The sequence below is a fragment of the Phyllobates terribilis genome, unplaced genomic scaffold, assembly GCF_046119375.1.
Source record: "Phyllobates terribilis strain yellow unplaced genomic scaffold, ASM4611937v1 Scaffold_17__1_contigs__length_24005725, whole genome shotgun sequence".
NCBI lineage: Eukaryota > Metazoa > Chordata > Amphibia > Anura > Dendrobatidae > Phyllobates > Phyllobates terribilis.
In genome coordinates, this window is record NW_027362777.1 from 12,047,566 (window position 1) to 12,119,654 (window position 72,089).

At 42.8% G+C, this 72,089-nt stretch overlaps 2 protein-coding genes across 2 annotated transcripts in view; one reads left to right on the top strand and one right to left on the bottom strand.

Moving 5' to 3' along the window:
• Positions 1 to 2,379: 2,379 nt before the first annotated feature.
• On the top strand, positions 2,380 to 27,588 carry LOC141176086 (uncharacterized). Its single transcript, XM_073660076.1, has 6 exons — positions 2,380 to 2,484; positions 2,569 to 2,692; positions 2,776 to 2,873; positions 3,072 to 3,162; positions 23,714 to 23,812; positions 25,861 to 27,588. Exons 2-6 carry the CDS (start codon positions 2,659 to 2,661, stop codon positions 27,384 to 27,386), a joined length of 1,848 nt encoding a protein of 615 aa, XP_073516177.1. The 5' UTR covers positions 2,380 to 2,484; positions 2,569 to 2,658; the 3' UTR covers positions 27,387 to 27,588.
• A 30,878-nt stretch (positions 27,589 to 58,466) lies between these two features.
• LOC141176225 (uncharacterized) overlaps positions 58,467 to 72,089 on the bottom strand; it is a 40,881-nt gene continuing 27,258 nt past the window's right edge. Inside the window, exons 2-7 of the mRNA XM_073660210.1 lie at positions 65,162 to 65,311; positions 64,868 to 65,032; positions 64,667 to 64,790; positions 64,486 to 64,583; positions 64,249 to 64,339; positions 58,467 to 60,084 (exon numbers count right to left, since the gene is read on the bottom strand). Of these exons, the coding sequence (XP_073516311.1) occupies positions 58,643 to 60,084; positions 64,249 to 64,339; positions 64,486 to 64,583; positions 64,667 to 64,790; positions 64,868 to 65,032; positions 65,162 to 65,254 (2,013 nt within the window). The 5' untranslated portion in view covers positions 65,255 to 65,311 and the 3' untranslated portion in view covers positions 58,467 to 58,642. The remainder of the gene's footprint in view (positions 60,085 to 64,248; positions 64,340 to 64,485; positions 64,584 to 64,666; positions 64,791 to 64,867; positions 65,033 to 65,161; positions 65,312 to 72,089) is intronic.

Consider the following 72,089-nt stretch of genomic DNA (forward strand, 5'->3'; position numbering starts at 1 on the left):
CCGGCCTAATAGACTTTCATACATTGCAGGCCCAGACACCATTATTAGGCATTTAAGTATAGTAGGAACTAGGCAGCCCCATACTATCGAGTACTTGGGGGAGGAAGGGCATTCAGCCGAACTCTGTCAAACCTTCTTAGATGCCATGTTTGCTTTTTGCAGGAGCAAGTGGTTAAACTGCCAGGATTTTATTGCAGCCGCAACTGTGCCATCCCTGTGATGTACATCTATGTTCTGGTGCCCAAAAGAATTCATATAAGAACAAACACAAATGTTTAACATGTTAAAAAATGACAATGTGTCTTCTGCTTTTTGCATGTTTTTTTTTTTACAAGAATTGTTGGTGACCGTTTTCTTTTGAAACTTTTTAATATCTGCTTTTTTTCTGTTTTTTTTTTTTTCTTGTAATATAGGAAAGCCTAAGGCCAGAAGTAAACCCCATAATACACTATACATGTAGACTTCAGTATCAAATCATTTCTGTCTGCGGTGTTTGTGCAAACAAAACAGCTTTTATAAAAGCCTCAAACTTGTGTGTGTGAATCAGACATGAGATCGAACTTGATAGAAGATTACAGTCTGGGGAAGACAGGAAACTTTCATATAGACGGCCAGTGGTGCAGTAGTCAGTGACGGACTCTGGCCAAATATAGTTTTAGAGCCGTAGTAGAAGATGTTGCCTCATCATGACGTAGTTATTTCTCATGTCACTTGTAATGAATATCTCCTGCAGTATTGCTAATTCCAATTCCATTGTCGGAAAATGAGACGAGAATTAGCTTTATGGAAGGTGTCATGAACTCACAAAGAGACGACACCGGGGAGATCACATAATCTCTCACCATTGTCGTCACTCTGTAGGGATATGTGTATATGCCCCCGTACGGTCACTGTCAGCTTCACGATAACCTAATTATTATTGTTCGCTGCCACCACCGTCCAGATTTGAAATATAATACAGGCCTGAACGGACGCCTGCGGTCTGGTAGGGTATATGGCTTCGGGGGAGGGAACGATTACAGAGCAAAAGAAACAGGACTATTACATTTTATATTTAATCCAAAAGGAAGGCAGTGTTATGAAAAATATACAAGGATTTTACAAAGGGGACAATACAGTACAGAATATACAGTTACACAATATAAACAGGATTAAAGAAGACTTACGTAATAGATCGCAGAGACAATTCCGTTTAGCTGGAGGGGGGCTCCCCACTTATGAATTTGACTGTTATCAAACAAGATCCGTTTATTATAGTCTCTATACCCCCCTGGCAATGAATACTCATCCATCCTCCTTGGATTCTTTTATGCCTAAGGGGAGACCTGCCCACACAGCACCTGGGATGACATTAAGGGGGCTGGCTCTACAACTTTTTCTATTATGAATTTAGCTTCCTTTAGAGACCACACATGACATAGTTGTGGTCTGTTATTTTGTTACTTTTGCACCCCAGCTACCCGGAGGGGCTCACAGCTATGAAAAAATAAGCATATTGTTCCTTGGCTGACCCTGCCACTAAAAACATGGGTCCCATTATTAGCGGAGTTATGGAACTTACAATATTCCATATTTCGTATCAGCTCTGGACATCCTGGAGTTTGTGTTAAACCCCTTTGAAGCCTAAATGAGTTTTCCTTCAATCTCTGCCCCTGCTGGAAGGTGTCAACCTATCCCAGGTCTGTGCTAAGGGGAGATGCATTCCTATGTTAAGTGGTCAGTAGTACCTTTTGTGCTGCATTTGTCTACAAGTGACTTCTGCTGTGTGTGTTAAATTGCATGGAAACTGTTGGTTTGGTCCAAATGGTGGATAAGGGAGGGGTGAGAAAGAAGAGGGGTTTGGGAGAAATTGTTAATATTTTCTCAATATTTCCCTGACAGTGAGTCTATGAGAAACGTATTCAGCGGCAGACTCCGAAGGAAGAAACTGCTTGTTGTCTGTGGCCTAAAATATATAGGTTTTATTACTAGATGTAAAGAAAAAACTAAATACTGTCAAATAATAAATCTCCTTATATGCTTCCCATCGTTATCTCCAATAGCTGTATTATTGCACAGGATTTTTATGATGTTTCATTGGCTTATCTTCTTCTCATTCAGGTCACTACAATATCAGATCCTCTCAGTGAAGATCTTCTGTATAACAAAATTTTCCTGATTTACCCATCAAAGATGGATATGGACAGAGGCAAGATGGTGGAGAGGATATTACACCTCACCCTAGAGATCCTCTTCCGGCTTACTGGAGAGGTGAGAGATTCTGATGACATCACATTTAATTATTCTTATATACGGGAATAACAGGTGAACAGAACTGGAGAGGTGAGGACTCTGGAAATGTCTGTAGTGAGATTTATTAATGTGTCTCTCCATAACCAGAGATTAATCACGAGGCCTCCACCTCACCCCCTAATACATGAGGACATCAATGACCAGAAGATCCTAGAACTTACCTACAAGATGATTGAGCTGCTGACTGGAGAGGTGACACTGCTGGGAATGCTGGGACATTATACAGTAACGCTATGAAGGGATCGGGGGGGATGACGGTATCATTGTATGTGTCAGGTTCCTATAAGATGTCAGGATGTCGCCGTCTATTTCTCTATGGAGTAGTGGGAGTATTTAGAAGGACACAAAGATCTGTACAAGGACGTCATGATGGAGGTTCCCCAGCCCCTCACATCACCAGGTAATAGACAGGACTAAATACACACGGCCTATAATTATCTGTATGTAAAGAATGAATTCAGTCCCTGTATGTGTTTCCTCCAGGTCTATCCAGTAAGAGGACAACATCAGAGAGATGTCCCCGTCCTCTTCTTCCACAGAACTGTAAACAAGAAGATCCCAATGTTCCTCAGGATCATCAGGTAGATGGAGAGAAGGTGTCATGAGATCTCCCCTATGATGTGTAGACAGCTGTGAAGGTCTTGTGTTCAGTCTTGTTTTATCCACCAGTATTATATGTTTTATACTTGTGTAATGAGAACGGTGGAGATGACAGGATTAGAGCCGATCATAGATGTGACTTCTCCATCTGTTTTTGACTTTTATAATATTTGTTTCAGGGTGAAAATCTGACCCATATTAATACAACAGAGACATATGTGAGGGGTGATGAGCGGTGTACAGAGGAGATTCCTACATATGACTACACAGGTGAGTAGTAACCACTAAATGCAGAGAAGTCAGATTCTTCTAAGTCACCGGCTGTGGCTGCTTTATCGGTGGTGTAGTCCGGCCGTATCACAATCGTGTGATCACCATTTTGCTGCTGGAGCATAACATTCTCCTCCGTCCGAAAATGTTCAATTTACTTTGGGAAATTGTGAAAGCCCTTTTCTATAGAACTTACAACCTGGAGGATCCACCTACCCCCTGGGATTAGAAGACTCTGACCGTTACCTGCCCAGGTCTGTAAACTACAAAACCAAATGACAGCGTATGTAGAATGTGCTGACAAATTAGAAAATCACTTGAAGAAAAATATCATGATGGGCCTCTAAGAGAAAGCGGAGGGTAATGATGCTGTTTGCTTCCTAGAACCCTGATATCTTATTGAATGAATCTACCTTCTCTCCCTTCTGTGCTGCTGAATGTCCTCATATGGTCCCTACAAGACCAGGTCGAGTCTTTCTGGCCAAACTTCACTATATGTTCTACAACATTAAATGTGCAGTGAGGCCAAGTGTGAATTCCTGTACAATAACAGCAGAGTTTCCCTTTATCCTGACTTTTCAATTTATTTTAAAACCAACTAACTTCAAACAGGATAGTGATAAACTATACAGAAAACATTACACCTGTGCCATGATATATCTCTAAGCTGTGCGTGGCTGACGGCTGTAATATACATTTATTCACGCCTGCAGGAGATGTGGCATGGCTCGAGCCCTGGTTTCGTGGATTCACTTCACGTCATAAATTCCATTATGTTTTCAATCCTAAGAAATTCAGATTACTGCACAATCTCTCCTGAAATGGGGGCACTAATACTTTCTCTACTCTTCTGGTCAGGGCTCATTATTGCTCCAATGGTCCACCATAAATGAGTGTGACTCCAGTTTAGTGTTGGATTTCTCCCCTCATACATACGTTGTTGTTGGGGATGTTACATGTTTTTATATTCTTTCTTTTTTTTACAAGTTCATTCTGTATGATAGTTTCATTGTGGTTGGATTGGCCGGCCTCACTTATGTGAGTCTGTAACTCCCTGGTAGTCTTTCAGAAAGATCTCCATTGCGTCTTCCAAATGCCCGAGATCTAAATTTAAGACACCTCAGCTCTGCCATATTAAAAAAGTTCACTTTAAATGTCTAATATTTCTTCTTGGCACTCATCTGACAGAAAATATTGTCCCTTACGATAGTTTAGGTTGCCAAGAGCCACCGAGCCCCATACTCTAATTACCCCAGAGAGGTTTCGCCACTAGTTACTCATTTTTCTCTGATGAAGACTGTTGAGTTTGATCATTTCAATAGATTTTTTATTGTGTATAGTCACTGTTTTTGACTTTGTAATCCTCTGATTTAACCCCTTCCCGCAGCCAGTTTTGTGTTTCTAAACAGGCCCCATTTTTCAAATCACTTTACGTGGTGATAACTTTGGAATTCTTCACAAAGGATAATAGGAAACAAATGGACCTTACAAATTATTTTCCAACTTCTTTTGAATCTGACAATGCCCTATATATGGTTGTACACTACTGTCTGGGCACATGGCAGGTTAAGAAGGGAAGAAGCGCCATTTAGCTATTAGGAATGCAGATCTTGCTGGAATAGTTTGCAGACACAATGTATTGGGGGGCGCTGTTCATGGTCACCTGGAAGCTCAAAAGATGGCCACCACGAACAGGCTTGCCTTATCTAACCCGTTTACAGATTTCACAAATTAATAATAATAATATTTTTTTTTATTTTTATAGCGCCAACATATTCCGCGCACTTTACAAATATTAGGGGGGATTTATACAGACAATACAGAATAAGCATATCTCATATTGAAAGGAGTGAGGGCCCTGCTCACAAGCTTACAGTCTATGAGGAAATGGGGGAGACACAAAAGGTAGAATGTACATATATTGTATAATGCAGCCTTGATATACTAAATAGGATAAATAATAATACATGGACTGGTCGCCTGCCAGTATGTGTACAGTCCTGACCGAGGCTATTATGTGCATGGTTGGTATGAACCTGAACTTGAACAAGATTTTAATATGGGGGAAAACTGGGGCGGACAACTGGGATGGACAGATAGTGTGTAGAGGCGATACGCCACTCTAAAGAAATGGGTTTTTAGGGTCCACTTGAAACTGTGGGTATTGGGAATTAATCGAACTGTCCTGGGTAGTGCATTTCAAAGAATTGGCGCAGCACGCGAGAAATCTTGGAGACGGGAGTGGGAAGTTCGGATTATGGAGGATTTTAGTTTTAAGTCACTGGCAGAACGGAGGCCACGTGTAGGGTGGTAGACTGATGTAGGGGGGTACTGAAGCATGGAGCACTTTGTGGGTATGCGTGGTAAGTTTAAATTGAACTCTATATTGGATGGGTAACCAATGCAATGACTGGCACAGGGAAGAGGCATCGGTGTAGCGGTTGGCGAGGAATATGATCCTGGCTGCTGCGTTAAGGACTGATTGGAGAGGGGCGAGTTTAGTAAGAGGGAGCCCGATAAGTAGAGAGTTGCAGTAGTCCAGACGAGAATGAATAAGAGCTGCAGTAAGAGTTTTTGCCGAGTCAAAGGTGAGAAAAGTCCTGATTCTTGAGGTTTTTGAGGTGTAGATGACATGAACGAGCGAGTGATTTGATGTGAGAAGTGAAGGAAAGATCTGAGTCAAAAATGACCCCAAGACAGCGGGCTTGTTGCTGGGGAGTAATGGTTGAGCCACAAACGGAAATGGCAATTTCGGGCATAGATAGGTTAGTGGAGGGAGGAAATATGAGTAGTTCAGTTTCGGACAGATTCAGTTTTAGACAGAGGGAGGACATAAATTACTTCATAAATTTACGTCATAAACACAAATTACTTTGCTCATCACCCTTTAACCCCTCTACATGGATCTGGACTTACACAGAGACCCCTAGGCTTGGGCCACGGAGTTACCTGCTGTTCTGTGGAGTGAGATGGGAAGAAGAATAGTCAGGTAGCCGGGTCAGAACCAAAAGGATAGAGAAAATACAAACTCAGAAGACACAAGAGTAGTCAGTAAATGGGCCGGGGTCACAACAGGAAACAAATACACAAGCTGGGAGCTGAGCACAGAGGACTGAACCAGAGGAGGACAAGGCTGTATCTGGCAGCTTCCGGCAATATGCTTCTGTGGAAGTGAGGTTCAAAGGACCCCAACCCTTTGCTTATCCCTTGCCAAATTAACTTATTCAAGTGTATACGTGAAGCTTTGATGTCGGACAGACAGAGTCAGATACTGAACTTCTCTTGAAGAGAGATGGCGCAGAAAGAGGTGTTTATTATTCCAGCATAATATATATATATTCAGTATAAAGGAAGGTCCCAATAGGGTGTCGCCCTGAGGCAATTGAGCAATCACAGTAGTCTCTGGCCCATGGTATAGATAAGTCTCATTATGTTGTCCTATGGGGTTAAGTGTTCCCCCCACCAGATATTCTCCTCATTCGTCAGGATATTCTCTTGGGAGGTGTCATGTTGAATCCTTTGTCTCGTCTCCTTGTAAACAATTTGAAAGTCCACTTTTATAACCAGCTCCAACTAATCCTTTCAGGATATTTATATATATACACGAGTGCAGATATCTAATATATATATCAAGGTTTTCATAATATATATTAAAGTGAGGGTATATATGACTAAATGATATCCAATATAACAGATATATGCAAAACAAGATTCATAACATATAACAGAATATAAGTATAGATATTTTGTATACATCAGAGTTTCATATAATGTTTTTTAGTAGATTTTGGAATCTTATCTTTAACAGTCCCCCCTAAAAAACATTTTTGAAACCCTTCATCAGACCCCCTCTCTGCTTAGCACTTGTAGGAATACATAGCAACAATTTCACACAAAAGAATCTAGAGGTTACATTTAATAATATAAATTCTAGATATAACTAAATGAATACGGCTTTCACCACTCCCTTCTCCTTTGGCTGTGGGTGAACGCTCCAGCCGAAGTGCAAACACACAGACCCGCCCACGTACTTCTCCGCCCCTAGTGGGAGGAGCCAGCCGAGGCCAGATTCCCCAGACAAGCCTGTCCGCTACACTGCCGGATGGACCCGAACACACACACACCACCACAAACAAGGGAACTATACAGCTGCCACAATCAAGTGTTAAGGCCCCTTCACACATAACAAGATCGCCAGCGAAATCGCTACTGCGTGACGGGGCCTTTAAACTTATTACTTAAGACTGACTGTTTAATCTGGATTGTTGTCAAAGATTCTTCTGTCCAGTTATTAGTTTCCTCATCAGTCATTACCATTATAGGATCCACAGTTTTTATATTAATTTCCGTATACAAGGAACAACACAACATGCCATCATCGCTAGTATAATCATTATTACAAGAATCGCCATCCCCACCTGAACTAACCATTTCTGCCAGCCACTCATCCATGAGAAATACTGGTCCCATGGATCCTTGATCCCTGAATTTTCTTTAAATTCTTCTGATAAACTAGTAAGTTTCTTTAGAGCAATTGTTACTTTGCCTGTAGGGCCAACATTATCTGGAATATAGGTACAACAAGAGTCCCCGAACATCTTACATACGCCCCCTTCTTCTGAGTAATTGCTACCTGAGACTCGGGATTCTGAGCACTCACAAAAACAATGCAGTAAAGGATATACAGTCTCATGGCTGTGCTGGTGCTGGGGTCTTCTTGCAATGTGAAGCGTGGATCCAAGTGGCCTTCCCTTCGACTTTGACTGTTGTAGGTGTCACCAAGATCACTTGGAATGGGCCCTCGTATCTGGAAGGACTTCCGGACGTGCTTCTTAACGACCACCCAGTCTCCAGGTTTGATTGAGTGAGTATGCTCGTCACTGTCAGGGTCTGGGATAGAAGACTGCAGTATGTGTTATTGCAAGTTCTTTGGACAATTGTATTACATAGTTAACAATGGTATCTTGGGGGAAATACCCTCCCAACCTTGGGGCTCCTCCAAACAAAATCTCATAGGGAATCAGTTTGTGTTGGCCTGTCGGGGAGTTTCTGATTGAGTACAGGGCAATGGGAAGACCGTCTGGCCAGGGAATTTGTGTCTCCTGATTAATCTTCAACAATTTGGACTTTAAAGTACCATTCAGTCTCTCAACCTTTCCACTACTTTTGGGATTGTAAGGCGTATGAAGACTTAAGCTAGTTCCTACCATACTCCACAGATCCCTGTAGAGTTGGGCCGTGAATGCTGGTCCCTGGTCACTTTCTACTACTTCTGGTACCCCAAACCTACACACAACCTCTGTCATCAGTTTCTTAGCTCTGGTGCGGGCTGTCATGTTAGTGACTGGGTAGGCCTCAGGCCAACCTGAAAACATATCCACTATTACCAGAACATATTCATATTTCCCTACTTTGGGCATCTGAATATGGTCAACTTGGATTCTCTGAAATGGGTATAGTGGTTTTGCCAGATGTTTTGGTGGAGTCTTCCCTGTTTTTCCTGGATTACAAGTTGCACAGACCAAGCAGGCCGGCTGTGGTTGCTTTTTCGATGGTGTAGTCCGGCCGTATCACAATTGTGTGATCACCATTTTGCCTCGAGACCACAACATTCTCCTTCTCCAAAAACTATTCAAATGACTTTGGGCATCGAAAGCCCTTTTCTACAGAAATAAGAGCCTGGAAGATCCATCTACCCCCTGGAATTAGAAGACACTGACCGTTACCTGCCCAGATCTGTAAATGACAAAGCCAAAAGACAGCATACGTAGAATATGCTGACAAGTTTGCCCACTGACAAAGACATGAACAGTCTATAATTTTAAGGGTAGGTAAATTTTAACATTGAGAAATAGAATATCCAAAAAAAATCAAGAAAATCACATTGTATAAATTAGATAAATGTATTTGCATTTTCAGTGAGAAATAAGTATTTGATCCCCTACAAACCATTATGAGTTCTGGTTCCTACAGACCAGTTAGACGCTTCTAATCAACTCGTTACCTGCATTAAAGACAGGTGTCTTACATAGCCACCTGTATAAAAGACTCCTGTCTACAGACTCAATTAATCAGTCAGACTCTAACCTCTACAACATCGGCAAGACCAAAGAGCTGTCTAAGGATGTCAGGGACAAGATCATAGACCTGCACAAAGCTGGAATGGGCTACAAAACTATAAGTAAGATGCTGGGTGAGAAGGAGACAACTGTTGATGCAATAGTAAGAAAATGGAAGAAATACAAAATGACTGTCAGTCGACATCGATGTGGGGCACCATGCAAAATCTCACCTCGTGGGGTATCCTTGATCATGAGGAAGGTGAGAGATTAGCCTAAAACTACATGGGGGGAACTTGTTAATGATCTCAAGCAGCTGGGACCACAGTCACCAAGAAAACCATTGGTAACACATTACACCTTAAAGGTTTAAAATCCTACAGTGCCCACAAGATCCCCCTGCTCAAGAAGGCACATGTGCAGGCCCTTCTGAAGTTTGCCAATGAACACCTGGATGCTTTTGTGAGTTATTGGGAGAAGGTGCTGTGGTCAGATGAAACAAAAATTGAGCTCTTTGGCATTAACTCAACTCACCGTGTTTGGTGGAAGAGAAATGCTGCCTGTGACCCAAAGAACACCATCCCCACTGTCAAGCATGGAGGTTGAAACATTATGTTTTGGGGGTGTTTCTCTGCTAAGGGCACAGAACTACTTCACCGCATCAATGGGAGAATGGATGGAGCCAAGTACCGTAAAATTCTGAGTGACAACCTCCTTCCCTCTGCCAGGACATTAAAAATGTGTCGTGGCTGGGTCTTCCAGCAAGACAATGACCCAAAACATAGAGCCAAGGCAACAAAGGAGTGGCTCAAAAAGAAGCACATTAAGGTCATGGAGTGGCCTAGCCAGTCTCCAGACCTTAATCCCATAGAAAACTTATGGAGGGAGTTGAAGCTCCGAGTTGCCAAGTGACCGCCTCAAAATCTGAATGATTTAGAGATGATCTGCAAAGAGGAGTGGACCAAAATTCCTCCTGACATGTGCGCAACCCTCATCATCAACTACAAAAAGCATCTGACTGCTGTGCTTGCCAACAAGGGTTTTGCCACCAAGTATTAAGTGTTGTTTGCCAGAGGGATCAAATACTTATTTCTCACTGCAAAATGCAAATAAATTTATCTAATTTATACAATGTGATTTTCTTGATTTGTTTTTGGATATTCTATCTCTCAATGATAAAATTAACCTACCCTTAAAATTATAGACTGTTCATGTCTTTGTCAGTGGGCAAACTTACAAAAAGAGCAAGGGATCAAATAATTATTTTCTTCACTGTATATCTGCACTGGTTTTAGTGAATAAAAAGGAATAGACTAGGAGTTTATAGAATATACATTTATTTAGATGGTAAAACTTCTGATTAAAATACTGGAATCTATTGTAAAAATAGAGTACATGGGTGCTTCTCTGTTCACGTTCGGTCAGGCCTTTGTTTATGGGAGTGTGTGGAAAGACTGACGGTTCCTATAGGGCAGTGCTGGCGAACCTATGGCACGTGTGCCAGAGGAGGTACGCAGAGCCCTCCCTAAGGGCACGCGCGCCATCGCCTCAGCACTAGCGCTCCAGGACCGGGCCCGGAGGGTGAGTAGCTCGCCGACGTCGGCCCCTACTTCAGCTAGATGTAAGTTCTAGGACGCACATCTAGCTGAAGTGTATTGCAGCGCACGAAGTTACCAGGCCTGTGTGCTGCAATACATGCTGCAGCTGACGTTTGCGTACATGCGACTGAGCGCATAGCAGTGACGTCGTCATGTACCCCTGTCGCTTGGACGCTGGTCAGCTGCCGGTTTCAGAAGGTGAGGGGTGCCAGCAGGATGGGGACACATATACAAGAATGGGGAATATACCAGCATGGGGGCACATATACAAGAATGGGGAATATACCAGCATGGGGGCACATATACAAGAATGGGGAATATACCAGCATGGGGGCACATATACAAGAATGGGGAATATAACAAGATGGGGGCACATATACAAGAATGGGGAATATACCAGGATGGGGGCACATATACAAGAATGGGGAATATACCAGGATGGGGGCACATATACAAGAATGGGGAATATACCAGGATGGGGAATATAACAGGATGGGGGCACATATACAAGAATGGGGAATATACCAGCATGGGGGCACATACACAAGAATGGGGAATATGCCAGGATGGGGGCACATATACAAGAATGAGGAATGGGGAATATACCAGGATAGGGGCACATATACAAGAATGGGGAAGATACCAGGATGGGGAGTATACCAGGATGGGGGCACATATACAAAAATGGGGAATATACCAGGATGGGGGCACATATACAGGAATGGGGAATATACCAGGATGGAGGCACATATACAAGAATGGGGAATATACCAGGATGGGGAGTATACCAGGATGGTGGCACATATACAAGAATGGCGAATATACCAGGATGGTGGCACATATACAAGAATGGTGAATATACCAGGATGGGGGCACATATACAAGAATGGGAAATATACCAGGATGGGGAATATACCAGGATGGGGGCACATATACAGGAAGGGGGAATATACCAAGATGGGGAATATAACAGGATGGTGGCACATATACAAGGATTGGGCAATATATCAGGATGGGGGCATGTATATAAGGATGGGGAGTATACCAGGATGAGGACACATATACAAAAATGGGGAATATACCAGGATGGGGGCACATATACAAGAATGGGGGCACATATACCAGGATGGGGAGTATACAAGGATGGAGGCACATAAACAAGAATGGGGAATATACCAGGATGGGGAGTATACCAAGATGGGGGCACATATACAAGAAAGGAGAATATACCAGGATGGGGGCACATATACAGGAATGGGGTATATACCAGGATGGGGGCACATTTACAGGAATGGGGAATATACCAGGATGGGGAATATATTATGATGGGGGCACGTATACAAGGATGGGGAGTATACCAGGATGGGGACATATATACAAGAATGGGGAATATACCAGGATGGGGAGTATACCAGGATGGGGGCACATATACAAGAATGGCGACTATACCAGGATGAGGGAACATATACAAGAATGGGAAATATACCAGGACGGAGGCACATATAGAGGAATGGGGAATATACCAGAATGGGAGCACATATACAGGAATGGGGAGTATACCAAGATGGGGAGTATACCAGGATGGGGGCACATATACTGTTAAGGGAGGGCAATAACCCTTCACGGTTGACCAAGTGAGTATCAAATTATTATGTTGATTGCAATCCACAGAAAACCAAACGGAGGCAATGCTCTGTATGGGAGGATTCAAAGAATCTCTGATCCCGTTTATTTTGCTTAGCATTTTATATTGTTTTGAGTTTATTAATGTCCAATCACCTACAGCCATACTACAGTACTACAGGCTTGAGCCAATGTTAGTGCAATTATTACGGAAACACATATATGGTCATATTATCATCGTTAGTTAGAAGCACGCTGGAAATTTACACGGTCAATCCTGGCCTAGACTAGTTAGATAACAGAAGCAGGTGTCTGACAAAATGTTCTCTTGATAAAAAGTTAGTGTGAGAAAGTTCCATGTAAAGCATGAGAAAAGATGGAAAGAATGTATGTTATGCAAGGAGTGATAATAACATGATTTTGAAACAAGCAGACAAAATGGAGTTGCTATAGCATGAATATCAATATGTCCTTTACAATGCAAGAATGGCGAATATACCAGGATGGGAGATATACCCGGATGGGGGCACATATACAAGAATGGGGAATATACCAGGATGGGGAATATACCCGGATGGGGGCACATATACAAGAATGGGGAATATACCAGGTTGGGGGCACATATACAAGAATGGCGAATATACCAGGATGGGGGCACATATACAAGAATGGGGAATATACCAAGATGGGGAATATACCAGGATGGGGGCACATATGCAAGAATGGGGAATATACCAGGATGGGGAATATAACAGGATGGGGGCACATATACAAGGATTGGGGAATATATCAGGATGGGGGCACATATACAAGGATTGGGTAATATATCAGGATGGGGGCACATATACAAGGATTGGGGAATATATCAGGATGGGGGCACATATACAAGGATTGGGTAATATATCAGGATGGGGGCATGTGTACAAGGATGGGGAGTATACCAGGATGGGGACACATATACAAGGATGGGGAATATACCAGGATGGGGACACATATACAAGAATGGGGAATATAACAGGATGGGGAGTATACCAGGATGGGGGCACATATACAAGAATGGGGAATATACCAGGATGGGGGCACATATACAGGAATGGGGAATATACCAGGATGGGGGCACATATACAAGAATGGGGAGTATACCAGGATGGGGAATATACCAGGATGGGGGGCACATATACAAGAATGGCGAATATACCAGGATGGGGGCACATATACAAGAATGGGAAATATACCAGGATGGGGAATATACCAGGATGGGGGCACATATACAGGAAGGGGGAATATACCAAGATGGGGAATATACCAAGATGGGGCACATATACAAGAATCGGGAATATAACAGGATGGGGGCACATATACTTGGATTGGGGAATATATCTGGATGGGGGCACGTATATAAGGATGGGAAGTATACCAGGATGAGGACACATATACAAGGATGGGGAATATACCAGGATGGGGGCACATATACAGGAATGGGGAATATACCAGGATGGGGGCACATATACAAAAATGGGGAATATACCAGGATGGGGGAACATATACAGGAATGGGGTATATACCAGGATGGGGGCACAAATACAGGAATGGGGTATATACCAGGATGGGGGCACAAATACAGGAATGGGGTATATACCAGGATGGGGGCACATATACAGGAATGGGGTTTATACCAGGATGGGGGCACATATACAGGAATGGGGTTTATACCAGGATGGGGGCACATATACAGGAATGGGGAATATACCAGGATGGGGGCACATATACAAGAATGGGGAATATACCAGGATGGTCAATATATCAGGATGGGGGCACGTATACAAGGATGGGGAGTATACCAGGATGGGGACACATATACAAGGATGGGGAGTATACCAGGATGAGGGCACTTATACAAGAATTGGGGAATATATCAGGATGGGGGCACGTATACAAGGATGGGGAGTATTCCAGCATGGGGACACATATACAAGGATGGGGAGTATACTAGGATGGGGCACATATACTAGGATGGGGGTGAGCATATTCTTTATATCTGCAGTCTCATACCGCTGCTCCTGTCTGTGGCTGCTCTATGCTGCCCCCATCTGCTCTCTGTAGGCATTGTTTTTTCTAAGCTAAAACCTCAGTATTCAGGTTAAATTGCCATGTTGGCACTTGGTGATAAGTAAGTGGGTTTTGGTTTGCAGTTTGTGCACTCGGTCTCTAAAAGGTTCGCCATCACTGCTATAAGGGAATTCAAGAAAATGGAGAGTTAGTGAAATGGAGAGAGCTGTGAGTATTAATCAGATACACAGTTGTGCAGGAGGTACCTGGTAACTCTTGTTGCCGATCTGGATTTGCTTGATGAAGGTATATATGGAAAGTGTTTTTTCTTGTTATTCCAATGGGATTACTAAAAAGAGATGGATATATAAGGTAATTGCTTACTATAGACTGCCAGAGAGAAAGGTTTAATTCTTAGTTACCTGGTGACCTAATTGGTCCAGACGATCCAATGTGAAAGTTAGTACAGGCTTACTACTTGTGATGGAAACCTATGTATAACAATCAGGAAATTACCGAATTAGATAAAGGGTGGGCAGCGTTATAGGTTGGATTATAAGGGCCCCCTGTGATACAGCGATGATGAGCTTGTGGGTTAATAGTAACTTACTTCCTGTGTTTGGGGAGGGGGTATCAATGGGCTCCACGGCCACTTGTATCGTCTGCTGCAACCAGGGTTCGTAGTCAAGATGGTCTGGTCAGTAGTTACAGGCGTTGATTATACTCTGCTGAGCAGCTATATTGAATTGCTGATGCAGTATTCAGTGAACCTGTGAGAGACAGGGGGGATCCGTGAGGATATCGTGCAGCTTTAAGGTGCCTTAGGGCAAGTACTGCGCGTGGTATAGTGTCAGGACACTTACCGTGGATTTAGAGGTACGTGGTGTCTGCGCAGCTAGGTATGCATCTCGTAGCTGCTGAGGTCAGTAGGTGGTATGATAGTGGTAGCTTTGGTGTACCGTGCTGCCAAAAGCTCGCCCTGAGTTATTTGCTGTCTGGGGGTCATGCTAGACACTCACCGGTGCTCCAGGGGTAGGAGCGATTGGTAGCTTGAACACTTGGCTGCCGGCGCTGCTAGAACTATATGGCGGTGTTGCCTTAGTTACCACTGGTAGATGGACAGTGCAGGGTCTTCTCCGAGGTAAGGAGTCGGTGTAGTAGGCGGCACTTGGAAGCGTCTAGTCACGACCGGTGACTAGGTGCTGCATCCACTTGGGAAATTTGGCGCTCAGCGCTGCAGTGCTTAAGGACCTGCGTGATCACGTGTGTGATGTTGTCAGAGTCTGTACGGAGGCCTCAGAGGACCAATTTTCCTACACTTTTCGGAAATCTCTTTCCTTCGTCAGGGATGGTCTTTGCAGAGTCTGTGAGCTTTTTATACACATTTTGATGAATTGGATACAGGTGTCTGCTGTCAATCAATCAGTTTCATGACTGGGTTCAATTAAAGGCGAGCAACTCTATTTCACTGTTAAGGCCTTTTGGCCTCAGAGTGTCCAATTGAAATATGTTAAACGCACGCCGCTAGGTTCAGATAGGGCGAGACGGGTTTCATGAATTCTTTGGAATCCAAGGGAACCATTACTCAGGGCGATCTTAGGCTGCAGCTTCACTCAGGCACACGATAGATTCAATTACTGACCAGACACATCTGACAAGAGTCTTTTTCAACAGTTTAACAGTGGAATATAATCTGAAGCACGGCCAGTACAATTCAGGGATATTACAGCAATAATCTTCATTACAGTACAGTCTGAGTTTGAGCAACCGGTTCCAGTAACAATACAGTAGTTTGTTCACAAGGCACAGTATTACAGTCTCTTCAGTAGCATAATTCAGCATAGATTAGATCTGTTAGCAGCACACTTCTATGCATACACAACCACAGGCTTTTCATTTACAAGGACACAATAGTATACTGCATTCTTTATCCTGCATGGAGATGGAGGGTTTGATGAGAGAGATGATCCTTGTGACAGTCCTTATCTTCCTGCCCGATAATACTCTGCACTGTTAGTTCAGGGAGTTTATCTGACCTGTGTTTAGTTTCTCTCCTGATCTGAATCCTGTTCAGTTGCCTTCTGTCAGGTCCTGATAACACACCACCTTTCTATTTGGCTTCAGCGAGACTACAATAACAAGTTCCCCACAATCCCACTGGGGCTCTGCTAAAACAGTCCCTGTCTCCTTTAACCCCTTCAGTTGCTGGATGCTTCTGAAGCACAACACTTCCTGTCGCTTGTGCTTGTGTTGTTTGTAACAATTGCTGGATGCTTTGGAGGCAACAGCACTACTTCTGCATGTCACAAATATCCAGTGGCTTTCTGCCCTGGACTATGCTTAATAAAGTTGCCTTTGCGCTAATATTTCTGTACCACTTGAATACCCATTACTTTGATGTTTGCGTGGAGTCCCCATGTTTTTAATAAAATGCTTAGATAACGGGTGGCCCTCAAATTTATTTTTAGTATTCCTTAAATGCTCACCTATCCTGGTATTCATCTGACGAATGGTGCTCCCTATATACAGCTTGTTGCATGACACTGTAGACCATATATTACGCTATTAGTGCAACAGATTATGTGGTCTTTAATAGTGTATTCCATTTAATAGTGTTGGTTCCATTAGTCACAGTTATTTGTTTCCTGCTGCCTAGTGTTTTGCAAACCTTGCCTTTTCTGCATGGGAAAAAGTCGGGTGTATTGAAAAAGGAGGGAGTCCTGGAGATAAAGGGATTTTTTTTTTACAGATGGAGCAACCATAATCCCCAGATTACTGGCTTTCCTAAAGATGAATCTTGGAGCCTGGGGTATAAGGTCACCTATAATCTTATCATCCTGTAACTTGTTCCAGTGGCATTTTACAATTTTCTTCATAATATGTATATTTCAATTAAAGGAAGTTATGATAGGGGAGATATTTATGGACTTAGACGTCTCCTGATCATGGTTGTTTTTATTTTTATTACCTACAAGAAGTGTGGAACGTGGCATGTATTCACTTGCTCACGAGTGGAAATGATCTGTTGATGGTCATAGCCTTTTTCTAGAAATTTATAAGTTAGAAGATTGGCCTCATTTTCAAAGTCTTGAGGATTTGAGCAGTTGCAGTGCAGTCACATATATTGGCTCTGCGGTACATTTAGAAGCCAGCTGGGTAAATGACAGTTGGCTCTGGAAATAAAGCTGTTTGTATCAGTCAGTTTGAAGAATGTGCTAGTCTCAATTTTACCTTCTTTGATGCAGATAGTTAAATCTAAGAAGATAATTTGTTCTGAGCTAGTGGGGGAGGAAAAATTCAAAAAGAAGTCATTTGTGTTGATACCTGCTATAAATTCAGAAAGGGAGGATTGGTCGCCTGACCAAATGAAAAGGACATGATCAATAAACCTCCGCCTGAGGACCAGGTTCACACTTAGTGTTCCATGAGGGTATATTGTGGTGAATTCCCACATCTCCACGTAGAGATTGGCGTAACTAGGTGTGAACCTCGTCCCCATGGTGGTCCCCCATCACTGGGTATAGTAGTTATCCTCATATCAAAAGGGATTATGATTTAAAATAAACAACATAGTCTCCTGTATGTAGTTGATTTGGTCCGGGGGCATTCTGCTATATTTGTTTAAGAAGTGAGTTACTGCTTGACACCCCTTTTGGTGTTGAATAAAAGTGTATAGACTGGAGATGTCAATAGTGCCAAGAATGTAATGGCTCTGCCATTGGACCTCATTCAGCTACCTTAGGGCATGTGTTGTATCCTTAAGGTGTGATGGTAGGAGTGGGACTATATTATGCAGGTGCTTTTTGACATAATTGGAAAGGTTTGAGGTCAGGCTATGAATGCCAGAGATTATGGGTCTTCCTGGAGGGTTGTCTAAGGATTTATGGATCTTTAGTAAGTGATAGAATATGGCCGTTCTAGGGTGTAGGGTGTAAATATACTCACATTCATGTTTTGAGTCCTAGATTGATCAAAGCCTTCCTTTCTTTTGTGTAAAGTAGAGTAGGGCCACTGGTCACGCGTTCATACGTTTGTTTGTCACTTAGGAGTCTTAATGATTCATTGTGATATTGATGGTGATCAAGTATCACAATTCTCCCTCCCTTATCCGCCGGCCGTATAATTATATTATTATTGCTTTGCAGTTGTTTGATTGCTAGACACTCTTTTCGAGTGAGGTTGTTTTTGAAGTTTGAACACTTTTTTTTACTAACTCACCAAATGTCATCTTTAACATTTTTCTGGAAAGTTTCCATTGATGTGGAATACTGGTTCAAGGGGTGAAAGTTTGATTTGTTTTTTAGATGCGTGTGTTTATAGTTATTGGTAAGGGAATCAGAGGAGGGTTTGATAGGCAGTAGATGTATTTTTTAGAAAATGCTTCTTAATGGCTAGTTGCCTCATAAATTGTTTGCCTATGAAGGTCTCAAATTTATCGAACTTATCAGACGGGGCGTAGTTTAATCCTTTATTAAGCAAAATGACTTAATTTGGTTTTAGAGAGTAATGACTTAACTGAAAACCATACATCTATCTTCAATTTATTTCCTGAGGTGGTATTGTTTTCTTTTGGGAACAAGTTACAGGATGATAAGATTATAGGTGACGTTATACCCCGAGCACCAAGATTCATCTTTAGGAAAGCCAGAAATCTGGGGATTATGGTTGCTCCATCTGTAAAAAATCCCTTTATCTCCAGGACTCCCTCCTTTTTTAGTACACTCAGCTTTTTACCATGCAGATAGGTGAGCATTTAAGGAACACTAAAAATAAATTTGAGGGCCACCCGTTATCTAAGCATTTTATTGAAAAATATGGCGGCTCCACGCAAACATCAAAGTAATGGGTATTCAAGAGGTACAGAAGTATTGGCAAAAGGGCAACTTTATTAAGCAGATGTCCAGGGCAGAAAGCCAATGGATATTCCAATTGGACACTCTGAGACTAAAAGGCCTTAACAGTGAATAGAGTTGTTCGCTTTTAACTGAACCCAATCATGAAACTGGTTGATAGTAGACACCTGTATCCAGTTCATCAACATGTGTATAAAAAGCCCACAGACTCTGCAAGGACCATCCCTGACAAAGAAAACCGAGAGATTTCCGAAACGCATAGGAAAATTGGTTCTCTGTGGCCTCCTTATGAGCTCCGACCACATGACACACGTGATCATGCAGGTCTTCAAGCGCTGCAAACTGGAAAGTAATGTAACACCGCCATATAGTTCTAGCAACGCTGGCAGCCAAGTGTTCAAGCTAAAAACCGCGCCTACCCCTGGAGTACCGGTGAGGGTCTAGCATGACCCCCAGACAGCAAATAACTCAGGGTGACCTTCTGGCAGCACGGTACACCAAAGCCTTCACTATCATACCACCTACTGACGCTGGCAGCTACTAGACGCATACCTAGCTGCGCAGACACCACGTACCTCTAAATCCACGGTGAGTGTCCTGACACTATACCACGCGCAGTACTTGCCCTAAGGCACCTTAAAGCAGCACGGTATCCTCACGGATCCCCCCTGTCTGTCACAGGTTCATTGAATACTGCATCAGCAATTCAGTACAGCTGCTCAGCAGAGTATAATCAACGCCGGTAACTACTTTTCTGCAGAGTCTGAACTCGTACCTACTCCTGTTCGTTGTCACTGTACTTCCGTTTGTGAGTTTGTGGTCCACTCGCTACTTCTCTGCAAGTACCCTGTGGGTATCTGGTTCTGCCTTTCCCTTCCAGTCTGTTCTGTGTGAACAGAGCCCTGTCCACCGCGTCTGCGGTTTCGCTTTGCTCAGCCCTGTCCACCGCGTCTGCGGTTTCGCTTCCACCGCGTCTGCGGTTTCGCTTCCACCGCGTCTGCGGTTTCGCGTCCACCGCGTCTGCGGTTTCGCGTCCACCGCGTCTGCGGTTTCGCGTCCACCGCGTCTGCGGTTTCGCGTCCACCGCGTCTGCGGTTTCGCGTCCACCGCGTCTGCGGTTTCGCTTTGCTCAGCCCTGTCCACCGCGTCTGCGGTTTCGCTTTGCTCAGCCCTGTCCACCGCGTCTGCGGTTTCGCTTTGCTCAGCCCTGTCCACCGCGTCTGCGGTTTCGCTTTGCTCAGCCCTGTCCACCGCGTCTGCGGTTTCGCTTTGCTCAGCCCTGTCCACCGCGTCTGCGGTTTCGCTTTGCTCAGCCCTGTCCACCGCGTCTGCGGTTTCGCTTTGCTCAGCCCTGTCCACCGCGTCTGCGGTTTCGCTTTGCTCAGCCCTGTCCACCGCGTCTGCGGTTTCGCTCTGCTCAGCCCTGTCCACCGCGTCTGCGGTTTCGCTCTGCTCAGCCCTGTCTACCGCGTCTGCGGTTTCGCTCTGCTCAGCCCTGTCTACCGCGTCTGCGGTTTCGCTCTGCTCAGCCTTGTCTACCGCGTCTGCGGTTTCGCTCTGCTCAGCCTTGTCTACCGCGTCTGCGGTTTCGCTCTGCTCAGCCTTGTCTACCGCGTTTGCGGTTTCGCTCTGCTCAGCCTTGTCTACCGCGTCTGCGGTTTCGCTCTGCTCAGCCTTGTCTACCGCGTCTGCGGTTTCGCTTTTCTCTGCCTTGTCTACCGCGTCTGCGGTTTTGCTTTACTCTGTTTGTTGACCGCATCTGCGGCTCTGAATTTTGCCTCCCAGTCTGTACTGGACCCTACCCAGCCTGCCTGTTCCTGTATTCCCCGGTGTGGGTCAACAGCCGTGTCCGGAGTCTGACCTGGAGTAGACCCTGGTCTCTCTACTCGGTTCCTCCCCGGTGCACTGGCGTCGTATGCCGTCGTGCGACCTTGGTCGGATCGGGCAGATACTTAGTTACGCCCCTCCAGGCACTCTCCGGTTCATGGCACAGTGGAACCACTAAACACGCATACGCCAGTCAGTCCGGGCGTGTGCATTACATATAGTAAGCAATTACCTTAAATATCCATTAACTGCATCTCTTTTTAGTACTCCCATTGGAATAACAAGAAAAACCACTTTCCATATATACCTTCATCAAGCAAATCCAGATCGGCAACAAGAGTTACCAGGTACCTCCTGCCCAACTGTGTATCTGATTAACACTCACAGCTCTCTCCAATTCACTAACTCTCCATTATCTTGAATTCCCTTATAGGAACCTTCAGTCTTTCCACACACTCCCATAAACAAAGGCCTAATAATAATAATCTTTATTTTTATATAGCGCTAACATATTCCGCAGCGCTTTACATACATTATCGTCGCTGTCCCCATCGGGGCTCACAATCTAAATTCCCTATCAGTATGTCTTTGGAGTGTGGGAGGAAACCGGAGAACCCGGAGGAAACCCACGCAAACACAGGGAGAACATACAAACTCCTTGCAGATGTGGTCCTTGGTGGGATTTGAACCCAGGACCACAGCGCTGCAAGGCTGCAGTGCTAACCACTGAGCCACCGTGCCGCCCATAACAAACGTGAACAGAGAAGCACCCCTGTACTCTAGTTTTACGATAGTTTCCAGTATTTTAATCAGCACTTTTACCATTATCTAAATAAATTATATTTTTATATTCTATAAACTTCTAGTCAATTCCTTTTTTTCACTCAAACCAGCGCATATATACATATATAAGTTAGAAAATAACTTGCAGAAAAATATTATGATGGGCCTCTAAGAGAAAGCGGAGGGTAATGATGGTGTTGGCTTCCTAGATCCCTGATATCTTATTAGATGAATCTACCTTCTCTACCTTCTGTGCTGCTGAATGTGCTCATATGGTCCCTACAAGACCAGGTCCAGTCTTTCTGGCCAAACTTCACTTTTATGATCGACAACATTAAATGTGCAGTGAGGCCAAGTGTGAATTTCTGTACAATAACAACAGAGTTTCCCTTTATCCTGACTTTTCTATTTCTTTTAAAACCAACTAACTTCAAATAGGATTGTGATAAACTACACAAAAAACATTACAACTGTGCCATGATACATATCTAAGCTGTGCGTGGCTGATGGCTGTAATATACATTTATTCCCGCCTGCAGGAGATGTGTTGGCTCCAGCCCTGGTTTCATGGATTCACTCCACGTCATAAATTCCATTATGTTTTAGATCCCAAAGAATTCAGATTACTGCACAATCTCTCCTGAAATGGGGGCGCTAATACTTTCTCTACTCTCCTGGTCAGGACTCATAGTAGCTCCAATGGTCCACCATAAATGAGTGTAACTCCAGTTTAGTGTTGGAGCTCTCCCCTCATACAAACGTTAGGGATGTAAAAAAATTTAATTCTATGTCTTTTTCTTTATTTTACAAGTTCATTCTGTATGATAGTTTGATTGTGGTGGGATTGGCCAGCCTCACTTATGTGAGTCTGTAACTCCCTGGTAGTATTTTTAAAAAAAGGTCCCCATTACCTCTTCCAAATGCCCAAGGTCTAAATTTAAGACACCTCAGCTCTGCACTATTATAAAAGTTCTCTTTAAATGTCTAATATTTCTTCTTGAAACTCATCTGATAGAAAATATTGTCCCTTACGATAGTTTAGATTGTCTGGAGCCACCGAGCCCCATACTCTAATTACCCCAGAGAGGTTTCACCACTAGTTACTCCTTTTTCTCTGATGGAGACTGTTGCGTTTGATCATTTCAGTAGATGTGTTATTGTCTATACTCAGTTTTTCTCTACAGTAGTTAGTGCCCAAAATCCTCTGATTTAACCCCTTCCCGCAGCCAGTTATGTGTTCCTGATGAGGCCCCATTTTCAAATCAGACGTGTGTCACTTTATGTGGTGATAACTTTGGAATTCTTCACAAAGGATGATAGGAAACAAATGGACCTTACAAATTATTTTCCAACTTCTCTTGAGTCTGACAATACCCTATATATGAGGATATTAAAAAATGACCAAATTTAATACGTAAGTTACAAAAAGTTTAAAATGATTATTCTATTTTAAAAGGTGACTGGGAAGCTTAAAAACGGTGGAAGGAGGAAGGTTAATAGGAGTAGGGACACTGGAGATTAGTCCTGGTTAAGGTGCAATACGAGCTTCCTGGAAGGTCTGTGGATGACCACGTCGAAGGGTCCCCCCTATGGAAAAAGGAGGGGATTGGCTTAATGGCAGATTTTAGAGGTTACCTTCATGGATTATAAGGATTGTAGTTGGAAGATTTTGATGCAGAGAAGGGAGTGACTTCGCTCCTCAAATTACTGCCATTTCCTACTAATCATTTTTCCCTGCTCTCTTTGTCACTCAATACAGGTTATCGCCTTCACCCTATACAATTGGAAGTCGCCCCTTTCTCTGCATCAAAATCTTCCAACTACAATCAACCACTACAGGTACATGAACCTCCCCTAGGTAACTAGGATCTCTCGCATTTGAAGCACAAACCGACTCTTGTTTCTCTACAGTTTACCTGAATCTGGATAACCCACACCTGACCAGACCTACCCAACCCTTTATACATCCAATCAGGTTATTTTCTATCCTAATGATCCATGAAGGTAACCTCTAAAATCTGTCATTAAGCCAATCCCCTCCTTTTTCCATAGGGGGGACCCTCTGACGTGGTCATCCACAGACCTTCCAGGAAGCTTGTATTGCACCTTATCCAGGACTAATCTCCATGGTCCCTACTTTTATTAACCTTCCTCCTTCCACCGTTTTTAAGCTTCCCAGTCACCTTTTAAAATAGAATAATTATTTTAAACTTTTTGTAACTTACGTATTTAATAAGTTTGGTAATTTTTTAATATCCTCATTGTTATTACTTTTTGTCATACCCTACGTACCAGAGCAAGTTCACTTATTTTTAACATTGGAAATTCTCAGACAACTGTGGTAGTTGGCCTTTCTTGCAGCAGGCATAGGGCATACCCATTAGAGCCACCATTCTATTTATTTATTTAATAATACCCTATATGCAGTTGTACACTACTGTCTGAGCACATGGCAGGTTAAGAAGGGAAGGAGTACCACTTAGCTATTTGAATGCGGATTTTGCTGGAATAGTTTGTGGACACAATGTATTCGAGGCACTGTTCATGGTCACCTGGCATCTAAAACGATGGTCACATGAACAGGCTTGGCGCTATCTACTCCATTTTGCAGATCCCAGGGATTCTCTTGCTCATCACCCTTTAACCCCTCTACATGGATCTGGACACAGAGACCCCCTAGGCTTGGGCCACGGTGTTACCTGCTGTTCTGTGGAGTGAGATGGCAAGAAAAATAGTCAGGTAGCCGGGTCAGAACCAGGAGGGCAGAGAACATACAAAATCAGAAGACACGAGTAGTCAGTAAACGGGCCGAGGTCACAACAGAAACAAATCCACAAGCCGGGAGCTGAGCACAGAGGACTGAACCAGAGGAGAGCAAGCCTGTATCTGGCAGCTTCCAGCGATATGCTTCCAGCTTTAGTAGGGTGCGGTGCTTTCCAGTTGGCTGAAGCAGGGAACAGATTACTCCAGCTGGACAGCACACACACCCATACTGCCAGACTGGATAGTACTACAGGTCCCAGGCACCCTAATCTTAGTGGCTGGACAGAGCCTGCGCCGCCCAGAGCTTCTGGTTCTAACGTCTCCTCCATCACCAGCGCCGCCTGCAGAATGAATAAGGCTCCTGGTGAGAGAAGCAGACGTCGCAGGAGCAGATCCCAGAGGAGATGAGACACACCATTTACAGAAGCCCTAATATGACAAAATGGCAGAAAACCAGAGCAATAGAAATCCCCATAAACTGACTACATTATGGAAATTATAACCCTCAGTGAATTAATCTATAGGAGTAGTGACTATTTTGACTCCACAGTCACTTTCCACAAATTAGCACGCAGACTATGTTGGAGAGTGAAAATTTCAAATATACCATTTTTTACCCAACACATAGTGCCCAGATTATGCTCCATGAGACACACACCATAAGTTAAGTGGGTTCTTCTCACTGTAGTAATGCTAAATACATGGATGCTGAGTGTGGTTTGGGCTCTCTGCAAGGCGCAGAAGTGGGGGGGGAGATCTGACTTTGGGAGAGCGGATATTGCTGGATTAGTTAATGGAAGCCATGTTACTTTACAAGAGCCTTTGAGCCACTAATAATGAGGAAACCTCTGTTTTTCCACTGACAGATGATGGACCTGAGTGGGGACTTGTTTTTTGTTGAGATGAGTAAACGTCTTTATTGATATTATTTTCGCCTACATAACATTGGTGACTTTTTATTTCATATTTGGGAGGAAGAATGAACAAACAGTTGAACACCATGGTCTACTGCTTCATGCTATGAGGTTTTCTATTAGACTGTGAACTGTCATTGTCTTGGTGAATAATTATTTTTTTTACTTAACTTGCCATTTTTACTGACAGTTTAAATAGAAATGTTAAAATTGATTTTAATCTTGGCAGATGACTGTACCAGGAGATCAGAGGGACAGCTGACATCTTCTTCAATTTTCAAATCAGATGACCTTGAGATCCCACAGGATACAATTGAAGTGAATGCCATTACTCCAGATATACCATCATCCCTTCACAACAAAGATCAGTCATCTAATCCTTTGAAACACGTCCTGTCTTCTAATTCATTACCGACCGCTAAGGAAAATCAAAGTCATATAATAAGCATTAAAAAACAAACTGCTCCTAAAGCAAAGAAGGCATGTTCACGTTCAGAATTTGGAGATTGTTTTCCACTCGAAAAGTCTTTTTTTAAACATCAAAAAAATCACACAGTGGAGAACGGATTTTCTTGTTCCAAGTGTGGGAAATGTTTTAACCAGAAATCACTTTTTCTTAAGCACCAGAGAACTCACACAGGAGAGAAGCCTTTTTCATGTTCAGAATGTGGGAAATGTTTTAACCAGAAATCAGATTTGGTTAAGCACCAGAAAACTCACACAGGGGAGAAGCCTTTTTCATGTTCAGAATGTGGGAAATGTTTTATCCAGAAAGTTCATCTTGATAACCACCAGAGAACCCACACAGGGGAGAAGCCTTTTTCATGTTCAGAATGTGGGAAATGTTTTAACCAGAAGTCAGATTTGGTTACGCACCAGAGGAATCACACAGGGGAGAAGCCTTTTTCATGTTCAGAATGTGGGAAATGTTTTAACCAGAAGTCAGATTTGGTTAAGCACCAGAAAACTCACACAGGGGAGAAGCCTTTTTCATGTTCAGAATGTGGGAAATGTTTTATCCAGAAAACGCATCTTGATAACCACCAGAGAACCCACACAGGGGAGAAGCCTTTTTCATGTTTAGAATGTGGGAAATGTTTTAACCAGAAGTCAGATTTGGTTAAGCACCAGAGAACCCACACAGGGGAGAAGCCTTTTTCATGTTTAGAATGTGGGAAATGTTTTAACCAGAAGTCAGATTTGGTTAAGCACCAGAAAACTCACACAGGGGAGAAGCCTTTTTCATGTTCAAAATGTGGGAAATGTTTTATCCAGAAGTCAGATTTGGTTAAGCACCAGAAAACTCACACAGGGGAGAAGCCTTTTTCATGTTCAGAATGTGAGAAATGTTTTAACCAGAAGTCAGATTTGGTTACGCACCAGAGAACCCACACAGGGGAGAAGCCTTTTTCATGTTTAGAATGTGGGAAATGTTTTAACCAGAAATCATATTTTGTTAAGCACCAGAAAATTCACACAGGGGAGAAGCCTTTTTCATGTTCAGAATGTGGGAAATGTTTTAGCCAGAAATCATATTTTGTTAAGCACCAGAGAACCCACACAGGGGAGAAGCCTTTTTCATGTTCAGAATGTGGGAAATGTTTTAACTGGAAGGCGCATCTTGATTGCCACCAGAGAACCCACACAGGAGAGAAACCTTTTTCCTGTTCACAATGCGGAAAATGTTTTAACCGGAAAGCGAATCTTGATCGCCACCAGAGAACCCACACCGAAGAGAGGCCTTTTTCCTGTTGAGAATGTGGAAAAGGTTTTAACAAGAAATCAGATTTGATTTAGCAGAATTCACAAAGGGGAGAAGCCTTTTTCATGTTCTTAATGTGGGAAATGTTTTACAGGTAAATCAACTCTTAAAGAAGTTGTCCGGTACTTTTTTTTAAATTGCCCAATGTATTCAGCATGTGGGCATACAGTGCATACGGAAAGTATTCAGACCCCTTTAAATTTTTCACTCTTTGTTTGTTTCATTCCAGCCATTTGATAAATTCTAAAAAGTTCATTTTTTTTTCTCATTAAAATACACTCTGCACCCCATCTTGACTAAAAAAAACAGAAATGTAGAAATTTTTGCAAATTTATTAAAAAAGAAAACCTGAAATATCACATGGTCATAAGTATTCAGACCCTTTGCTCAGACACTCATATTTAAGTCACATGCTGTCCATTTTCTTGTGATCCTCCTTGAGATGGTTCTACTCCTTCATTGGAGTCCAGCTGTGTTTAATTAAACTGATAGGACTTGATTTGAAAAGGCACACACCTGTCTATATAAGACCTCACAGCTCACAGTGCATGTCAGACCAATTGAGAATCATGAGCTCAAAGGAACTGTCCAAGGAGCTCAGAGACAATTGTGGCAAGGCACAGATCTGGCCAAGGTTATAAAATAATTTCTGCATTACTCAAGGTTCCTAAGAGCACAGTGGCCTCCATAATCCTTAAATGGAAGAAGTTTGGGACCACCAGAAGTCTTCCTAGACCTGGCTGTCCAGCCAAACTGAGCAATCGTGGGAGAAGAGCCTTGGTGAGAGAGGTAAAGAAGAATTCCAAGATCACTGTGGCTGAGCTCCAGAGATGCAGTAGGGAGATGGGAGAAAGTTCCACAAAGTCAACTATCACTGCAGCCCTCCACGAGTCGGGCCTTTATGGCAGAGTGGCCCGGCAGAAGCCTCTCCTCAGTGCAAGACATATGAAAGCCCGCATAGAGTTTGCTCAAAAACACATGAAGGACTCCCAGACTATGAGAAATAAGATTCTCTGGTCTGATGAGACGAAGATAGAACTTTTTGGTGATAATTCTAAGCGGTATGTGTGGAGAAAACCAGGCACTGCTCATCACCTGCCCAATACAATCCCAATAGTGAAACATGGTGGTGGCAGCATCATGCTGTGGGGGTGTTTTTCAGCTGCAGGGACAGGATGACTGGTTGCAATTGAAGGAAACATGAATGCGGCCAAGTACAGAGATATCCTGGATGAAAACCTCTTCCAGAGTGCTCTGGACCTCAGACTTGGCCAAAGGTTCACCTTCCAACAAGACAATGACCCTAAGCAGACAGCTAAAATAGCAAAGGTGTGGCTTCAGAACAACTCTGTGACGATTCTTGATTGGCCCAGCCAGAGCCCTGACCTAAACCCAATTGAGCATCTCTGGAGAGATCTGAAAATGGCTGTCCACCAACGTTCACCATACAACCTGATAGAACTGGAGAGGATCTGCAAGGAAGAATGGCAGAGGATCTCCAAATCCAGGTGTGAAAAACTTGTTGCATCATTCCCAAGAAGACTCATGGCTGTACTAGTTCAAAAGGGTGCCTCTACTCAATACTGAGCAATGGGTCTGAATACTTATGACCATGTGATATTTCAGTTTTTCTTTTTTAATAAATTTGTAAAAATTTCTACATTTCTATTTTTTCAGTCAAGATGGGGTGCAGAGTGTACTTTAATGAGAAAAAATAATGAACTTTTTAGAATTGTACCAAATGGCTGCAATGAAACTAAGAGTGAAAAATTTAAAGGGGTCTGAATACTTTCCGTACCCACTGTAAGTATATTTGTAAATACCTTGTGTTGCTGATAATGCCTGTTAGCGGCGCTATCGGTGGCCGCTCACAGGTATCACATGACCCCGCGCTGACGTCACAACAAGTGAGGCGTGACTCAGCCCTGGGGTCCCCGCGGTGGCTTCTGGGTTGTGGGCGGGGTTATTCCCACGTCACACCCAGCATCCACCGCGTGCTTTCCCAAAGAATGGGGAGAGGGAGAGCGCACATTGGATGCCGGGTGTGACGCTGGGGAATAACCCTGCCCACAATCCAGCAGCCACCGATGGAATGCGGAAGAGAGACCCTCGGCTGTAGCCGTGACGTCAGCGGATGTCAGTGCCGGCTGCAGTTGAGGTTCACGTGATGCCTGTGAGCAGCCAATGATAGCGCCGCTCACAGGCATTATCTGCAACACAAGGTATTTACAGAGATACTTATGCCCACATGCTGAATACATTGGGCAACTTAAAAAAGTACCGGACAATCACTTTAATAAACATCAGAGAAGTCACACAGGGGAGAAGCCTTTTTCATGTTCAGAATGTTTGAAAAGTTTTAACTGAAACATGTATCTTCCTAATGGGGTTGTCCACTATTTGGGCGACCACTTGTCATTCCTCATGTTTGGCCTCATTAAAATAAAAACATTCATACTCACCCTCTGTGCCGTCGCCGTTCCAGCCGTGTCTGCACTCGTGTTCCTGGGGCTCATGTGAGGTTGTTACATCACACGAGCCCTGTGTCCAATCAGTGCCAGCTTCACTGTCCCTGCCTTCGGACGTATTGAACATCAACAGGAAGCCAGGGCTACAGCTGCTTTCTGACTTCCTCTTATTGTTCGATGTGTCCAAAGGTGGGGACAGTGACTCCAGGGCTGAGTGGGCTCAGGGCTTACATGACGTATAACAACGTCCCCCCGGACACACAAGTGCTGACACCGCTAGAAAGGCGCAGGCATGTGAGGTTTGTATAATTGTTTTTATTTTAACAGGACCAAACATGAGGAATGAGAAGGGGATGTCCAAGTAGTGGACAACCCCTTTTAAAGATCTCCCACACAGAGAGAAGCCATTATCATACCTAGAGTGTGAGAAATGAATTATTGGAAAATCGTATTTTGTTGACCATCAAAAATAACTCGAGGGGAAACTATATATGTTATTGACAAATTGTACGTACGTATTGTGTCTATGTAAATCAGAGCTGTGTGTATATAAATATGCATATGTAGCAGAGCTGTGTATGTAAATGTGCGTATGTAGCAGAGCTGTGTGTGTTTGTAAATGTGCGAATGTAGCAGAACTGTGTGTGTATGTAAATGTGCGTATGTAGCAGAGTGGAGTGTGCATGCACTGTCTATGCAGCAGTGTTAGAAAGACCACAGAGGCAGAGCTCATCCTATTGATTGCCGCAGGGCTGGCTCCAGGTTTTCGTGGGCCCCGGGCGAAAGAGTCTCAGTGGGCCCCTTTAGCACATACCACGATTCATGATGCACAGATATGGCGGAGAAATATAGGTATACAACACAGGGCCCAGCCTGCCACCTCATTCTTCGCATATGCAGACATGCACGCGCGCACACACACAGTACGCTGACACGCACGCACGCAGACACGCGCGCACACACACAATTCGCAGACACACACGCATACAATACGCAGACACACACAATACGCAGACACACACGCACACAATGCGCAGACACACACGCACAATACGCCGACACACACAATACGCCGACACACGCAAACACACGCACACACAAAACGCAGACACACGCACACACAATACGCAGACACGCACACAATACGCAGACACGCACACACAGTGCACAGACATGCACATGCACACGGTACGCAGGCATGCACACACATACACACATGAACATGGTACACAGATATATACACACAATAAGCAGACACGCACAGATACACACACATACATATTTGAACACATTCTTAAAAACATATAAAACAGATATAAATATATATACACAGTCATACACACTGACATACACAGACATTCACATCATACATGCACACACACATAAGAAATATTTTTTTATATGGGGATTGGGGAAGCCTCACTCACCTGCCCACTGGCCTGTGTCCCGTCCAGCTCCTCAGTCATGTGGCAGTGCAGGGCCTCAGGCGTGTCACATGGCCTTGGACCATCGGGGGCCCACTCGCCGTCTGGGCCTGGGCTGCTTCCCCGGCATCTGTGCAGGGCCGCCGGTGCTGTTCAAGCCCTGCTCTGCTACATGCAGCAGCAGTGTGCAGTCAGTGTGCTGCTGCTCCACCAATCAGGCCCAGTGCTGTCACTTTACAGACATGGCCGCGCGCTGTGCGGCTGTATCTGGTAGTAATGATGTGGCAGGTGCGACACACAAGCGCAATTAAAGGTGCAGTGTCGCCCCTGCGTGTCATTACTACCAGACACAGCCGCACAGCGCGCGGCAATGTCTGGAAAGTGACAGCACTGGGCCTGATTGGTGGAACAGCAGCACACTGACCGCACACTGCTGCTGCATGTAGCAGAGCAGGGCTTGAACTGCACCGGCAGCCCTGCACAGATGCCGGGGAAGCGGCCCAGGCCCCGATAACGAGTGGGCCCCCCTGATGGTCCAGGGCCCCGGCACCTGCCCGCGGACGCCGGCCCTGGATTGCCGTACTCCTTTCCCATGGGTATAACACTACTCCAACAATGCAGAGTAGGGGACCACACTCCAATAAGACTTTATTGGGTCAACAACAGTTAACAGCATATATTACAATCCCATTGGCTCACTGGGGATTAGAACTACAGCGACTTTAGGGCATTCAGGGCCAATTTGCTGCCATCTACCAGGATGATGAAGATGCCCCACGGGACCTTCAGGATTTTAACAGTGTTAGTGTGGAATAAAGGGCCAAAATAACATCTGAGCAATGCATGTGACTAGTTTCTCCATACAGGAGGCATCTGGAAGCGGTCATCGCCAACACAGGCTTTTGTGTGAAGTATTAAATAAACTTCAGCATGTGAGTTAAATACTTATTCCCTGTGTCATTTCTCATTATTACATATAACTAGTAGTGAGCGAGCTAGTGACTGTTCGGGTTCGGCTAAATGAGCCAAACAGTTTATTAAAAGTTCGGGTACTAGAACAGTACCCGAACCCGAACACAGACTCCATTCATTTTAATGGGGGAGCCGAACATACCTGGTTACCTGCACTGTCATCTGCATGACAGCGCAGGAAACACAGGCTCTGATCAGCGCTAATAGTGTTACCGCGGTCAGAGCGCTGTGGGATCATGCTGACATATGTCAGCATGATCCTACAGCTGTGATAGTGACCCGAGGTAAAAATCTTACCGCGGGTCATAGGTGCCAGCTGATGGGACTGCTACAACCATCAGCCGGCGCCTACTGTGTTATAGCAGAAGATGAGGCCCCTCAAGTTCAAAGACCCCATCTATGCTATATAAGTCTGACAGTTACTTTAGGTCAAAACAACAACAGCTGAATGTTCCTTCCTTGTATCAATAACGTGTCCTTGCTAGAAGATGACGTGTCCTTCCTAGTAAGATACGCCTAATTAAATGTTTCAAGGCATAAGAGAACAGAAATTAGTTTTCTTTTTTTGCTTGCATAGTTAAATTGTATAATCGAACCATATATGGTAAATCCTTTTCCTGCCTCCAGGGTGCATATAAACCCTATGCTTTGTAATAAAGTTAGAGCTTGTTGACACATACATCCTGTCCTGTGTCTCATTCTCTCCGATTTCGTAATCCAAGGATAGAAGACCCAGAATGCAGTGACGTCAGCTGGCGCCCAAACAGGGACCTTGAGTTAATCTACCCAGGGGTGCTCAACCGGTCCGAGACGTGGGACGAGTGAAGCTCTCTGTTGGTGATATATACAGCGCTGAGGTAAGAATAAGTGTTATATTCTACCTAAATTATATCACTACATAGAAGAGACTCCCTCACCCCTGAGCGGTCGGCTCCCAGTTAATTCACAGATTGTTGTCTGGCTCAGGTCCCTTTGAACCAGTAGAATCCCCTCAGATAAATTGTTAGTCCTGCCTTCTATCCTTTGGAAAAACTTAAGAATGAAAGTATGGATCCGATGATTGTGTTGTGGGTGTGTCTCGGGATTGGTGTTTTTGGTCTGTTTTTCTGGCTGGCGTATAAGTCCTGGAAGGCTAGTAGTGGTGTGGTTCAGAAACCTTTGTGGCCCATTGTCTAAGTGACCATTGTCTAAGTGACTGAGGAGTCTACTCTAAGTGAGGAGAACCAAAAGAATGGGGAAACAAAATGCCAAAGAAGGCATTACAGCCAAAGACTTAGTGGTACGCAGAGAAGGGAAACAGGCACCGATTGGTATTGACAAAATATTGTGTAAAGCGGGAATGAATGAAAATGGAGAGAAATGGAAATCCTTCTTTAACTCCTATCATGGATGGCTGAAAGATAAGGGTCTGTTGAAGACAGTGGATGTATGGATGAATGCATGCACTCATTTTGAAGGAAAATTGAAAAATTAGGAGACGGATGTTACAGACTGACAAAAACCGGAATGACAGAGTTTCCTCCCTGTCCGCTCCCGACGTCACCCCCACCCCAGTATCAGAATTCCCAGGAACCTAACTGCTGGGTTTGCCCCAGATGTGGACAGCAGAACCCCTTGACAGTAGACATCTGTGTGGCATGTGGAGGACCGAGACCCCACCCAGCTAGTCTATTCCCAATGAGGACGGTAGTTGTGCCAGGAGCACCGGGAGCAGCAGCAGCGGGGGGGGACGCAGTTGTTCCAGGTCAGGAAGCTCGCACAATGTTAATGTATAGACCATGGAGTCCTTCAGAGCAGTTGGCGTTGATCTCCCAGCTGCCAGATCCGTCCCAGTCCCCTATGGGTTTTGCCAGAATGATAAGAACCATACAGGATACGTACAATGCAACTAGGTTGGATCTACAGGGGGTAATTAAGGGAAAATTGGCAGATGAAGCCCGCTATGATAGGTTGATAGATGAGACAAAAAAACAGTATGCCAATAGGACCGGACCCGTAGAAGCAGAATCTAATGATGCAGCAGCTGGAGTCCTATTCGCAGCAGCGTTGGTAAAGGCATGCAAAGACAGACAGGCAGAGAGGCAGGTTACACTAGAAGACCGGGTTCAAGGTAAGGAAGAAGACCCCAAAGATTACTTTTGGGCACTAAAGAGAACTTGGTCAGAAATGGGATTTATTCCCGAAAATAAGACTAGTGAGAGGGTATTAGCAAGTGCTTTCATGAATGGACTAAAGAAGGAGATTGCAGAGAAGGTAAAAGCAAGTAGACCAGACTGGAGATCAGTGAAAGCAGAGGATTTGGCTAGAATAGCCCAGGGGGCACAGCATGACATAGCGCAGGCAAAGAGAGCTGCCAGAGTACACATAGTAGAGACTACCCCTAGAAACAACAAAGGCAAAGGACGGACTGCAGGAGGAGGACAGAGACTGTTACGGATGTAAAAAGCCAGGACATTTTAGAAAGGACTGTAGGACCAACCCGTATCCAGATGCTCAGAGTACGGGTCCTTCAGCCAACCAAACAACGCCTCCATAGGATGAGGGTAGCTTGCACATGAACCCCCTCATCTCCTTACCCCCAACTCCCAGTTGTATAGTGCAGGTGAACCAGGGGGACATGAAATCGATTTCCAAGTAGATACGGGGGCCGACAATTCAGTAATTACGCAAGGTGATTGGCCATACACTGACACTGATTTTTTACATCATGTCATTGCCACCCCCTTCAATTCCCCGTCTATCCTGCTCCCTGTCACTAAGAGAATTCCCCTGCAAATTCAAGGAGCTACTGTACATAGCCAGCTTATGGTAACGCCCCGAGGCCAATGTAACCTTTTGGGAAATGATGTGTTGTCCCAATTACAAGCACATATTGAATATCATCCCGATGGCACTGTCACCATGACCCCAGGTTTAAAACCAAGTACCCTTTGCAAAATTATGTCACTAGATCTTGCCAGCATAGAAGAGACAAATGAGTTTCCCCCGATATTAGAGCATGTTGTGCCACATGATTTTTGGGCCTCAGACAAAACAGATGTTGGTAGGTTAAGAGTTCAACCATTAATGGTAAAATTAAAACCAGGAGCAATCTTACCTCAACAGAGGCAGTATCCCCTTAGCTCTGCTCAGGAGAATGCCATAGCCCAGCAAGTCCAAAAATTACTACACAGGGGAGTCCTAGTCAAAACCCAGTCTCCCTGCAACACTCCCCTGTTCCCAATAAAGAAAAAGAGCGTGCCAGGACAACCAGCCGCATATAGAATGGTCCATGACCTTCGGTTGGTTAACAAAGCCACAGAACTTCTAACACCAGTTGTGCCCAACCCTCATACTCTTCTGTCACAGATACCTTCTAACTCTCTTTACTTTTCAGTGGTCGATTTGGCAAATGCATTTTTCAGTGTACCATTACATCCTGACTGCCAGTACTTGTTTGCTTTCACATTCCAGGGTAGTCAATATACATGGACAGTGTTGCCACAGGGTGCCCAGAATTCACCCACAATGTACACTGCAAGTCTGCAGGAAATACTGGAGGGATGGTCTGAACCACATATCGTTGTTTTGCAATATGTCGATGACCTGCTCATTTGTGCCCCTTCTAGCAAACAATGTCATAGTGCAACTATATCGCTTATGTTGTTTCTCTATCACGCTGGCTGCAAGGCATCAAAAGATAAGCTTCAGTTTTGTAAATCTTCAGTCACCTTTTTGGGACATTGCATTACACCAGGAGCTCGTCTTTTAACAAATGCACGCAAACAAGCAGTACAGGCATTCACCGTCCCTAACAATGTTGCAGCCTTCAGAACTTTTCTTGGACTGGTCTCCTATTGCAGACAGTGGATTCATGCCGTCTCTATTTTGATGCAGCCCCTCTATGACTGTCTTACTCCAACACCTTTTGTACTAACACCAGAGGCAATAGACTGTTTTTATTCTCTCAAAAAACGTATTTTGGCCCCTCCAGCTTTGGGTACCCCTAATTATGAGCTCCCATTTACTCTGTACCTTCATGAACAAGCTGGACATGCAGCAGGAGTTTTAACTCAAACACACGGTGATAATCAGAGACCTGTTGCCTATTTTAGTGGCAGATTAGATGCGGTAGCCAGAGGTGCACCATCCTGCGTACGTGCTCTGCATGCTGTTGGACTATTACTCCATAAATCCGCAGACATTGTTCTTGACCACCCTCTCACCGTGCTAACACCTCATGATGTCTATACTATATTGAACCAAGTGCAACCCGCTCACCTCTCAGCAGCACGTCATCTTAGGTTACAATGTGCACTGTTAATGCCTCCCAATGTTTCTTTACAGAGGTGTACTACTTTGAACCCAGCAACTTTGTTACCTCTCTCGGATCTAAAGGAGGGGTCAGGTACTGTGCTTTTTAAGGAAGATCCAAGAGAGGAAGTTCCTCATGACTGTGTACAAATGATGGCACAAGAAACGGCAGGTTTACCTACTGTATTTGAACATGAATTAGAAAATGCAGATTTTGAATTTTTTGTAGATGGATCCCGTCATCAGGACGATTCAGGTACTTTCCATACTGGATATGCAGTTGTCTCCCTCAATGCAGTAATCAAGGCAGAACCAATGCTCCCACACCAATCGGCTCAAGAGGCCGAACTTAGGGCCCTAACCGAGGCCTGTAAACTAGCGGAAGGTAGTATTGTTAACATTTACACGGATTCTAGGTACGCATTCGGTATAGCGCATGATTTTGGTCCCATATGGAAGTCAAGAGGTTTCCTGACGGCAGCAGGACGCCCCATTAAGAATGCTGATGCAGTCCAGCAGTTAATTGATGCACTACAACTACCCAAAAAGGTAGCTGTCATAAAGGTAAGAGCACATACCAGACGCACCGACCAGGTGAGTAGAGGAAACGCGATGGCAGATGCAGCGGCAAAAACAGCAGCTTGTAAGCCGCAACAAGGGCCAACAGTACGTCAGTTAAGTGCCCCTAAAAACCCCTTTGTGTCGGAGGACATCTTATCCCAAATGCATGCTCAGGCTCAAAAGGAGGAGGTTGATAAGTGGTTAAAGGAAGGTGCATGCCTGAATGAAGCAAATGGGGTATGGGGGAAAGGGACACGACGATGCCTTCCAAGGGCACTGTACCCAGCGGCTGCCCAGATACTAAATGGGCCGACACACCAATCTAAAACGGCTGTGATGAGTGTGATGCAGAAACATTGGGTGGCACCAGGATTCTCCACCTGTATAGAAAGCCTGATACAAGGGTGCATGATATGTGCTACACATAATCAGGGTAGAGTAGTTAAAACACCACCCAAACACCCCTCCCCCCGGGCCCCTCTATCCATTCCAGAGACTGCAAATTGATTATATTTAGCTGCCAAAGTCAGGATCATGGGAATATGTGTTGGTCTGTATTGATTTGTTCTCAGGATGGCCAGAGGCTTTCCCGATTGCCAAAGCCACGGCTGCGGCAACCACAAAGAAACTGCTTGCGGAGGTGGTCTGCAGGTATGGGGTACCAGAGGTAATTGAGAGCGACAGAGGTACACACTTCACAGGTGAAATAATGAATGAAGTCATGTCAGCTCTAGGAATTCAACAAGCATTCCACACCCCATATCACCCGCAAAGTAGTGGTAAAGTGGAAAGACTGAATGGGACATTGAAATTAAAAATTCAGAAAGCCATGGCTGAGACAGGAAAACCATGGCCGGATTGTTTACCGCTTGCTCTGTTTTCAGTAAGATATACGCCCAATAAAAAGACTGGACTCTCTCCATATGAGATATTGTTTGGCAACGTACCCAGCCTAGGGTGTTTCTTTCCGCAAGCATTAGAAATGAAAAACCATGTGCTAAGTTCCTACGTGAGGGCTTTACACAAAAAGATTAAGCAAATACATGATAATGTCTTCAGTTCTCATCCAGATCAAGACTCTAGCAGCCATACGCTGCAATCTGGAGACTGGGTGGTTATAAAAAGACACGTGAGGAAAAGCCTAGATCCACGGTTTGACGGACCCTTTCAAGTTCTGCTGACCACAAGTACAGCCGTTAAGCTAGAGGGAAAAGAGACCTGGATCCACGCATCCCATTGCAAAAAGATACTAGGAGAACCAGCGGACAAAGAATGATGACATTGTTTATACTTACCTGCATACTTACAACCACAGGTGCATGGACTAGGTTGAGCACCACAGATGGAGACGACAATAGATTCATTAAGCACCATCTTGCTCTAATCGATGGACTGAAGGAGCAAAACCAGACCATTGCTAATTGTTGGATATGTACACATGCCCCTGTGACGTCCACTAGCATACCCTTTCTCGCTGTCCCAGTCTCATGGGAAGAGATAAACTTTTGGGTGAACTGTTCAGATACTTGGGCCAATAATGCCACACAGACTGTGGAATACCACTGTTGGGATTCCCGTAGTAGGATGGACAAAATTTCCGTCGTGGCAAGGGAACCTGACGGGTCAAATAATTCCCAGGTTGTATTTAGCTTTTAAAGGAGGGGAGTGGGTACCTCGTAACAAAACAAAAATTACTGATCTAGGGAAAATACCTGAACAAGGATTAAAAATAAGTTTTAATGCCACTTCAGGAAGCAGTGATGCCTTTAAACCTTCCCTGTTGGAAAGATATCTACACACTTCTAATTGGGTGAATAATGTCTATTTTAAAAACGGGACAAATGATACCTGTGCCAACGTACCTGGCAATCTACAGTGTAACGAAAGCTCAAGTTATCAGAAAGGTGCACCTACGTGTGGCAATCCTGATGCTCGCTATTGTTCCCCTATAGGTCAAGGGCCTGGGTGGTGTATGATGTCAAATGTTTCTAAGTTTGTTGATTTAGTTCACCGTCTAATACTGCAACATTCAGCATTATGGAATCTCCCCTCATCCATGTATTGGGTATGTGGAGACAAGGCTTTCAAGTGGCTCCCAGTAGGAGTAACAGGAACTTGTACTTTAGCCAGATTGACACCCGCAACTTATATTGTTACTCCAGACCAGCTAGATCCTTTGTCTATCCCAAAACATACACTGCATAAGCGATCAGCAGACAATAAAGAAAGACCAAGTGGGAGACCCCATATAGTTCAAATGGGAGGGGTAAACAAAATTTTCAGTGCATTGTTTATATACCCTATGTTGACACAAATGTGGGATAAATTAGTAGAAGCTACGGACTATCTTGATGATCAGATTTGGGATATTTTAGAAGTAGTTAACGGATCTCTTGCAGTACAGAATCAATTGATTATTGTCACGAACCAACATACCCTTGTACTAGATTATTTAACAGCAGCACAAGGAGGGATGTACCAGATAATAGGGCTCGCATGCTGCCATTACATAGACAATTCTAGTGTACTGACGCTGAAGCATAAGTTGGAAGACGTTGTAAAATTAAGGAAGCTTTATGATGAGGCCAACCTCAAGAATCAGAACACCTTTTCCTTTCTAAATCCCGCAAATTGGTTTAAAGGTATCGGTGGGTGGTTGGCTGGTATAGTACAAGCTATTTTTCAGGTTTTGCTAATGTGTCTTGCGGTTTATTTGGTTTTTAAGCTTTTTCTAATGTGTATTCAGTGTTATACTAAAAGAAAATATAGAGATTCATATTGATAAATGAAGGAACAAAAGGATGGAATGTTATAGCAGAAGATGAGGCCCCTCAAGTTCAAAGACCCCATCTATGCTATATAAGTCTGACAGTTACTTTAGGTCAAAACAACAACAGCTGAATGTTCCTTCCTTGTATCAATAACGTGTCCTTGCTAGAAGATGACGTGTCCTTCCTAGTAAGATACGCCTAATTAAATGTTTCAAGGCATAAGAGAACAGAAACTAGTTTTTTTTTTTTTTGCTTGCATAGTTAAATTGTATAATCGAACCATATATGGTAAATCCTTTTCCTGCCTCCAGGGTGCATATAAACCCTATGCTTTGTAATAAAGTTAGAGCTTATTGACACATACATCCTGTCCTGTGTCTCATTCTCTCCGATATCGTAATCCAAGGATAGAAGACCCAGAATGCAGTGACGTCAACTGCCATAGGAAATAGCAAGCCCAGGCGCCGCTGGATGGGAGCAGTAGTCTCTCATCCACCAGGGCCTGGGCTGAAAGTAAAAAAAAAATGTTAAAATTAAAAAAAAAAAATATTCAAATAAACACATTACACTCGCCTACACCTTGTCCCTGATGTTCTCCCCTGCAAAAAAAATAAAAATAAAAAACACCATAAACTCAGCTTACACCTAGTCCCCGAATCCAATGTCACCTGTAATAAAGGTAAAATAATAAACCAACCTTGGGGGCGTGGCCTGGCCATACATGTGAATGTAAGTGTGTTAGAAGAGCTGCTGGAATAAGCAGCTTGCCGGAGGATCCACTGGGCCCCTAACTTCATAAAAGGCGGTATTACCCCTTCTATACACATCCTAGCACTTACCGGTGTGCATAGGAGGAGCGATCATGGCTGGAATAGCGGCGGCGTGACGACGGGGAGCAGCAGCAGGAGGGAATGGAGGCATCCAAGATGACGCAGGCTCCTTTGCAACAGGTACCAGAACAGGGAAGTCAGTGGCTGCAGGCACAGCCCTGAGGCTGGCTGGATTTGCTACATTTCCAGACACAGGAGCCAGCACTGTCAATGAGGCACAGACACAAATCATTGAGGTGTCTGAATTTCTCTGAGAGCACAGAGAAACAATTAATGACACTGATGAAAATGACTCTGAAAGTTCCAGTGCCCCACAGCCTCAGCCAGAAATCACTCCTTCCCACCATAATACAAATCAGCACATTAATGAGCCCACGATAAAGGATGTGTTTATAGCTGTAACACAGTATGGACCTGCTTTAGCCTCACTTAACAGACGGGAGAGATTAAAGAAGAACTTTCTTACATGAGGCAAGGGCTACAAAAGGTTAATGACCGCACTACAGCAGCAGAGGGCAGAATCAGTGATCTGGAGGATAAACAGCCTCAGATAATCAGGGACATGACCAACAGATTATGGCCCTATTAGCTAAAACAGATGATTTGGAGAACAGATTCAGGAGAAATAATATAAGAGAGATTGATGTCCCTGAAAAAACATCAATAATCCGAATGAGTACTTTGAGACATGGTTACGTTCTTTGTTTGGGACTGATTGCCTGTCTGCCCTCTTTGCTGTAGAAAGGGCGCACAGGGTGCCAACCCAGCCACTGCCACCGGGAGCTCCTCCACGTCCAGTATTAATAAAGCTGCTGAACTACATAGACAGAGATGCTATCCTTAAGGCTGCCCGTGATAAAGGGGACATCTCTCTATTAACGGTCAAAGAATTTCCCTTTTTCCCGATTGCTCCACTGAAGCTTTAAAACGTAGGGCGCAGTTTCTTGATGTAAAACGAAGGCTGCGCAGTCTGCAAACCTCATACTCCATTATTTATCCTGCGAAACTTAGAGTGGCGGCTCTGGGAGAGACTTTCTTTTTTGAACATCCGAAAGACGGACTCCGTTGAATTGATCTGAATGAGCAGAGGATCCGTCAAAATCAGTAACTTTGAACCTGGATAATTAAAGATACATGCCATCGGAGTTTCCCGATTCACTGTTGGGGTCATATCCTTTGCTGCCTAACCCACGGCCCAGTGGACACAACTATCTTGAGCTATATCCGAATATTGCAGGCCCCCAGGAAGTGTTTGACCCTTTTCGTTTTAAGTTGATTGTTCGCTTGCCTTATATACGGCTACAGGATGGACTGGTGACTTTCTTCATCATGATTGAATGGATGGATTAATGTTTGTTTAAATGTGTTTGTGGGGTTTTGTTTCTATAACTTATTATCTGGTTCTGCAAATACTAGCGGTCAAGCCGACTAAGTGGAAATACTGTAAAGAGGGTTATAAAAGGGAAGAGAAAGGAGGGATACCGCACAAGTCACCTGTATTTTTCAATCCATATATAACTAGATATCATGGCTGATAAAGTAAAATTCCTCTCATGGAATGTCAGAGGTCTGGGGGACTCCTTAAAGAGAGCGGCGGTCATGGAGCATATCCGGGATCACCTGCCTGCAGTGGTGTGTCTGCAGGAAACACACTTTGGAAAAAACTGATGTGGGCATGAAATATTCATGGATTGGCCACAGCTTCCACTCTACCTTCTCTACATATTCTAGGGGGGGGTTAGCATCCTAGTACATAGGACTATCCTTTTTGAATTAATTGATTCCAAGATAGATGGAGAAGGCAGATTTGTGGGCATCCACTGTAAAATATTTACAAAATAAATTCTACTTGTGGCAGTCTATGTTCCTCCTCCATATAACAACATTACTTTGAAAAATAATGGTCCACTAATGAATAAGATACCAGGAGTCCCAGTCCTTTACATGGGAGATTTCAATAATGTTGTTCATCCCTTTTGGGATAGATATTAATCAGACCCTGCTACAAAAACTGCCCCCATAACTATGTTTGGAGAAATACTATCAGACCTATCATTAGTGGACATATGGAGTCTCAAATATCCTAACACTAGACAATTTTCCTGCTATTCTAAGACACATAAAACATTTGTCGCGTATTGATATGGTATTGGGCACAGAACATATTTCCCCCTTGGTAAGAACAGTGGAATATTTACCCAGAGCGCTATCAGATCATTCACCCTTGCTGACTACTCTTTGTTTTTCACCCCGGCCGCTGGATTCTCTGACTATATCGGCTTCAAATTATAGATATTACGCTGATCACATCGACCTTAGAACATTATTTTAAGGAAAAGGACAAACAATTGTCGCAAAACACATTATGGGATGCCATGAAAGCGTGCTTACGAGGAGTCTTAATACAGGCCATTAACAGATCCAAAACTAAGACAAAACAGTTCGGGGAGGTTTACGGGATAGAGTTAGATCTACAGAAGAGAAATTTGTACTAACCGGTGTAAAAGAGGACCTGATGGAGTGGGGAGAGGCACAAGAAGCGTACACCACACATATCAAGGAAAAAGCTAAAAATAAACGCATGTTTGCCCAGACACACTTCTTCAAGGAGGGGGAGAAGGCAGGACACTTACTGGCCATGATGGCAAGAGCCCAGATGGGGAGTTCTTTTATTGGTGCTTTGAAGGACAGGGAAGATGTGCTAGTAAACCAGACTGACCAGATCTCAAACAACCTGCTAGAATTTTATAAAGATCTATATACATCCAAACTGCAATTTAATAAAGAACAAATCTCATCCTACTTGAGGGAAATCAAACTACCGACATTCAGCAGTAAAGATCAAGAATTTTTAACTAGACCACTACCGCTGGAGGAGTTACAAATGGCAGTAGCCTCTATAGCTAATAACAAATCGCCAGGACTAGATGGGCTTCCCACAGAAATATATAAAAAATTTGGAAATATTCTACTTCCCCACTTACTGGCTACCTTCGATGAAGCGCTGAGGGGGGGAACTCTACCCCATTCAATGCAAGAGGCGGTGATAGTAGTCATACCTAAACCAGGTCCCTTTAATCCCTGACTCATATAGACTCATATCTTTATTGTCAACTGATGTTAAAAATTATTGCGAAGGTTCTGGCGTCTAGATTGAATACAGTAATTTCTACAGTTATTCATACTGACCAGTCAGGCTTCATGCCTGCTAGATCCACAGCGGTTAATATCCAGAGATTGTTTCTTAATCTTCAATTGCCGGTGGATGGTGATGGGGACAGGGCAGTATGTTCTCTGGACACCGCTAAGGCATTCGATTCTGTTGAGTGGGAATATTTATGGGCCGTGTTGGAAAAGTTTGGTATAGGACCTAGTTTTATTTCATGGGTTAAAAGGCTATATAGTAGGCCGATGGCTAGAATACGGGTAAATGAACACCTCTTCCTAGCTTTTGGACTGAGTAGAGGTAAGTGCCAGGGGTGCCCGTTGTCCCCCCTGCTCTTTGCATTGGCCATTGAACCCCTGGCATCGGTTATCAGGGAGCATACAGGAATAGTTGGGTTTCATAGAGGGAATAGTGAAGAGAAGGTCGCATTATATGCAGTTTCTATAGCAATGGAAACGATAGAAACATTTGGAAAATACTCTGGTCTGAAGATAAACTGGAGCAAATCAGTTATACTTCCATTGGATATTATAGATGAGAATGCTTCCCACTACATTAATTCGGGTTTACAAGTGGTATCGGAGTTTAAATATTTAGGCATCAATATATCGGCAAAAATAAATGATTATGAGAAGTTGAAACTTGATCCAGTCTTAATTAAATTTAGAGGTAAACTAGGCGCCTGGTCTAAGTTACCGTTGTCGGTGGTGGGCCGTGCTAACCTGGTCAAAATGATCTGGATGCCACAATTGCTGCATGTTCTACACAACTCCCCAATATGGATAAATCGGAGGTTTTTCTTTAAAGTCAGTCAGGAGTTTAGAAAATTAATATGGGGCAAACAGACTCCGAGAATTAAACTGGAAACATTGCAAAGAAACAAAACAATGGGAGGGCTTGCAGTTCCTAACCCATGGGTATATTATGTGGCATCTCAGCTTCAACATATTCGGGGATAGGACGACCCTGGGGGAGGGGGAGCTCAGCGTATGTTGCTACAGCATTATTTCCAATCCGATAAACTCTATGAGGTATTGGAGGCACATGAGTTTGGGACACTTGGAGGCAAAATACCGACTATGCTGTTATGTCACAAACTTTGGGGGACAGTGAAAAAATTACAAGGAATAGAAGGTGTTTCACAATTTACTTCATTATGGAACACTCCATGGCTTACAAATCTATACCAACTGGTGGGATTTGGCTCCTGGAGCGACAAGGGTTTAAACAGACTTAATAAGGTGCTGATAGGTGATGTGATTAAGGAATTCTCGCAGCTGCAAAATGAATATGGGTTACCTCCATCTGAATTCTATAAATACTTACAATTTAGGCACGAATATTGGGCGGAAAGCATTGTTTTGGAAGGAGGGGTACCCCGAAACTCAATAATACAGAGAATAACTAATCTACACAGTTCTCGTGGGCTGATCTCATTACTTTATAACATTCTCTTACACATTATGTTGACAAACCAGCTGATGCGATCAAAAGAGAAATGGAAGAGTGTAATGGGACCCATAGAGGAAAATCACTGGTCAGATATACTGGAAAGAGTTCCACAACTGTCTTTAAGTAAATCCCATAGACTATCCCATATACAGCTCTGGCAAAAATTAAGAGACCACTGAACAGTTTTCTGTTGGAAAGCATGGAAAGACTGCTGGAAAGCATGGCAAGACGCATGAAAGCTGTGATTAAAAATCATGGTTAGGCTGTGCGCCCACGATGCGTTTTTTAAGCGTTTCGCAGCGGCAAAAACGCTGCAGAAATGCTTAAAAAACGCATGGTAGAAGGCCTGCCATGTTCCCCAATGATAATCCGCATGTGCTGTGTACATGCTGCAGAAATTTCCGCTGCGTCTTATCATTGCGGAAAAAAACACAGCACTACCAATTATTTTGCGGAAGTGGTGCGTTTTCACCGCCATAGACTTGCATTGAAACGCATGGAATAAGCATCACTGTATATGTAGATGCGCATTCCACGCGTTCCAATGTGCGGATGGCACCCAGGTCTAGAAGAGAGGAGACTCTCCTCCGGACCCGGGTACCATAGAACCTGTGAAAAAAAGAATAAAATAAAAAATAAATATTATACTTACCTTCTGATGGCCACGGTGCGCTCGTCCTCCCATGCCGGCAGATCGCGATGGACTGAAGGACCTGCGCTGACGTCATAGTCATGTGACGGCAGGTCCTTCAGTGCAGTGTACCGCGAGCTGCCGGCAAGGGAGAACGGACCGAAGCAAGACTCCGGGGGCCATCAGAAGGTAAGTATAGATTTATTTTTTTATTTTTAAACATTCTTTACGGTCACAGTATATAAATCCATGCTGTTTGCATGGATTTATATAGTGTGAAGTTGTCAAGCACTTTCCAAGTGATGCTAAAATCGTTTGGAAAGCGCTTGTCAACCTGCATGCGGAAATACATGTGAAGAAAGCTTCACATCCACATGTCCCTGGCAGGAAAACGCATGTAAAATCCGCATGTACAATCCGCATGTACAATCCGCATGTACAATCCGCATGCACAATCCGCATGTGTTTTTTCTGCCAGGGAGATGCAGAAATGCTCAGGAAAAATCCGGAGCATTTCAGCATTGTGGGCACATAACCTTAGTCCACCAAATATTGATTTCTGAACTGTTCCTGAGTTAAAACATGAGTAATTTGAGGTCTGAAAGCACTGTTTCTCTGTTTCTTTTTTAGTATTTTGACGCTTTATCATTTGCTGCAAATAAATACAAAATGTTTAGCTTTGAATTTTGGAGACCTGTTGTCAGTAGTTTATAGACTAAAACAACAATGTACATTTTACTCAAAAATATACCTATAAAGAGAAAAATCAGAGAAACTGAAAATTTTTGCCAGAGCTGTATATGTGATGCACCAGGTATACAGGAAACCTCAATTCTTATTTAACATAGGATTTCGTTCAAGTCCCCACTGTCCTAGATGCAAAACTTTTTTCTTCAGAGCACCTGAATAGACCAGTGAGCGACCCCTCTTTTTTCTATTAATCAGTTTTGGGATCCCACTCCTGGGACATTGCAGCAGGTACGTGTTCACACTATTAGAAGTTTGACAGCCTTTTTTCTGACCATGTGTCCCTCCCTTTCAGTCACAGGTGGTTTTAACTAGCTCTACCAGCCCATACATTGTAGGTTTAAAGCCCAAGCAGAGACATATTGTTCATACAGGCTTACAGCCCAAGAGTGGCATATCCAGTGGTAGCATAGCGTAGTTACCCATCATACGAAGGTTACCTTGTCGTGGTTCATGGGCACACATGAATTGGCCAAATTATGCTCAAAAAAACTTCATTTTGTAAAGTGACATCAGTCTAGATACAATATTTCTTATGTATTCATGTATGGAGTGCCAAAGTTCTTTTTTGCAATTTAGATTACTTTTTTCTTCAGAGCACCCGACTAGACCAGTGAGCGACCCCTCTCTTTTCTATTAATCATTTTTGGGATCCCGGTCCTGGGACATTGCAGCAGGTACGTGTTCACACTATTAGAAGTTTGACAGCCTTTTATCTGACCATGCGTCCCTCCCACTAATTCCTTCTATTCATTCACAGGTGGTTTTAACTAGCTCTACCAACCCATACATTGAAGGTTAAAGCCCAAACAGAGACATATTGTCCATACAGGCTTACAGCCCAAGAGTGGCATATCCAGTGGTAGCGTAGTTACCCATCATATGAAGGTTACCTTGTCGTGGTTGATGGGCACACATGAATTGGCCAAATTATGCTCAAAAAACCTTCATTTTGTAAAGTGACATCAGTCTAGATACAATATTTCTTATGTATTCATGTATGGAGTGCCGAAGTTCTTTTTTGCAATCTAGATGCAAAACTAACATAGCAGATATGCTTCATATGATGTGGAACTGTCCTAACTTGGTGTCCTTTTGGAAGAGTGTTGTAGCAATGATTAGCAGGGTTTATTCAATTGATGTAGAGCTTTCACCATTAGTATGTATACTGGGATATGTTGAAGATCTGACTACTGATGAGTATGGCAAAATTGTGGCGGCACGTATGTTATATATGGCAAGAAAATTGATAGCCCAAAAATGGATAGCAGACCAGGAGCCTAAGATATCAGAATTTATTCATGAAGTTAACTGGCTAGTAAATTTGGAAAAAGGCATATACCTAAAAAGAAATGCTATCTCTAAATTTGACAAGATATGGGGTCTATGGATCGATGGCTCTGGTTTGACATCTAGGGAACTGAGGAGATTTCGCCTCGTCTTGTTTTGAGTTACGTTTATATGATGCCTCAAATTAAACTTCTTTGAAAATTAATTAAAATGTTATTAGCACTTCCACAAATTATATGTAATTGGATTGACTACTGTTACTATGTTCAAATATTTGTTCATCTAATTATGCTGGTTTTTCAGAGCCAAGATGTATAAATAACTCATGCTTTATGCTTCTTAAGGTTGTGGGGTGGAAAACTATGTTTCTCCAATGTTTGTCTGATTGTTGTTGTTTTTTTCCTTTATGTAAATCTTTATAATAATCAAAAAACATTTGATTTAAAAAAAAAAAGAAAATAAATAATATAATACGGTTGGAGAGGGGTGTATATCTGAAAAGACATGCATCACATAGGTTCTATAATATTTGGAAACAATTGGTGAATGTGAAGGGGTCTTCCCTCACCAGGTATACTACAGGATAGTGGGTTGGACCAGTTCTTACTCATCATAGTCTAGTTCACATTAGTTATATGGCACTTTGGTATCATGGAACGAGATGACTTCCCACTCCTGCCTCTCATATCCCCCCAGTGAGTTGGATAGAATTTTTGTGATATGACGAAAGGTAGGGGTGGTAATTTAAAATATCCCCCATCCTCTGTAATTCTGTACCTCAACACGTCCGATTAGCCTCATCTCGATCCTTCAGACAAAACCTGAAAACCCATCTCATCAAACAAGCTTACAGCCTGCCATGACCCCGCTGCTTCCTCAACAACACTGGAGCTACTGCAACCCCCCAACCTACTGACTCCTCCACCATCCTGTAGAATGTAAGCCCGCAAGGGCAGGGTCCTCTTCCCTCTGTACCAGTCTATCATTTTTAGTTAGTTTACTGTAAGTGATATCTGTATTTGGTATGTAAACCCTTCTCATGTACAGCACCATGGAATCAATGGCGTTATATAAATAAATAATAATAATAATGGAAATTGATTTTGAGGTTCAACTTCTTATTATCAAGACATGCTAGTGTTTGTAATTGGCAAATGTACATTTTGTTCATTTTATTTTCGGTGTCCATCTATGTTGCTACATCTATCAATGTTGTTTTGTTAATGTAAATTGAAAATATTTAATAAAAATTAACCTGATTTGGGAAAAGTGTGTCTGTAAATGCAAAGTCTGTGCCAGGGTAAAGTCTCTCTTCAAGCTCAGTGGGTTACCTCTTTCCTAACGATGTTCCGTTGCAGTCCTGGACCCACTTGTCCATGGACTTTGTCAATGATTTGCTTAACTCTTGTGGTAATACTGTCATGTGGGGGGTGGACCATTTTAGCAAAATGGTTCTTTTCGTCCCACTTCAAAAATTGCAACTGCTAGGAGCTTAGGAACTTTATTCATTTCTCATATCATTAAAGTTTATGGTGCTCCCAAAAACATAATTTCTGGTTGATGGGTTCAATTTCTGGCTAGTTTTTGGCATAGGTTTTACTCCAGATTGGGTATCAAGCTGTCTTTTCTCTCAGTCTATCATCCTGAAACTGATGGTCAAACTGAGAGATGAACCAGGAAATAGAGCAGTATTAGGGATGTTTTGTCTCCTCTAAACAGAAAGACTGGGCGGAATTTCTGCCAGTTACCGAGTTTCCTATAAATAAGCATTCTTCTTAGGCTACCGGGACCTTGCCTGTTTTAGCTGCAGTAGTTTTCATCCAATGTTTGGGAATTTTTCAGGATTACAATCCTCCATGCAAGAGGTGAGATTTTTTCCCCAATTAATTAAGGTCTGATGGGAGGTCGAAAGGGATCTTTGATACCTAGTGACTGGGACAAAAGAGATGCTAATCGCAGACATCGGAAGTCTTTGAGGTGGGGGGATTTTGTGTGGTTGTCCTCAAAAAATCTGCGCTTAAAGGTCACATCTAGAAAGGTAGCACCTAAAATATGTAGGTCCTAATGAAATTATTAAAATGTTAAATCCTGTGACAGTTAAGTTGCAACTTGCTATTGGCTGGAAAATCATATTCTTTCCATTCTTCTCGTTTAAAAAAATTTGAAGGGACACCTGGTCCTCAAAACATTGTTGAGGTTGGTCTGTGAAGCGCTGTGGAATTAATGGCACTATATAAATGAGTAAAAAAAATAAAAAATAAATTTGAAAGGGTATCAGGAGTCTGAGGTTGTGATTTGTGAGTTGTGATGATAGGGAATAAGAGGGTGACCGATGCCGAGCTACATGAGCCCTCTCAAATCATGACCACTTGGTTGGATAATACACCCCTGCCTATCTAGTTATCATGTGGAAAATATCTCATAGGTGCAAAAATTTCTACATTTCTGTTTTTTTTTCAGTCAAGATGGGATGTAGAGTGTACTTTAATGAGAAAAAAATGAACTTTTTAAAATTTACCAAATGGCTGCAATGAAACAGAGTGAAAAATTGAAAGGGGTCTGAATACTTTCCGTACCCACACAAACACACTGATACATTAAATTGGACCAGGTATGTCTCAATCTATAAAGGAAATGGTTTGGTACTCATCAGAGAATGTTTCAATATTCCACCTCAATGTGTTTCCCCAGCAGGTTCATCAGGAGGCTTGATACAGGGATGATAATTCATAATGTTCAGCATAGTGTGCCTAATAGCCAGGTGTCCATGTTTAAATATCCCACTTCATCCAAAACCCCTCCCCAGACTAGGAGATCCATTCCCATTGCTAGTGGTGAATTGTCATAGGACATATAGAATGGATTCTGTGTATAATAATCTACTGCGCCTGCGCTACTTCTCATGAGCTAGAGGTCCGATAATGTCCATCCCCTAGTGTGCATGTGCGGAAGTGAAGCGCTTTAGACTGAAACGCCAGATAAAGTGATTGCCGCCACGCCACTTGTACCCATGACTACGCATATCAGTAGTTATGCACTCCACACCGGAGTGCATCTAGGGTAATTGTCCGTGATTGCGCATGCCCGGATGTGTGCGTTCACAGGGAACTGAGTAGCAATGGGTAGAGAATAAAATCCAAAAATGTAATCCAGAATGGGGCTGTATTCACTCACTTTCCTTTTTGAGGATACATCTATTATGATCACCTCCTCTCACATTGGATTTAACTACCTCAATAATACAAAAGGAGATGTCTCCGGTTTCACCTTGATGTACACTGTTCATGAGTCTTGCTAATGGGGTGTCTCGATCATAGCCTATATCGCCCAAATGCTCCCCGCACCCTCTTCCAAGACTGTCTCTTGGTCTTGCCTACATAATCTAAGGGGCAGGTGCATGTGGCCATATATACAAATCCTGATGTTTTACAGTTGGGATAATCCCTCTGGAAAAGGGTTTTACCAGAGGACTAACTCGAGAACCATTCTTCTACCTAGCCAAGCCCCCTTGGGTGCAGGTTTTTTATAGAAATTATGCATTAAATGGTCCCTAATTGACCGACTCTTTCTGAAAGTTATTGTGGGAGTAGATTCCACAGCCCTCTCTGGTCCGAGTCGGCCACAAGTATATCCAGGTGCTTTTTGAGGATATTAAAGATACAGTCACTCTGATTGCCTTAAGTTCCTATTACTTGTTTTATCTTACCTTTTTTTGGTCTCTTGGTTAGGTATGGGAGGAGTGTCTGTCTCTCCCGTTTTTCTACAAATGATCATGCGGAATTCAAAATGTACTGTGCGTACCCTTCTTCCCTGAATCTGGTGTTCACGTCTATTGCCTGTATATTAAAATCTATGACATTAGAAAAGTTCCTTCTCAAACATAAAAATTGGCCCCTGTGTATCTTTCTTGATTAGTACATCCAGGAAAGGCAACTGGTAATAATTAAACTCCGATGTAAATCTAAGGCCCACTCTATTGATGTTGAGTTCCCTGATCAATTCAAGAAATTGTTCACTCGTCTCTGACCAGATGATAACAATGTTATCAATATATCTATACCATACCCCAATATATGGATGCCACCACTTATGATCATCCCTGAATATTGTGGATTCCTCCCACCAGTCCAGGGAGAGGTTAGCATATGAGGGGGCACAGGGGCTCCCCATCGCAGTACCCCTGAGCTGGTGGAAGTACTTCTTATCAAAAAGAAAGTAGTTATGAGTAAGAGTGAATTTTAGAAGATCCTCCATGAAGTCATTATGTCTACTACACTATTGATCTCGATTTCAAGAAATGTCTTACTCCTCTGATACCATCCTCATGCGGTATTTTATGCGGCAGGCCTCAATATCTAGTAAGGCCTGCTCCCCTACATGAATCCACTGTGTGCAGAATTATTAGGCAAATGAGTATTTTGATCACGATACTTTTTATACATGTTGTCCTACTCCAAGCTGCATAGGCTTGAGAGCCAACTACCAATTAAGTAAATCTGGTGATGTGCATCTCAGTAATGAGGAGCGGTGTTGACTAATGACATCAACACCCTATATAAGGTGTGCTTAATTATTAGGCAACTTCCTTTCCTTTGGATAAATGGGTCAAAAGAGAGATTTGACAGGCTCTGAAAAGTCCAAAATTGTGAGATGTCTTGCAGAGGGATGCAGCAGTCTTGAAATTTCCAAACTTTTGAAGCGTGATCACCGAACAATCAAGCGTTTCATGGCAAATAGCCAACAGGGTCGCAAGAAGGGGGTTGGCCAAAAAAGGCGCAAAATAACTGCCCATGAATTGAGGAAAATCAAGCGTGAAGCTGCCAAGATGCCATTCGCCACCAGTTTTGCCATATTTCAGAGCTGCAACGTTACTGGAGTATCAAAAACCACAAGGTGTGCGATACTCAGGGAGATGGCCAAGGTAAGGAAGGCTGAAAAACCACCACCTTTGAACAAGAAACATAAGATAAAACGTCAAAAATGGGCCAAGAAATATCTTAAGACTGATTTTTCAAAGGTTTTATGGACTGATGAAATGAGAGTGACTCTTAATGGGCCAGATGGATGGGCCAGAGGCTGGATCAGTAAAGGGCAGAGAGCTCCACTCCGACTCAGATGCCAGCAAGGTGGAGGTGGGGTACTGGTATGGGCTGGTATCATCAAAGATAAACTTGTGGGACCTTTTCGGGTTGAGGATGGAGTGAAGCTCAACTCCCAGACCTACTGCCAGTTTCTGGAAGACAACTTCTTCAAGCAGTGGTATAGGAAGAAGTCAGTATCGTTCAAGAAGAACATGATTTTCATGCAGGACAATGCTCCATCACATGCATCCAACTACTCCACAGCGTGGCTGGGCAGTAAAGGTCTAAAAGAAGAAAAAATAATGACATGGCCCCCTTGTTCACCTGATCTGAACCCCATGGAGAACCTGTGGTCTATCATAAAATGTGAGATCTACAGGGAGGGAAAACAGTACACCTCTCGGAGCAGTGTCTGGGAGGCTGTGGTGGCTGCTGCACGCAATGTTGATCGAAAACAGATCAAGCAACTGACAATCTATGGATGGAAGCCTGTCGAGTGTCATCATAAAGAAAGGTGGCTATATTGATCACTAATTTTTTTTGTTTTTGTTTTTGCATGTCAGAAATGTTTATTTCTAAATTTTGTGCACTGATATTGGTTTACCTGGTGAAAATAAACAAGTGAGATGGGATTATAGTTTTTTAAGTTGCCTAATAATTCTGCACAGTAATAGTTACCTGCACAAACAGATATCCTCCTAAGATAGCCAAATCTAAAAAAACCCACTCCAACTTCCAAAAATATTAAGCTTGGATATTTAGGAGTCTTTTGGGTTGATTGAGAACATAGTTGTTGATCAATAATAAAAATAAACCTCTAAAATACAACTTGCCTAATAATTCTGCACACAGTGTAGACCATTCATTATCAGGTACCATGGAACTGTATTGTAAAACCAATTGAACTCTTCTAATATTTATGGACGTACTCTTTCATAAAGCCCGCTTGGTCTGAATGTATTGTTTCCAATATTATTGAGTTTAGCCTAACGACTAGAATCTTTGTGAAAATTTTACCCACACTCTAACGGATCTTTTCCTTCTTTTTTTAAGTACTATTATATTTGCTTCATAGAAGGAGTTTGGGAGACAATCTCCCTCATAGTTTTGTTGGAAAACTTCTAGAAGAAGAGGCGCCAGCACGTCTCAATATCCCAGTACTGTGGGAACATTACACTGTGTGGGGGCATCATACATACTGCATAAGGGGCATAATGGGGGCATTACACTGTGTGGGGGCATCATACATCCTGCATAAGGGGCATAATGGGGGCATTACACTGTGTGGGGGCATCATACATCCTGCATAAGGGGCATAATGGGGGCATTACACTGTGTGGGGGCATCATACATCCAGCATAAGGGGCATAATGGGGGCTTTACACTGTGGGGGGCATCATACATCCTGCATAAGGGGCATAATGGGGGCATTACACTGTGTGGGGGCATCATACATCCTGCATAAGGGGCATAATGGGGGCATTACACTGTGTGGGGGCATCATACATCCTGCATAAGGGGCATAATGGGGGCATTACACTGTGTGGGGGCATCATACATACTGCACAAGAGGCATAATGGAGGCATTACACTGTGGGGGGGCATCATACATACTACATAAATGACATAAGGGGAGCATTACACCGTGTGGGGGCTATATATCTATTTATCTATCCATTTATCTATCTGTATCTATCGATTTATTATCTATTATCTATCCATATATCTATGTATTATCTATCCCTATATCTATTATCTATCAATATATCTATCTATCCATATATCTATTAATCTATTTATCTATCCATATATCTATTTATCCATATATCTATCTGTCCATGTATATATTTATTTATGTATTAGCTATCGACCTATCTAATCTATTATATGTATCTATTATCTATCATTCTATCTATTATTTATCTATGATCTATCTATCCATATATCTATTATCTATCGACCTATCTAATTATCTATTATTCTATCTATTTATCCATATATATATTTATTATCTATGTATCTGTGTTTATCTATCTATCCATATATCTATCTATCTATCCATATATCTATCTATCGATTATCTATCAGTCTATCGGTAGATGGATAGATAGTTATATAGAGAGATAGATAAGTAATAGATATATAGATGATAGATAGACATATAGACTACTAGAAAGATAGACTGCTAGATGGATAATAGATTGATAGATAAATGGATAATAGATACATAGTTTACAGGAGGACCCCAGAAAAAAATTGACATAGGCTCCCCCTATAAAATCTAATCAGTAAAGGCTAAACAGACAGCTGTGGGCCGATATTAATAGCCAGGGAAGGGGCGATGGATAGGCATTGCAGGCGGAGCATGATGAGATGGAGCAAAGAACTGTGCAGGCTGATGCCGCACAGCCCAGCCTCATCTCATCTCAATGCGGATTGGGTGATAATGAGGAGGAAAAGGAGGAGGAACAGGAGCTGGTTTCCTGCGCTACAGATGGTAATACCCATACAACATTCATATAGTCTGTTCAGCGTGGATGGCCTGAGGAGAGGGAGAACGAGGAGGAGGACCAGGAGGAGGAGGAGAGCATGGACAGTTGTCCTTTTGGTCAGAACAGGGAAGTCTTGCATGTTGGCAGTCTGGCACACATGGCTGAGTTTATGTTCCGCGGCCTTTCCCGTGACCCTTTGCGTTGTATGCATTTTGGATGACAGTAATTACAGGTTGGCCACACTTCAAGACCCACGCTACAAGGAGAACTTGCTAACTCTCCTTCCTGTGGCGGAGAGGTGTAATAAAATGTTGCAGTACCAGAAGGCCCTTGTTTAGGAATTATTAAAAAAATTCCTATCTGAAAACGCTGGGGCCAGAGGTCACAGTTCGTTGGACAACCAAGGAGTACAGGAGAGAGAGACACAAATCCAATCCAGCAGAGGCAGGGGAACACTGTCAAAGGTGTGGGACAGTTTTCTCAGACCCTCCCAGCGCCCAGGTCCTAATGCACGGAGTACTCTGACAAATGAGGGAACATTTTTGGAAGATGCTGAAGGAGTACCTTGCCGACCATACCAACCTCCTCCGTGATTCCTCTGTGCCTTATTAATATTGGGTATCCAAGCTGGACATGTGACATGAACTGGCTCTCTACGCCTTGGAGGTCCTGGCCTGCCCTGCCGCTAGCGTTTTGTCAGAGCGGGTTTTAAGTGCCGCCGGGGGCATTATAACTGATAGGTGCATCCGTTTGTCAACTGAAAATGCTGACAGGCTAACTCTTATAAAAATGAACAAAAGCTGGATTGGGCCGGACTTCTCAACACCACCGGATGATAGCAGTGGAACATAAAGTCAAACCCAGCGTTTATTTGGGGGGGTCTACTTCCATGCACCTCTTCACACCCAGACATGGGTATTCGCTTCCTGATTTTGTCCATTTTATGTTATCCTCCTCCTTCTCCACCACCATATCACCAGGGTGAACGTGATGCAACACCCTCATAATTTTTCTTAAGAGTGTTGTTTATGATGCCCATAGGAACAATTTTTTTAATGAGGACCTCCTCTATGTCTCTTTAAAGGGGTATTGGAGTGCGTCCAATTTTTTGACAGCCCTTGCAGTCACTGCATGGGTATTAGCACTATAGCAGACCCACTCCTCAATAATGGGAACAACAAAGCATAGCCGGCTGACGGCCCTCTAACAATAGTGAGGGACGACTGCTGGCCCTCTAACAATAGTAAAGGCCGGCTGATGGCCTTGTAAAAATAGGCTTTGTGACTTTCACAGTCCCTCCTTCATAAATAAAACAGGATGTGTCTGATCAAGTCTCAAAACCACATGACCAGATAAGGTAGTAAAATGTTAAAATGACATTTACCGGTGAATATAGTTTTCACCGTTGAAGGCAATGCAAAAGTGAAAAACGCATCAAAAACAGTACGTGTAAACATAGCCCAAGGTGTTGAGGAGCATTTTTGTTTTTGGTTATTTATTTTGCATTATATACAAGTCATTACCCTAGAAAGAATGTTCCTTAACATTTTTTCCAGGAAAATTCATTTTGGATTCATTTTTGTATGTTTTATTGTGAGTCTGTAAAAGTAGCGTAATACTCTGACAACATTGTTCACAGCAGTGGCCTGGGAGTCAGAGATGCTTCCAGGGGTCTTGCCCATGCTGTTCCCATATCATTTGAGCACTGTTCCCATAGATTTGGCCAATTTTTAGGCCCCCTCCAGACCTCTGGGGGAGGGGGGACCGCCTAAAAAATACTCGAGTTTCCCATTGACTTATATTGGGCTCGTTGCTCGGGTCGAGTGCCCGAGCATTATGATTTGCTCGATCCGAGCAATGAGCACCCAAGCATTTTAATGCTCACCCATCAATAGGCTCTATCCCAACCCCCCTTCTTTTTTAATCCTCTGGTTCATTCACTCTTCTCCGTGGCACGCCAACATCACAACACTCACACCGATTTTGATACTTTGATTCTGTGACTTCTAGTCCGACCTACTTACTGATATTTTTACATCATGCTATATTTATTTTTGGATGAAACTTATCACCACAAACGTGCATTTTATTATTATTTTCTCAATTTCATTCATCTTATAAACAATATGTAATTATATATTTTGAAATCTTTTATCATTTCTTCTTAAATTATTTACAATGTTAAACTGTCCAAGATGAACTTTCACATATCATGTGTTCTTTTTTGGCTACACATTTTTTCAAATTCACCAGTGTATATACTGTATATGGCTGCGTTCTGTCACTTGGCATATGTTTATTTGTCATGAGTCGTTAGTATGCTTCTTCAAAATGCTTAGACAAAAAAAAAGCATATTATTCTAGTGTGGAACTGGATTTACTGTTATCTACTAGCAGCACAGATTTTCAACTTTTCTTTCCTTTCCACATACTATCGGTTTGTGCCAGTTCCTGGACCATCTGGGTCAAATTTTCCAAGTGATCACAGAGTGTACGAACTGGATCCATTGGTGGGAAAAAAAGTATCGGCCAGACGTAATGTCACTCATGGACAGGCAGTGAGGCAGGGTAGTCAAACATTCTGAGGTCAAATACCAAGAAAGCACATAGAAAACTAAAGTGAAAAGACAAAGGTGAAGTCAAGTCATGATCTGAGGTCAGAATACCAGGAAGATAGCGGATCAGAGCAAATAGGCTAGACAAAGAAATTGTCAGAACTACGTCCAAGGTCAGACAGCAAAGGATAAACAATCATAGCATTGAAATACAAGACAAACCACTGAGCATATGGTAAGTCTGGCAGAGGTCTGAGAAAGAGAGCTCAGCTAAGTAATTGGGTAATCACCTGGAACAGTGAACACCTGAAGGAAGCTCAGCACCTCTCAAACTCAGATTGGACAGCTGAGCTGTCCATCAAAGCACCGACAGCTGAGCACACCCCGCACCAGAATGAACGACTGAGGTATCAGTCACAGCGTCCAAGACACTCTGAGCGGAGGAATCGTGACACTCTGATGTTTATTAAGCTGATGTTTATTAAGAGTTGATTATAGTGTAAAACATTTTCCACATTAAGTACATGAAAAAGGCTTCTCTCCTGCGTGACTGCTCTGGTGACTAAGAAGAGAGGATCTCTTCACAAAACATTTTCCACATTCTGAACAGGAAAAAGGCTTCTCCCCTGTGTGAGTTCTCTTGTGCTTAACCAAATCTGATTTCTGGCTAAAACATTTCCCACATTCTGAACATGAATACGGCTTCTCCCCAGTGTGAGTTCTTTGGTGTATCATAAGATTCCATTTATGGTTAAAATATTTCCCACATTCTGAACAGGAAAAAGGCTTCTCCCCTGTGTGGTTTCTCTGGTGCGTAACCAAATCTGATTTCTGGTTAAAACATTTTGCACATTCTGAACATGAAAAAGGCTTCTCCCCTGTGTGAGTTCTCTGGTGCTTAACCAAATCTGATTTCTGGTTAAAACATTTCCCACATTCTGAACAGGAAAAAGGCTTCTCCCCTGTGTGACTTCTTTGGTGTATCATAAGATTCCATTTATAGTTAAAATATTTCCCACATTCTGAACAGGAAAAAGGCTTTGTCTCTGTGTGGGTTCTCTGGTGCTTAACCAAATCTGATTTCTGGTTAAAACATTTCCCACATTCTGAACAAGAAAAAGGCTTCTCCCCTGTGTGCGTTCTCTGGTGAATAGCAAGATCTGATTTCTGTTTAAAACGTTTCCCACATTCTGAACAGGAAAAAGGCTTCTCCCCTGTGTGGGTTCTCTGGTGACTAACAAAAACTGATTTCCGGTTAAAACATTTCCCACATTCTGAACAAGAAAAAGGCTTCTCCCCTGTGTGCGTTCTCTGGTGAATAGCAAGATCGGATTTCTGTTTAAAACGTTTCCCACATTCTGAACAGGAAAAAGGCTTCTCCCCTGTGTGGGTTCTCTGGTGGCTATCAAGATGCGCTTTCCGGTTAAAACATTTCCCACATTCTGAACAGGAAAAAGGCTTCTCCCCTGTGTGGGTTCTCTGGTGGCTATCAAGATGCGCTTTCCGGTTAAAACATTTCCCACATTCTGAACATGAAAATGGCTTCTCCACTGTGTGAGTTCTCTGGTGACTAACAAGATCTGATTTCTGGTTAAGACTTTTCCTACACTTGGAAAAAGAAAATCTATTCTCTTCTGTGTGGATTTTTTGATGTTTAAGAAAAGATTTTTCAAGGGGAAAACTATTTCCATATTCTGAATGTGATAATGGCTTCTTTGCTTTAGAAGCAGTTCGCTTTTTAATGCTTATTTTGTGACTTTGATTTTCCTTAGTAGTCGGTAATGAATCAGAAGACAGGACCTGTTTCAAAGGATCAGATGACAGATCTTTGCTGTGAAGGGATGATGGTATATCTGGAGTAATGGCATTCATTTCAATTGTATCCTGTGGGATCTCAAGATCATCTGATTTAAAAATTGAAGATGTCAGCTGTCCCTCTGATTTCCTGGTACAGTCATCTGCTAAGAATAAAACCAATTATTACTTTTGAATAAAATATCCTTGAGTTTTATATTTTTGAGCATTTCTACTTAAACTGTCTGTAAAAATTGCAAGCTACAGTATGTAAAAAACTGAACTATTCACCAAGACAATGACAGGTCACAGTCTAATAAAACCTCATAGGATGAACCAGTAGACCGTGGTGTCCAACTGTTTGTTCATTCTGCCTCCCAAATATGGAATAAAAAGTCACCAAACAATGTTATGTAGGTGAAAATAATACCAATAAAAACTTCTACTCATCTCACAAAAAAACAAGCCCCCACTCAGGTCCATCATCTGTCAGTGGAAAAACAGAGGTTTCCACATTATTAGTGTCTCAAAGGCTCTTGAAAAGCAACATGGCTTCCATAAACCAATACAGTAATATCCACCCTCCCAAAGTCAAATCTCCCTCTCACTTCTGAGCCTTGCAGTGTGCCCAAACCACATTTAGCATCCATGTATTTGGCATTACTACAACCCCTGGCAAAAATTATGGAATCACCGGGCTCGGAGGATGTTCATTCAGTTGTTTAATGTTGTTGAAAAAAAGCAGATCACAGACATGGCACAAAACTAAAGTCATTTCAAATGGCAACTTTAGAGCTTTAAGATACATTAAAAGAAATCAAGATTAAAAATGTGGTACTCAGTAAGGGTCATTTTTTTCAGACCAAGCAGAGGGAAAAAATTATGGAATCACTCAATTCTGAGGAAAAAATTATGGAATCACGCTGTCAATTTCCATTTCCATAACTAACACCTGCATCAAATTAGATCTGCTCGTTAGTTTGCATCTAAAAAGGAGTGATCACACCTTGGAGAGCTGTTGCACCAAGTGGACTGACATGAATCATGGCTCCAACACGAGAGATGTCAATTAAAATAAAGGAGAGGATTATCAAACTCTTAAAAGAAGTTAAATCATCACGCAATGTTGCAAAAGATGTTGGTTGCTCACAGTCAGCTGTGTCTAAAATCTGGACGAAATACAAACATGGGAAGGTTGTTAAGGCAAACATACTGGTAGACCAAGGAAGACATCAAAGCGTCAAGACCAGAAACTTAAAGCAATATTTCTCCAAAACAGGAAATGCACAACAAAACAAATGAGGAACGAATGGGAGGAAACTGGAGTCAATGTCTGTGACCGAACTGTAAGAAACTGCCTAAAGGAAATGGGATTTACATACAGAAAAGCTAAACATAAGCCATCATTAACACCTAAAAAGAAAAAAACAAGGTTACAATGGGGTAAGGAAAAGCAATCGTGGACTGTAGATGACTGGATGACAGTCATATTCAGTGATGAATCACGAATCTGCATTGGGCAAGGTGATTGTAGCACCCCCTTACCGCCGCGGTCCCGGTCCGGCGTCCTCCTGCTCCCCTGCTGCTGCTGGTGCGCGCAGCTTCCTGGGCACTGAGCTTAGGGCGCGCACGCTCCATCCCTCTTAAAGGGGCCTCGCGCGCAGTCCTAAAGAGTCCCCGGCCAATGGCAGGAGGACTTCCCCTATATAAGGCACCTCCTCCAAAATGGAGGTGCCTGTGCAAGGTTGTTGTTTGTCATTGATGATATGGGGCTGCATGTCAGGTAAAGGCACTGGGGAGATGGCTGTCATTACAGCTTCAATAAATGCCCAAGTTTACATTGATATTTTGGACAGTTTTCTTATCTCATCAATTGAAAGGATGTTTGGGGATGATGACATCATTTTGCAAGATGATAATGCATCCTGCCATAGAGCAAAAACTGTGAAAACATTCCTTGAAAGAAGACACATAAGGTCAATGTCATGGCCTGCAAATAGTCCGGATCTCAATCCAATTGAAAATCTTTGGTGGAAGTTGAAGAAAATAGTCCATGACAAGGCTCCAACCTGCAAAGCTGATCTGGCAACAGCAATCAGAGAAAGTTGGAGCCAGATTGATGAAGAGTACTGTTTGTTACTCATTAAGTCCATGCCTCAGAGACTGCAAGCTGTTATTAAAGCCAGAGGTGGTGCAATAAAATACTAGTGATGTATTGGAGTGCTTTTTTGTGTGTTTGTTTTTCATGATTCCAGATTTTTTTCCTCAGAATTGAGTGATTCCATATTTTTTTCCCTCTGCTTGGTCTGAAAAAAATTACCCTTACTGAGTACCACATTTTTAATCTTGATTTCTTTTAATGTATCTTAAAGCTCTAAAGTTGCCATTTGAAATGACTTTAGTTTTGTGCCATGTCTGTGATCTGCTTTTTTTCAAAAAACATTAAACAACTGAATGAACATCCTCCGAGCACGGTGATTCCATAATTTTTGCCAGGGGTTGTATAGTGAGGAGATCCCACTTAATTTATGCTGTGTGTCTCCTGGAGCACAATCTGGGCACTATGTGTTGGGCAATAAAATGGCAAATGTGCAATTTTCACTCTCCAACATCCACTGTATGCTAATTTATAGTAAGAGAATGTGGAGTCAAAGTAGTCACTGCTCCTATAGATTAATTCACTGAGGGTTACAATTTCCAAAATGGAGTCGCTTTATGGGGATTTCTACTGCTCTGGTTTTCTGCCATTTTGTCATATTAGGGCTTCTGTAAATGGTGGGTCCCATCTCCTTTGGGATCTGCTCCTGCAACGTCTGCTTCTCTCACCAGGAGCCGCCTTATTCATTCAGCAGGCGGCGCTGGTAATGGAGGAGATGTCGGAACCAGAAGCTGTGGGCGGTACAGACTCTGGTCAGGGTGCCTGGGACCTGTAGTACCATCCAGTCTGGCAGTATGGGTTGTGTGCTGTCCATCTGAAGTAGTCTGCTCTCTGATTCAGCCAACTGGAAAGCACCGCACCCTACTAAAGCTGGAAGCATATTGCCGGAAGCTGCCAGATACAGCCTTGTTCTCCTCTGGTTCAGTCCTCTGTGCTCAGCTCCCGGCTTGTGGATTTGTTTCCTGTTGTGATCTCGGACAGTTTACTGACTACTCTTGTGTCTTCTGATTTTGTATTTTCTCTGCTCTTCTGGTTCTGACCCGGCTACCTGATTATTCTTCTTCCCATCTAACACCACAGAACAGCCTGTAAAGTTAGACCTTGGGCATTTGGAAGAGACAATGGAGACCTTCTTTTAAAGACTACCAGGGAGTTGCAGACTCACATAAGTGAGGCAGGATAATCCCACAAAACAAATAGACAGAATAAAAAAAAATATGCTACATCTGCAATAAGAACTTATGTATGAGAGCATCAAGACTAAATGGGAGTTGCACTCATTTATGGTGGACCATTGGAGCTACTATGAGTCCTGACCAGAAGAGTAGAGAAAGTATTAGTGCCCCCATTTCAGGAGAGATTACTGCACAATCTGAATTCCTTAGGATTGAAAACATAATGGAATTTATGACGTGGAGTGAATCCATGAAACCAGGGCTGGAGCCAACACATCTCCTGCAGGCGTGAATAAATGTATATTACAGCCATCAGCCACGCACAGCTTAGAGATATATCATGGTACAGGTGTAATTTTTTTTTGTATAGTTTATCACAATCCTGTTTGAAGTTAGTTGGTTTTAAAAATATTTAAAATTCAGGATAAAGGGAAACTCTGCTGTTATTGTACAGAAATTCACACTTGGCCCTCACTGCACATTTAATGTTGTTAATCATAAAAGTGACGTTTGGCCAGAAAGACTGGACCTGGTCTTGTAGGGACCATATGAGGACATTCAGCAACACAGAAGGGAGAGAAGGTAGATTCATCCAATAAGATATCACGGATCTAGGAAGCCAACAGCATTATCACCCTTCGCTTTCTCTCAGAGGCCCATTATAATTTTTCTTCAAGTGATTTTCTCACTTGGCAGCACATTCTACGTACGCTGTCATTTGGCTTTGCATTTTACAGATCTGGGAAGGTAACGGTCAGGGTCATCTAATCCCAGGGAGTAGGTGGATCCTCCAGGTTGTAAGTTCTCTAGAAAAGGGCTTTCCCAATTCACAAAGTAATTTGAACATTTTCGGATGGAGGAGAATGTTGTGGTCTAGCGGTAAAATGGTGATCACACGACTGATACAGTCGGACTACATCACCGATAAAGCAGCCACAGCCGGTGACAGAGAAGAATCTGTCACTTCTCAGTACTTAGTGGCTATTACTACTCACCTCGGTAGTCATATGTAGGAATCTCTTCTTTACACCGCTCATCACCCCTCACATATGTCTCTGTAGTATTAATATGGGGCAGATCTTCACCCTGAAACAAATATTGTAAAAGTCACAGACAGATGGAGAAGTCCCATCTATGATCAGCTCTAATCCATCTCCACAGTTCTCACACAAGACCTTCACAGTCATTTATACATTATAGGGGAGATCTCATGACACCTTCTCTCCATCTACCTGATGATCCTGAGGAACATTGGGATCTTCTTGTTTACAGTCCAGTGGAAGAAGAGGACGGGGACATCTCTCTGGTGTTGTTCTCTTACTGGATAGATCTGGGGGAAACACATACAGGGACTGAATTCATTCTTTACATACAGATAATTATAGGCCATGTGTGTTTAGTCCTGTCTATTACCTGGTGATGTGAGGGGCTGGGGAACCTCCATCATGACGTCCTTGTACAGATCTTTGTGTTCTTCTAAATACTCCCACTCCTCCATGGAGAAATAGACGGCGACATCCTGACATCTTATAGGAACCTGACACATACAATGATACAGTCATCCCCCTGATCCTTTCATACTGCATAATGTCCCAGCATTCCTAGCAGCATCACCTCTCCAGTCAGCAGCTCAATCATCTTGTAGGCGAGTTCTATGATCTTCTGGTCATTGATGTCCTCATGTATGAAGAGGTGAGATGGAGGCCCTGTGATTGGGCTCAGGGGTCTCTCCCATCCCTCAGACATAGGGTCCTGACAGCACTTCACTACTGTGTAATCCTGGTTATGGAGAGAGACATTAATAAATCTCATTACAGACATTTCCAGAGTCCTCACCTCTCCAGTTCTGTCCATCTGTTATTCCCATAGATAAGAATGATGTAATGTGACGTCATCAGAATCTCTCACCTCTCCAGTAAGACGGAAGAGGATCTCTAGGGTGAGGTGTAATATCCTCTCCGCTATCTCGTCTCTATCCATAACCATCTTTGATGGGTCCATAAGGAAAATTCTCTTAAATAGAAGATCTTCACTGAGAGGATCTGATATTGTAGAGACCTGAATGAGAAGATGATGAGCCTATGTAACATCATAAAAATCCTGTGTAATAATACAATTACTGGGAATAATAAGGGAAACATAGGAGGAGATTTATTATTTTACAGTATTTAGTTTTCTGCTTTACATCTAGTAATAAAACCTATATATTTTAGGCCACAGACAACAAGCAGTTTCTTCCTTGGAGTCTGCAGCTGAATACGTTTTTCAAAGACTCATCTTCCATAAAGCTAATTCTCGTCTCATTTACCGACACTGCAATCGGCATTAGCAATACTGCAGGAGATATTAATTACACGTAACATGAGAAATAACTACTTCATGATGAGGACGACATCTTCATCTTCTACTACGGCTCTAGAAACATATTTAGCCAGATTTCTCACTGACTACATCTCCAACGGCCGTCTATATGAATGTTTCCCGTCTTCCCCGGTCTCTAATCTTCTATCACATTAGATCTCATGTCTGATTCACACACAGAAGTTTGTGGCTTTGATACACGGTAAGGTTTTTAACCCCTTTACAACCCAAGGTGGTTTGCACGTAAATAACCTTGCCAATTTTTACAATTCTGACCACTGTCACTTTATGAGGTAATTACTCTGGAACGCTTCAACGGATCCCCCAGATTCAGAGATTGTTTTTTCGTGACATATTATACTTCATGATTGTGGTAAAATTTCTTCGATATCACTTGCGTTTATTTGTGAAAAAAATGGAAATTTGGCGAAAATTTTGAAAATTTTGCAATTTTCAAAATTTGAATTTCCATGCCCTTAAATCAGAGAGATATGTCACACAAAATAGTTAATAAATAACATTTCCCACATGTCTACTTTACATCAGCACAATTTTGGAACCAACATTTTTTTTATTGGGGAGCTATAAGGGTTAAAAGTTGACCAGCGATTTCTCATTTTTCCAACAAAATTTACAAAACCATTTTTTTTAGGGACCACATCATATTTAAAGTCACTTTGAGGGGTCTTTATGACAGAAAATACCCAAAAGTGACACCATTCTAAAAAAATTGCACCCCTCAAGGTGCTCAAAACCACATTCAAGAACTTTATTAACTCTTCAGGTGCTTCACAGGAATTTTTGGAATGTGGAAGAAAAAAATTAACATTTAACTTTTTTCACAAAAATGTTACTTTAGACCCAATTTTTTTTTTTTCGCAGGGTTAACAGGAAAAAGTGGACCCCAAAATTTGTTGTGCAATTTCTCCTGAGTAAGTAGATACCCCATATGTGCGGGAAAACCACTGTTTGGGCGCATAGCAGGGCTCGGAAGGGAAGGAGCGCCATTTGACTTTTTGAATATAAAATTTGCTTGAATAATTAGCGGACGCCATGTTGCATTTGTGGAGCCCCTGATGTGCCTAAACAGTAGAAACCCCCCACAAGTGACACCATTTTGGAAACTAGACCCCTCAGGGAACTTATCTAGATGTGTGGTGAGCACCTTGAACCCCCAGGTGCTTCACAGAAGTTTATAACATTGAGCCGTAAAAATAAAATTTTCACATTTTTCCCACAAAAATGTTTTTCAGCCCCCACTTTTGCATTTTCATAAGGGTAACAGGAGAAATTGCACCATGCAGTTTGTTGTGCAATTTCTCCTGAGTAAGCAGATACCCCATATGTGGGGGAAAACCACTGTTTTGGCGCACGGCAGGGTTCGGAAGGGAAGGAGCGCCATTTGACTTTTTGAATGTAAAATTTGCTTGAATAATTAGCGGACGCCATGTTGCATTTGGGGAGCCCCTGATGTGCCTAAACAGTGGAAACCCCCCACAAGTGACACCATTTTGGAAACTAGACCCCTTAGGGAACTTATCTAGATGTGTGGTGAGCACCTTGAACCCCCACGTCCCTTACAGAAGTTTATAACATGGAGCCGTGAAAATAAAAAATCTAACTTTTTCCACAAAAATGATGTTTTAGCCCCAAATTTTTTATTTTCACAAGGGTTAGAGGAGAAAATGGACCCCAAAAACTTTTGTGCAATTTCTCCTGAGTACGCAAATACTCCATATGTGGGGAAAATACAGTGTTTGGGCGCACGGCAGAGTTCAGAAGGGAAGGAGCACTGTGTGACTTTTTGAACGCAAAATCGTCTGGAATCGAGAGCGGACGCCATGTCGCGTTTGGAGAGCCCCTGATGTGCCTAAATAGTTGAAACCCCCCACAAGTGACCCCATTTTGGAAACTACACCCCTCAAGGATTTTATCAAGGGGTATAGTGAACATTTTGAACACAGAGGTACGACACAGAATTTGATGACATTAGGTCACCATATTGAATAAGTTGTCATTAGTCTTGAGCGCAAGTGCTCGCTACTTGAGTTTGCATCGGGTATTCAGGTATACACCATGTATCACGGGTGCTCAAGCGAAATTCTCGAGTCCCCACCCGCATGTTTCACGGTTATTAGACACCCCAAAAAAAACATGCGGGGATCGCTCGTGAATGGCAGGCAATCCCCGCGAGGTTTTTTTTGGCCACGAAGCATATGGGGCGGAGACTCGAGCACCCGCGATACTCAATGCATACCCGAGCACCCGATGCAAACTCAAGTAGCGAGCACTTGCGTTCAACACTAGTTGCCAGATCGTCATCGGTTTTTTCTTTACTTTTGAAAAAAACAACAACCCTAACCCCAACCCTAACATTAGCACAACCCTAACCCCAACCCCAGCCCCAGCCCTAGAGTTTATTTTTTACGCCGTTCCTAGTGCGGTATAAGTGATTAGACGACCTTATTCTTCGGGTCGGTGCGACTACAGAGAAACCAGAATGATATCGGGTTTTTATGATTGACAGCTGTCACACACTAAAAGACACATATTTTGTAAAATCTAGTTTTTGCATCGCCATATTTTAAGAGCTATAATTTTTCCATATTTTGGCCGACAGAGTCATGTGACGGCTTCTTTTTTGCGGGATGAGTTGACGTTTTTATTGGTGCCATTTTCAGGCACATGACATTTTTTGATCGCTTTCTATTTCAGCTTTTGGGAGGCAGAATAAACAAAAAACAACAATTTAGGAATTGTTGTTTTTTTAAAAAAATTTTTTATTCTACTCCGCGCGTGGTAAAATTGATAAGGTAGCTTTATTCTTTGGGTCAGTACGTTTACAGCGGTACCACATTTATATCGTTTTTCTATGTTTTGGCGCTTTTACACAATAAAAGCTATTTTATAGAAAAAAAAATTTTTTTGCATCGCTTTATTCTGAGAGCTATAACTTTTTGATTTTTAGGATGATGGAGCTGTATGGCGGCTTGTTTTTTGCGGGACAAGATGACGTTTTCAGCTGTACCATTTTTGTTTATATTCGTCTTTTTGATCGCATGTTATTCCATTTTTTGTTTGGCGGTATGATGATAAAGCATTGCTTTTTGCTTCGTTTTTTTTAGGGGTTAACTAATGGGACAGTTTTATAGGTCAGGTCGTTACGGACGCGGCGATACCAAATATGTGTACTTTTATTGTTTGGTGTTTTTTTTCATAATAATATTTATTGATGGGTACATTATATTTTTATTTTTGGTGGATTATTTTTTAATTTTTTTTTTATATTTTTACAATTTTTTTTTTTATTTTTTTTTTCACTTTCTGAGAGTTTTTTTTACTTTGTCCCACTCTGGGACTTTCACTTTTTTTATTCTGATCGCCTGCATAGCATAGGGATGGAGCACCATCCCTGTGCCATGCAGGCAGTCAGTGCTGCACAGTGAGAAGATTGTTTGGTCATTCACTGCGCATGACCAAAAAATCTTCCTGCTGTCTGGTGACCCGGATGTTGTCATGACGACATCGGGTCGTCATGGCAACACCCGGGAAGCCGCGGCAGACAGCGCTGGAGGCCGGAAGAGGAGGTGAGTATTGCGATCACCTCCCCTTAGCCACTGCAATGCTGCGATCGACTTCGATCGCAGCATTGCGGGGGTTAATGTGCCGGGAGCGGTGTGGGACCGCTCCCTGCACATAGTACCGGGTGTCAGCTGTGACAATCAGCTGACACCCGGCGGCGATCGCGCCCGCACCGCCTGTGTGCGCGCGATCGCGATGACGTACTAATACGGGTCAGGCTCTTAAGTCCCAGGGCACAGACGCGTATTAGTACATCATGGGCTTTAAAGGAGTTAATATTATACAGAGTAGGACTATCCCGAATGGGTTCATCTTGCCATGGTGGGATAGCTTTCATGCTATTTTTGATCAAAAACAGTGTTGCTAAGAATCCTATTTTATTTAACCCCTTTCTGACCCAGGGCATATTAGTACGTATCTGTGCCCTGGGCCTTATGGGCCTGATACGCATTAATACGCCCTGGCGTTTTCGCCCGCGCACAAGCGGTGCGGGCGAGATCGCCGCCGGGTGTCACAGCTGACACCCGGTGTTATGTGCAAGGAGCGGTCCGGCACCGCTCCCGACACATTAGCCCCCGAAATGCTGCGATCGAAATCGATTGCAGCATTCCGGTGGCAAGAGGAGGTAAGCGCGATACTTACTTTCTCTGCCGGCATCCAAATCCGGTCCCGGATGTTGCCATGGTGACCCGACGTCATCATGACAACATCTGGGTCACCAGGAGGCAGGAAGTTGTTTTGGTCATGTGCAGTGCACGACCAAAGTAACTTTCTCCCTGTGCAGCGCTGACAGGCTGCATGGCATAGGGAGCTGCTGCTCTCTATGCCATGCAGGCGATCAGGCTGCAAAAAGTGAAAGTGCCATAGTGGAACAATGTGAACAAGTAATAAAAATGTCAGAAAGTCAAAAAAAAAATTGCAAAAATATTTTTTTAAAAAATTAAAAAAAATAATTAAAAAATATATATATTGTACCCATAAATAAATAATCTTATGAAAAAAAATAATAAACCAATAAAAGTACACATATTTGGTATCAAAACGTCCGGAACAACCTGACCTATAAAACTGTCCCACTACTTAACCGCTTTAGTGAACACGGTAAAAAAAAAAAGAAACATAAAATGATGTTTTATCATCACACCGCCAAACAAAAAATGGAATAAAATGCGATCAAAAAGACGAATGTAAATAAAAATGGTACCGCTGAAAACGTCATCTTGTCCCGCAAAAAACAAGCCGCAATACAGCTCCAACAACAGAGAAATAAAAAAGTTATAGTTCTCAGAATAAAGCGATGCAAAAACAATTCTTTTCTCTATAAAATAGTTTTTATTGTGTAAAAGAGCCAAAATCTAAAAAAAAAAAAAAAAATGCGGTACCGCTGTAAACGTACTGACCCAAAGAATAAAGCTGCCTTATCAATTTTACCACACGCAGAAAGGCATATAAAAACCCAAAAAAACAATTCCTGAATTGTTGGCTTTTGTTTATCCTGCCTCCCAAAAATCGGAATAGAAAGCGATCAAAAAATGTCATTTGCCCGAAAATGATACCGATAAAAACAAACCATCACATGACTCTGTCGGCCGAAATCTGGAAAAATTATAGCTCTCCAAAATATAGCGATGCAAAAACTAGTCTTTGCAAAAAAATGTGTCTTTTAGTGTGCGACAGCTGTCAATCATAAAAACCCGATAAGATTCTGGTATCACTGTAATTGCACCGACCCGAAGAATGAAGTCATCTAATCACTTATACCACACGAGGAACGGCGTAAAAAATAAACTTTAGGGTTAGGGTTGTGCTAGGGTTAGGGTTAGGCTAGGGTTAGGTTTGGGATTTTTTCAGAAGTAAAGAAAAAGAAAATGACGATATGGCGACTAGTGAGTGCAAGTGCTCGCTACTTGAGTTTGCATCGGGTGCTTGGGTATGCACAGAGTATGGCAGGTGCTCGAGTGACATGCTCGAGTCTCCTCCTCAAATGTTTTGCAGCTGTTATACAGCCAAAAAAACCTTGTGGGGATTGCCTGCCAAGCACGAGCGATCCCCGCATGTTTTATTTTTTGGGTGTCTAATAAAAAAACATGCGGGGCAGGGACTCAAGCATGTCACTTGAGCACCCGCGATACTTGGTGCATACCCTAGTACCTGAAGAAAACTCAAGTAGCGAGCACTTGCACTCAAGACTAATGACAACTTATTCAATATGATGACCTAATGTTATCAAATTCTGTGTCGTACCTCTGGGTTCAAAATGTTCACTATACCCCTTGATAAAATCCTGGAGGGGTGTAGCTTCCAAAATGGAGTCACTGGGGGGAGGGGGAGGTGGTTTCCACTATTTAGGCACATCAGGGACTCCCCAAACGCAACCTGTTACCCTTGTGAAAATGCAAAATTGGGGGCTGAAAAACATTTTTGCTGAAAAAATGTGAAAATTTTATTTCTACGGTTCAATGTTATAAACTTCTGTGAAGCACCTGGGGGTTCAGGGTGCTCACCACACATCTAGATAAGTACCCTAAGGGGTCTAGCTTCCAAAATGGTGTCACTTGTGGGGGGTTTCCACTGTTTAGGCACATCAGAGGCACATGCGCTAATTATTCAAGCAAATTTTACATTCAAAAAGTCAAATGGTGCTCCTTCCCTTCTGAACCCTGCCGTGCGTCCAAACAGTGGTTTTCCCCCACATATGGGGTATCGGCTTACTCAGGAGAAACTGCACAACAAAATGCATGGTGCAATTTCTCCTGTTACCCTTATGAAAATGCAAAATTGGAGGCTGAAAAACATTTTTGTTGGAAAAATGTGAAAATTTTATTTTTACGGCTCAATGTTATAAACTTCTGTGAAGCACCTGGGGGTTCAAGGTGCACACCACGCATCTAGA

What these genes read in the sequence shown, in the direction of transcription:
- LOC141176086 (XM_073660076.1), top strand. Translation starts at nt 2,659, where the DNA reads ATGATGGAGGTTCCCCAGCCCCTCACATCACCAG. An exon ending in ATGTTCCTCAGGATCATCAG is followed by an intron (nt 2,874 to 3,071) that starts GTAGATGGAGAG and finishes TATTTGTTTCAG; the next exon opens with GGTGAAAATCTGACCCATAT. An exon ending in GGTACATGAACCTCCCCTAG is followed by an intron (nt 23,813 to 25,860) that starts GTAACTAGGATC and finishes TAATCTTGGCAG; the next exon opens with ATGACTGTACCAGGAGATCA.